We start from the raw sequence: 60,948 nt of genomic DNA, 5'->3' as shown, positions 1-60,948 counted from the left end.
GTCATGCCGAGGGTTGTGAGATCAAGATTTCAGTGGAGCACTGTCGTCTACGTCTTTAGCTACATGAGTTGGACATCCTCTTGTACACGGAAAGCAGATTGAGATCCTCTGACATGAAAAGTGCCAGATAAAAGCCATTTCTCATCCTTTCTCTTAGTGGTGGAGCTATCGCATGTAAATGAGGCTACTTGCAAGGCGAGCAGGCTCGGTGCACACCGAACACAGATGTCTCAGAGCAGTTGAGACGTGTCCAAGTGGCTGTCAAAGGACAGCACTTTGCCGGCGCCGTGGCTTAGTTGGCTAAAGCGCCTGTCTAGTAAACAGGAGATCCTGGGTCCGATTCCCAGCGGTGCCTTTCTTCCTGTCTTACTGTACAGAATTTATCCTTAGGGGCAAATCCCAAGCGCTTTTGGGTTGAGAGGACGTAAGAAGGTTTTTGTTTTGTGCCTTGATGTCAAGCTGAGAAAGCATCTTTAAACACTTTGCTTAGTTTCTCGAGAGACTGCCAAAAAGCAGCTCCCTCCCTTTCGTCTGAAGTCAGCTGAAAGGGGGTCTCGACAGAAGCACCTGGCAGCAGTGGGATGCGAACCCACGCCCCCGAAGAGACGGGAGCCTTAATCCAGCGTCTTAGACTGCTCGGCCACACTACCCACTGTACCCTGTCTCTTTGTCTCATTACTTGCTCGGAGGAAGCCGGGTGGGTTTTGCTCTTGTCGCCCGACTTAGTGGCGTTATGACCGTGGAACTGACTGCACCTGCTTTTTCTGAGATGCTTCCCCTCTCATGGCGAGATCTCGACTTCTTTAACACCTCTGGATAAAGATCTTCTGTGGAGCAGGTTTCAGACCTCTGCGTACAGCACCCTTGATGTCATTTTATTTTTACAGCAGCCGCATCCGGAAAGTTGTGTCTTTTACGTTTTATTTGAACAACAAAACTACATACAATACAAACAAGAGCACATATAACGTATCAAGAAATTATCAGGGGCACATGCTATAATACAATTACACTTTATGAAAAACGATTACACAAGGTAAATATTGATAAGGTCCGCACAGCTTGTTCTTACATTTCGAAAGAGTCCGTAAATACCCCTTTATGTCTATTTTGAACTGTTCAAATGTAGGACTCTTCCCAGACCATTTCACTTTATACCACATTCCTAAACGAGGATGCATCTCCTGTTTTAGAACTATTTTGGCTGTGTGGCTTATACAACACACCCACAGTATTTCTAATGGTGGACTGCAGATCTGTGCTATAGTTCAGTCGAATTCGAAGTATCCAGCAATCGTACTGGATTTGACTGGGATTCTGAAATGTCTCTTGCAAAAGTATTCGGGTTTGCTTGAACCTTTGATAAAAAACGTGATCTGATCTGAAACTACCCAGCTTACAATCTCTGAGGTAGTTGTCACTAAACTCGGACGTGATGTGGCACACATGTGCCGTGTGCCTTTACTTTTGTAAAAAACTGGTATTGGGAAAATTAAAGTCGAAACCCAAAACAGTTACATACTTAAGAGTAAATGCCTCCTAATAGCTAGCAAGCGCTCCTAGTTAGTAAAGTTTTTTGTGTCCCTGCCTGTCACGCGGGAAACTGGGGTTTGATTACCGACGGGGAGACAGCTATTTTTTTTATGATCAGATTCCAATCTTTAATGCTGTGTGTGAGAGTTTACATAACTTTCCTTTTCTCACATTTTCTGACGACTATTCCGAAGGAGCGCCCTGTCAACTCCTAATACTTTTAAAAAAATCTGCCTGCATGTTTGATTATTTTTGTTTTATTTAGAAAAAGTTCAATATTGATCATAACTGAAGAAAATAATGATCAGAAACAAAATGTTGAAGATGCAACTCGATCTTGAATCAGAGCTGGGTGACACGGGCTTTTGTTCTGATATGGTTGTACGAGAAACAGGAGGAATCTCTTCTCTCCTATGGAGCATGAGCTGAATCAGGAATGAGACATGTCATATATCAACGCATGACCTACATCGTAAAACTAAAACTAAATTAAAAACTAACATTAAGTTATCAGAGACATTCATTTATATACAAACAAGAGACAGACAAAGCAATAATTCTACATTAACTTGTCCTGCACTGATCAGACTAATTGAAATGGTCTGATTCAGAGCCTGTGCAGCTTGTGCTAATACAACAACGCCATTATTGAACCCTCAGCACCATACTGACTACTGAGCACAAGTTCAGCTGCTCTCCAGCTTTGTTACGCACGTTTTTTTATTGCAAATGGAGCTGATCTCCAGACAGTACAGTGTTAATTAGTCAGCAGCCTCTACTAGTAATACATCGCCCCTGTCCAAAATCTCTAGGTAAAAAAAACACATTTTATACATTTGTCTGCTTAAAGATATAATCTCTTTAAAAAAGACAAAGGGTTTGTGTGTCAATTGTTTCGATTAATTTCGAACGCAAAGAAAAGTAGTTTTATTCCAAGAAATCACACTTTTGTCGCATCCTCCATACTATACTTCTCTCTTGTAGTAGTAAAGCATTTTGATTTAAACTGAACAATATATTAAATGTTTCTTCTATACACTTACGATTAACATAGGCAGCCTTGAAGGGATTGCGGAAATCAAATATACATCTGGATTCAGAGTGTGCTTTCCAACTTTTGTGTAACATTTTCCTTTGATAGGGCGGAGTTGTTTTTAAAATCTGGATTAAATAAAAAGGAGTGACGTCAGTGTAAAACAGCTTTCCTTCATGGGGAACAACAGTTGTGTTCCATATTTCTAATTATTTTGGTTTCAAGATAGCAATTTAGTATGAAACATAAAAGCCAGCTGCATAAAGCTGTTACACGTCATTTACAATGGTCTTTCAACTAATAGCCCACGCAGGGATCAAACCCCAACTGTTGGTACGAGTTGCGTAAGGCTCTGCAACATGCAGATGAGAAACTAACCTCCGCTTCTTCATTATATACACAGTGAGCTATATATGCGGGCTTACTGCCCCCTACGGGCTCTGTATTTGATTGCGGTACAAGACCGGCCATGGAGAAATGAAGTGAAGAGGGTGTGTTCATTAAAAGGCTCATAGCGTCCCTGGGAGGTCTTAAACCACCACCCTTTTGGTTAACAACCGAGCCACAAAGACTCATGTACAGCTTAACACTTCTCGGTCTCAGTGAAAGTGATACACTCCGTAAAATTTCTGGAGAATCATTTGTCAATTTCCCTACGGGATTAATAAAGTATTATCTATCTATCTTAAAGGAAAATCGCCAACAGTGGCCGATATCTATTGGAGTTATTTTCATTCTATACTGCAATTTCTGAAGGGTACCCTGTGAAAATACGAATTTTGACGAGAAGGGATGGACATATAAGGTCAGCAGGCTTGGGGAATTGGACCTTATGGTGAAGGCTGCGGGCTCAGCATCAGCAGAACCTGATCAGTATCGGTTGACTCCGATATACTTTGACAACTTAACTTCTGGATTTAGAGACATTTACCTTAGTGTCGGTATACTAAGATGTTTTGGTAACGAGGAAGGAGGGACAAAGCAAATTGGCAGAATGTGTGCTATTTTGTTGACTACAAGTCCTCACATGCCAGAGGGTCAATATTAAAAAAAAACGTAACAGTATAATCTCTTGTACTTCACAATTTAACAGTGTCTGTTACATTGTGTCTCACACCTCAGTGTCAGAATTGTGAGACGAGTTTGTAATCAGGAGGGAGGGCCATAGCAATTCAGCAGAAATCGCATTCACCTTTTCCCAATGCATTCTCACATGCCATTTTCTCACATGCCGTGCTCAGAGGGTCATATTTTTCAAATGGTATCATAAAATGTCCTGAAGTTCAGGATTTTGACAGTCTGTTATATTGTCTCTCACACATCTGTGTCAGCATTTTTAGACATTTTTATAACCAGGAGGTAGGTTCGATCACCCTCTGCTCATCCTCAGTTAACCATATAGTCTCATATGCCATGTTCTAAATGTCCCATTTAAAACTGCTATATTAAAATTTCTTGTAAAATGCAAGAGTTTGAGACTTTTTATGATCAGAAGGCAAGGTCCTGGAAAATATGCAGAAAGTGCCAGTGAATTTACATTTTGCCTTTGTCTTATTTACTCATGGTATAACATGCCAGTTTGTTTTATTGTGAGTTGTGTTTCTGAAATGTGCTTCATACAAAAATGCAATTTGGACAGTCTCTACTTACATATTCCCGTTTACTGAGGAAATGTACAGTAATACATCCGGATAAGTATTTTTAAAAATGACTATTTAAATGACTCATTTAAAAATGAGCCATCTACAGGCGAAAGACGACATAACATCACAGCAGCAGCATTTAAGATGGAACGAAAAACGCAAAGCAGCAGCTGGCGAATAAGAAGCCAACTTCAGCCTCGTTAATGCAATAGCATTAGGTGAGGTGGAAAAATATTTCTTGCTCTGAATCTTAACATTTTTATAGGAGGTGTTCTAGGACTTCTTGCCTCAGAAAAAAAAACTGCCAGTACATCACTTATTTCTACTCCATCAATAGCAGCAGTGTTATCAGTACTGAGCCCTAAATGTAGGTCCTATCATCATATAAAAAGTCGAAAGTATCGACTGCATTCAACTGATAAAATGTATCTTCTATGAGAGTTATATCTTTATCCAAAATACATCGGAAACAAATTTGCACGTTTTTTGGGGGGGATCCTGAAGAATGAGACTCAAAACTTTTTTTTTCCTTCTTTCCAGGAGGAAGGATTATTCAGATGCAAACATTGTCCCAAAATCAATGTACTCTCCATTGATATTCAAATCCTCAAATTCTTCATCTGAACGTCGATATTGAAATATGATATCGTACAAATTGTGGTTTTCTTTTTAAAGCAAATTTTATGCTTTAAATTAAATAAATTTTATTGATTATGAATGTGCCGGAAATTTTTCAGTACTTTAGAGGGTTCTGCCATTTTAGATGTTATGCTTTTCCTGTCTGATTTATCAAATGTGTCATTTAAATCTCCAGTCATTTCTATATCAGTCTGAACGCCTTGCAGTAAAGATTGCAATTCATCCAAAAATGCCAAGTTTCCCACTGGTGATACATACAAGGAAATGAATGTATATTTTCCCCCCAAATCAACAAATTTAAAATCAAATACCTCCCTCATCTGCAGGTGGAGAGAATAATGTCAGAATAAATACAGGTTTAAAAGTCAGGAGCATCGATAGTCCTATTTTAAAATGACACTAAAATGCTCACAATATATTAAAAAGCTCTGTTAAATGCAAAAATAATAATAAAAAATATTAAAACAAGGTAAAAAGAAATAATACACAGTTATAAAGCTCAGGAATTATCAATGTGAAGTTACAATGGGTTGATTGTGTTTCATGTGATTTAAAAAATAAAATGTTTGCAAAAAATCCACTTACAATATGCTAAAAATGGCAAGAATACTTAACCTTTTACTACCAGTGACATATTTAGCCAATGTCCGCCTGGAATTTCCTCCCCCTTAAACATTTGTTATATCTCTGCAGCAGAACATAGCAGGAGCCTGGTTCAGGTCTTAAATTGAAGCTAACCCCCTTGGCTTTGAGTGTGAATAGTCAAATTTCTTATATTTCTTAATGTGTCCACTCAGCAGACAAACATATGAAAAAAAAACAAAAAAAACAGCTGGCGAACATTTTTTTTTTGGTCTTCAGAGGTCAGATTTTTCAACTATATGCATGTCAAGGGCCTGGGAATGATTTGAAAACCTTGTTCTAGGTGGCTACTAGCTTGGATAAAAAATTGGGACAAATTGATCAATTAGAAAAAATTCTACATCATGTTTTGTGAAGACTGGACCTGGAATGAAATTTCACGCCTATAATAAAAAATCATAAAATATAGAAAATAATAAGAATAAAAACCATTGCAATTGCTATAAAAACCTTAAGACACTGCTAGAGAGCCTTTACCTGCTGTTATGCAATGAAAAAAAACCTCAGAGTTGCCTTCTGGTGTGAAAAAAAGGAGCACTGATAAGAAACTGATAAAAAAACTGATTGATTATCCCTTCTGAGTCAATGATTGACAGCTAAAAATGCAGCCTGAAGTTTCTAGAGGAAGTCTCACCCCCTAAGGGCTCTGAATGGCTGAAAATACAAAGAATGACAGCGGTTTTTACCAATCAAATCGCCTTATTTCTGGCGCTCGTTCTTGAAACATTTATTACGTAATCAGTAACGTTTTCTAGTCTCTAGCTCTTGAGATAAACTAGTCTGGGTTATTTTGGATATATATCATGCTCCAGAATAAGGTAAAAACATGGGATATATATATATATATGCTGGTTTTTGCTTTTGCGGTTTTGTTGGTAAAAATGTATGATATTGACATGCTGGGCTGGCCAGGTGATCGGGTGTTTTTATTGGGATTCTGCTAGTTCATTAATTTATTGGTTTATTGCATAATAGTGTCATGTCTGTGGAAACAAACTTTATGATTTTGTTGTGGTGATATTTGAGAATACGTGCATGTGAGAAAATTTGTGGAGCGGTTTCAAACAAACGTTGTTTATCTCGCGTTTATCTTAAAAATAATAAGTGTCATCTGGGGAGACAGGAGTGGTCCTCGGTGACCGCGATCCGGACTAAGTTAACAGGTGTGTAATTTAAAAAAAAACAAGTTAAAAATAAATGCTAAATGGGTTTAACATTCAGGAATGTAATTGGTCAGATGCTTACGATAAGTGATGCTGGTGTTTCGTGTGATTTAGCGAATTCAAAAAAATATTCATTTTAAAAACGGCAAGAGCTCGTATGAAAAAAAAGTTCGTAAGTATCTTTGTTACAACAGCCGCGCCAGAACTATTCAGATACTGTACATCAGAAAAGTACCTGAACTTGACTGGTTTATATTCAGTTATGTGCATTGGGAACGAAAGGGAGACTTAGATGGATTTTATTAGGGGTTTAGTAATCAGAAAATGTATTTTTACACGTTTATGCCTACGAGCAGAAATAACTTCCTGCTTTCAGCGCTTTTTTTGTTTCTGCTTGTAACCTCGAACAGAGAAACCCAGTACTGACTCACAGAAACACCCCGGAGTTTCTGTGTTTCTGGGATTTAAGAGGGATGTATGCAGCGGTGTTATGAGTCTGGAAGGAGGAGACGCGCATTCCGCACGGGGAGCGTAGAGCAATGAGCCGCACCTGCTGCGCGCTGAGTCCTGTCCTATATAACCGCTGAGCACGGACACACAGAGTCTACAGCCAGTGTTGGAGATTTATGATTTCAATGTTTTTTTTTCCTTTTGAGCAGAAGCTGGGTTTCTTCCTCTAGTTAAAGTTATTGGAGTGGTTACTGTGCTAGACCGTCGGGAATAAAGATAATAGTGCTTTCTTGATACTTCACAAGAGTATACATAATTCACGAGCTGTATTAAAAAAATGAACTGGAAGAAAAGCAATAGGGCTGGAGTTTATAGACTGTGATGCAAATACGAGAGTAGGAGAGGAGGGGACTAGTTCAGGAGCACAACCGGCCCTCTCCTGCCCATTCTCCCACCAGGGTCTGTTGTAACCCAGTGTGAAATTCAGTGAAATTGCAGTTCAGCTTTTGATCACTCAGCTGCTTTGCCCTGGGAATATGGGGCAAATAAAGGAGATAGCAACCAGACTAGAGGGAGAGTTTTTATTCCTAAGGAATGACTTGTTTTACAACAGCAGACAACTTAAAGAAAAAAAAAACCTCTGTTCTGCTGCTCCAGGTTGGTTCCACTGGGAACAAGTGTGGCCAGGAGCTCATGAACAGTAATTAGGGGTTGTTTCCACAAGGGGGGCTGGAGTAAGTTAGATGTCAAGGGCAATAAAACTCATTAGACCTAATTGACCAGTTAAAGTGAGTTGTTCTGCTTTCTGCACAGAAACCAGTGCTCTCTTCTCAATGTGTGGGTGAGTCTGTCAGTGATATAACAGCTAGGCAGGACTGCCACTGTGGTCTATTTCATCACCTGTGACCCCATCTTCCAAAGACAACAGTCCAATCTAGCATAGAGTGTCCCGGACTGCTCGGTCAGTGACAGTGAGAGGTTTATCTTGTCTCTTGTTCCGCCAGAATGTAACAAATAGTGACCCCTTAATGGAGGAAACTTTAGCTTTTGTAGGTAATTATACCACTTGACAATGTTACAGGTGATGGGGGGGAACCCCTAGTGATCCCACAGTCTCGCATAGACAATGGCCAGTCTACACAAACCTCCAGTCAACACAGCCCTGACCCCTGTTATGTCACCCAGGTCTACACTGTGAGACAATGATTATTTAGGAAAATTGTAAGGAATGCATTCCAAAGCAGTCAATGGAAGTATGGAATTAAAATAGTCAAGTCTTGTAAAATAGAGTATATTATCTATTTATTATAACTTTACATTGTGACAAAAACAAATTTCAAGTCCATTATGAGCACACACAGCATATTAAAGATGGGTCTCTGCACTGTAAAGGAATCTCAGTAACTTTAGCTAATAAACCTGAAATGTCATTTCTTTTACTGCTTGTTCTTTAAGGTACTAACTCATTGACATTATGTAGATTAAAATAAGACTATTCACAAAGAAAAAGCATTTATCACAAATGTATCATGCCAAATAAACTCTAGTAATCAAGAGCAATTAAGAAAAGGAAACAAAACCATCTTTTGAGGATGCCAGATAGAAATGTAAACACACACTCACACGTGGAGCCAATCTTACCAGAAATCAATTAACACACCAATGATCTTGGACTGATGTCTGAAAACCAGAGCAAACAGTACAATATTAAGGTACTAAAGCTATTAGTAGAACAGATCTAGCTTCTCAACATAATACTTATGTCTGAACTTCATTGAATAGTGACACTTCAATCTTTCATATTCAATATTTTTCACAAAATCAACAGCTGAGAACAGACCGCCATATACCTTTATCCAGTGGTTTTCAGAGCAGAGACATCCGTGTGGGCAAGAGTTCTTTCCCTGAGGTCCACTGCACGTCAGCTAGCCACGTTCTGACTGGGTCGTGTGTACTCCTGGGAACGTCGCCTGTAATGGATATTGGGGACTTTGTACAAATTAATAATGTGAGCATATTAATATGATTTGTGTTGAAGCCAAACATAGACAATCACTGTTAAAACTTGAATTCAACCTCCAGTGTCTGCTTTTGAAATGCTGATCATCACCCGTCTTCTGGCTTCTAGATGCACGTGTTAATGGATATTCCTTGTCTTCTTTTTTTTCCCCCCATATGCTCTTCTCTGTATCATTAAGTACTTCTGGGTCATTTCATGTACCTCGTGGCACCTTGGCTGGTGGTGAATGGCAGGCAGCTGCTCTAAAAATAACATGCCTATTAGTATGATGTTGAAGACAAAACCAAAACAATACAACTTTGTTTTGCACTTTACAATTTATCACAAGCTTGTCATATTTACAGTCATCAACTGATTTAGGCTGCTGTTCCTGTGAAAAATGTCCTTTGTTTAAGAAAGATTCAATTTAAAATCTTTAGGTTTTAAATATAAACCACTGGCAATATGGTAATCACTTTTACAACTTTTAAGAAGTTGCAAGATAGCTCTACAACTATGTTGTCCTTAACCTATTCAGAAACTACCACTAATATTGTAAGAAATTGTTCTCTAGACTCTAGATCTTGTGGGCTCTGTTCTCGATGAATTGGAAAGGTGTCGTTCATGAAGTCCAGTACTCTGTCGATCTCTCTCTTACCAAGAGACTACCCATCTAACGCTGCAGGAAACTCCAGTGCCTGGTCTGGGAATGCTGGGCTATTCAGATTCTGTCAATAAATTTCAAGAATGGTTCACCTTTTTGTTTACACTGTGGCATTTCTTTGCAGTAACAATTGAGTGGGATAGTTATCTGCCTTCTATACTCTTCTGAAAATCATGTATCTTTTTAGCACTCCTATATCCCTTCCTTATATCCTTGCTGATGAGAATGAGAAATGCTATTTTCAAGACATTAACACGAATATAATTTTTACATTAATTCCAAAGTACAAGAAAATGAATATCTGCAAAATATGCATTTTAATATACTTACTTAGTTTCTTTTTTGGAAATGGTCAGTGAACCAACCACTCCAGAGCTTGTCCTTCACCTTGAAATTATTTCCTGGAAATGCTGTAATCACAGAGGAGCTCTTCTCCCCTCAACAATGTCCCTTTTTGTCACAGACAGAATTATGACAGGCTGTTCGTTGATTATAAATGACTTTCTTACAGCCCTTACATTGTCTTTTCTCTTTGATGGATTTATCCATCTTCCGATTTGCCTCCTTATCCGGGAGGCAGGCTCAGTGCTTTTCACGAGCATCAATGCACAGTTTTTGTGCAGGTTCATCTGAAAAGAAAAGACATCTCATGTCTCCCTCTGTCATCTGTGAGCTTCAGCAGTTGTCTTTGTGATGACCTTGCCGTTGTAATCACACACCACCTCTCCCTTCTGGAAACACCTGGAAGTCACAAACTTCTTCCCCTTCACAGGATCGTCAGTGATGCTCAGGCCTCCCCAGATTTGATACTTTATCAACTTTTTAATTTGCATGCCATTTGGTGGCAGTCCTGTGTTGGGCTTCCACTTCTCAAGCACTGTTGATACATTGGCTGACCAGTCCATCTTCTCCATCTCCTTTCACAGCTGCTGACCTGGGCAGTACAGCACAGTTTAGTGAAGTAAAGATGAAACGGCTGATAAAACACAAATAAAATGCAATTAAGGTACATTCCAGATTTTCTTAAATACTGTACATGATTGGAGCTATGCAGGTGGAGGTCTTTTGTTCGGTATTAACATGGATTTTAATTGGCTTCTATGAAAATTGGCCATGGTGTGAGTGAGTCCTGTGATGGACTGGTGTCACATTATGGGTGATACAGTACTTTGCATCCACTGCTTGCCAGGATGGTTCCAGTTCTACCACAACCCTGAATTGAGTGGATGGGTATATCAATGTAGCCATCAACTTGCATGTTCCTCTTCTTCACTCAATGCAAAGGAAGCCAGCTGTTGTTTGAGGTTTTGTGCTCTTTAACAGGAATTATGACCATTTTTGTGCCCACTTGTTGAAACAACACTTTCTTTGCACCCATTCCTCAACCTGTAATAGCGAGAAAATAAAAATGAATACACCAAACTGTAAAAATCCCATCTATGTAATTTCTTACTTTTGTTGTATGAAAGTATTCTTACTGTCATGTTCTTTACCACCCCTGGGTGCTACAGGTGCTTCAGCTGGAGAAAGGCCTGCAGGTAATACAGTACAAGAAGCTGCTCAGGCAAGGTGATGTCTTGCCCAGTCTGTGCAACACATCTCTCTTTGCAACCATCAGCACCTTCCAGCAATCGTTCGTACTTGGTTCTGGACTCTGCAACTGTCTATATCTGTGGGAGAAATTAATACTCATCAACTTTTTTTGTATTCAGATTAAAAGTACAACTGAAAGAAGTTTTAAAATGAAAATGACCTATTTTTAGTAATATCTTGGCAACATTCTTACTGTTCTTCTTCTGAATATCCTTTAGGATACTTTGGAAGTTGATGATGAGGTTAGCCAGGCTGGGATCCTCTACTTTCACACTGATATCATTTAGGATGTAGCCCGGAAAATGGTTTATGTTCTTAATATAATTAGCAATGATTTGGTGAGACAGTCCAGTGGTCTTCATTTGGTTACAATAATTGTTGTTTTGGATAGGCCCTTTACAAAGTTTAAGGAAGATGCAGATGGATCCATAAAAAGAGGAATCTGGAAACATTTTCTACCTGACAAATGTAGAGTCACTATGTTTATGGCTGAGATTTCACATGGGTGAATTTTAAGCTAAGGAGTAAAAACATGTGCTATGGAAATATCACTGCTCAATTTTAAATGCCTTTAAAAATAAATACCTCCTGAGAGCAATCTGCCACTCCAAGATCCTTGGTAAGGTCCTGTTTAAACCCAGCCAGGTGAGGAGCATCCAGGGAGTGCGTTCTGTCCAGTCCAGCCTGGGTCACCGTCTTCCTGAGAGCCTGCTGATGGCTTTTAAGAACTGGGGGGACAGTAGGAATACAAAATACACATTTAAACATTTTTACTTCTAAGACAAACTAGAATACAAGTATAAAACAAAATATACATTTGGAAAAAATAGAAAGTTCTCCAGAACTCACATGTCTCTGGCATCTCTTCCTCCTGGACAGCAGCCTCTTGCTCAGGGCTTCTGGACCACTGGTATATCATTTTAACATACCCTTACATAAAGGTAAAGGTTAGAAATGAAACAGAAGAAGCCTTATAAATTATAAATATCTTACCTTGCTGATGTGTCTTCAGGATTCCACATAAAACAGTCCATGGACTCCGCCAGTCTCACATTCTCACCACACATGAGCCCTATGCTCTTGCAATCCCCGACCTGCCCATTCCTCAGGTGATTCAACAGGTCCTTCCTGGCCTGGAGAAGGAACTTGCTGATCTCCTCTGCTGAGGCTCATTTCATACACACCCTCTTTAGGTGAAGAGGAAACTGGTCAAATGTCTTCAGGCAGGTCTTGCACACCAGAGGAATCCTCATGGGTCTCTTTTGAAAATAAATAACTTTTGTGTAAAGGAACAAGTCAAGACTGTTTCAGTTTCTTAACCGAGCCTTAATTTTCTCTCCAATAGCTTCACCATATTGTTTATTGTATTTTTATCAGAATTATACCTTGCTCTAAAATAATGACTTTATAAAACAACTCAACTCTTACTTGGTCTTGTTCGCAGTCTTTCCAGTAGAAGTCGTTGTAGAATTTAAAAACTGCTGTGATAATTTGATCTGCCAGAGTGTCCTTCCCTAACCCAGTATTGATAGCTTGTGTACTGTAGGGTCCAAAGGTGGTGTTCTGCAATTTCCTCCCATAATGTTTCTTTGATCAGTTGGAAGCAAGTGTGAAAGCTTCCTCCCAGTGGGGAAGCTCAAGATCCTCTAGTTGTATGACAGATTTTCTTCGTAATGCTCTTCGAGGATCTGCAGTGTGGTGTGAAGCCAATTTTTGGCATTGCTTACCAGCTTCAAATATGTGAGTTTGGGTGGCTTGGAAGGTTTTATGAATTCCTCTGTCTTCCGTCGTAGGCTGGCGGGTGCTCGGTTCTCCCGTCCAATAAAACTGCTGTGTTTTGTAAATGGTGGACTGTTTGGATCATTTTGTAGATGATCCTGGTTCCTTGTTGGAAGGTATCCTGTCTGTTTGACATGTTTGTTGTGTAGGCAGTGTGGAGGGTGACCGTACGGTTGCGTGCGTTGTCAACTTTGGATTGATCCATACTTACCATTTAAATGCCTAAAGCTTCGTTGACACCGTTAGGTTTCCACTGTTAGGCAGCTTTACCTCTGTAGAATCTGTGGCTCCATAGGAAGACAATCTTCCCTTTCTGTGTGTCGCTATGTTTCTGCCTGGGTCTTCTTCAGGCATTGTTCTGGAACACTGTGTCCATGCTGGCCTGTTTTTATCCTGTTTTGTAAGGGGCAGTGTGTTGTAGTTCCTCCTAGGGGGCTAGATTGTATCCTATGGTCTGTGTTCCTTCTGTACGTTTCTGTATGAGTAGGTGCAGTTTCAGTTGGTGAATGGGTTTCTGCTTACCCTGGTGGGGATTATGCATGGACCATTAACATCTCAATAGGCAATCAGGGTCTTTTGTTTTCCTCCCTAGTAGGACTGTGCAAGCTGTGCGAGTTTCCATAGCTGATTGGTTTCAGTTATTCTTCTGTTTGTTGCGTGTTAGTATGGTGAAGAGTTCCAGTCCCTGTAGGATCTGGCTAGTTAGGAGAGGGGAACAAAGCTCCTTCTCCCAGATTTTATCCGAGAGGGGACCATCTGGGACAAGGAGAGCACTCTCCTTCCAACGACTAAAACCCTCCCGGTTTTTCTGATGTTCAGGTCTTGTGTAAAGATAGTATAAAGTCTTTTGATCCACTCCCTTTCCTTTTTCTTTCTTTCTATCTCTGTCCAGTTGGGGTTGCTTTCCAGTCCCGTGGTTCCTGATGTACCTGTGTTGTGTCAGCTGGGTTCGGATGGAGTTACCCGTTCCCCCCCACATAGGTCACCCCGCACTTTTTGCACTAGATGCTGTAGATGGCGTTATTGATGTTTTCTGAGAGTGCCCTTTGCAACTGGAAGATTTCTTTAGTTTCTTTGTTTTGGATCGTTGTTTTCTGTTAATAAATGTTTGGCTCTTGGTGTATATGATCTGTTGTGTACAGGTTTTAGCTTGCTTTGGACTAATTAATGCTGAAGGTTTTTGTTTTTTTCTGTGTGCAGATATGATTTTGTGCTCCCTTCGTATGTTTGTGTTTTCTAATATCATGGTTTTTGGTTGGTTTTTATGCTGAGTTGAGAATATGATGTGTTGAGGGGTATTTTTCTGTCATCTGGAGTTTTTCTATTTAGAAATGTTTGTGCCACATTTTTGAGGAAACTTTGTGTGTATCTTCTCTGGCATAAAGCTTGGAAGAGTGTGTATTTGGCTTCCTCAAAGTCTTGTTGTGTACAGATTTTGTGGAAGTGTAGGAGTTGTGATTTTACCAGTCCTTTTAAAGTATGTTTTGGGTGGAAGCTATCCTTGTGCAGTAAGCCGTGTGAATGTGTCTTTAAAAAATACCTTGATGTCCAGTTTGTCTGTGTTGTTGAAGGAAGAAACCTTGTATGTGGTGGTGTCTAGGAAGTCTATCAGGCTACCATGCTTGGTGTATTTGAGTTTAATGGACCGGTGGTGTGTGTTGAGGCTGTTAATGATTTCTTGTAAGGCTTGATATGTGCTGCCTATATGTTTATTTTTTATATCTTTGCCCTGGGATGGACTGGTGTCCTTTCCAGGGTGTAGCCTGCCATGTGTCTATTTCTTGCCACGTTTTAAAGTGGAGTTACAATCCTACTATTTTTACAGTTTTAAATTGACATTTACAAATGTAAAGGAACAAGTAATAGGTTTATTCCATGCTGAAAAAAAGAAGAAAGAGAACACAACGTTTCGGCCGTGGAGCCTTCTTCAGGTGTGAGAGAGACAGGGCAGTGGGCAAAGGTAAAGTAGCGGGAGAACAAAGGTTGGGAGGGAGGAGGAGTGAGAGGCGGGAGCAGGGGACAGAAAGAGAGGCCAATCAAGAGGTGTGAAGTCAGAATGGGTGCAGAGAGGTGTGAAATGAAACTTCCAATGAATGGAGAAAGTTTAAAAGAACAGTAGTCTGTCGTTAAGGGAAGGGAGAAGGTGTGATCCTAGCTGCAGAATAATTTTAGTTTCGGTGGTCTTTCTGATGTATGAGTTTGGAAAACCGTCTTTGAGAACACAGACGGAGAGATTAGAGTGGTCGTGGCCGTCAGAGGTGAAATTTACAAATGTATATTGAAGCAGCTACCCACCTGAACTACACTATGTCAGCATGTGTAGTCTGCAAAGGAACAAGTTATAGGTTTATTCCATACTGAAAAGAGAAGAGAGAAAACTCAATGTTTCGGCTGTGAAGCCTTCTTCAGGTGTGAGAAAGACGGGGCAGATTACAAAGATTAAATGGCACAGAAGAACAAAAGCTGGGAGAGGGGAGGAGGCAGGAGCAGCAGAGAGGCCACTCAGGAAGTGCTAAATGGAGAGAGGTGAAGAAAGGTGTGAAGTCAAAACCTGCAAGAGAATAGAGAAGATTATTTTAAAATAAATCAGTCATTGAGAGATCCTGGCTATTTGAGGTGAAAAGAAAAACTATGGGCTTGGAGAAATCTTTAACCTTCCCAGCCCTAATATGTTCTCTGAAGTGTTCTCCTGGTCTCCTTTCGGTTTCCCAAATGTAGATAGCTGGGCATTTTTTGCAAGAGATACAGTAAATGAGATAGAGGATGTTGTCAGGGTTATCCGGAATTGTCCTGTGATGCCCTGAATGTCGGTAGATATGTATTTGCAAGTGATGCAGCGAGTGCTATTGCAGGGGAAGGTGCTGAGTGCGAGGGAGCTGTGAACAAGAAGCTTATGTGGTGGTCAGCGATAAGAGATGATTGGGCGGTCGGAAAAAAGAGTACCAATGGAGGGATCGTCCTGTAAAATGTAGTCATTGTTAATGATGGTCCTGGGGATAGAAATTGGGTTAGGGTGGTAGGGAAGCACCGAGGGAATGCAGTTGTGAGACTGGGAGTTCCTGATTGAGTTGATGATCCGAGGGCTGTTTTTGGCCTGGGAGTAGAATAAAGCGACACCTTTCATCAATCATTTTGACAGGTACCACGCCCCCTTTTTCAGCCAATGGGAGGCCGCCATGGGCAGATGTCCTGCCCCCTTATCGGCCAATGGTGCAATGTTATGGGTGGATGTCCCGCCCCCTCCAGAGCCAATGGTGTGTCATAATGAGTGTTGTTGTCCCGCCTTCCACCCTGAGCAGCCCCAGGCCTCAGGGTCCAAATGCCCACCACCGCATCCCCTTCGATTTATAAATAAGTGTGTGAAAGCGCGTATTAGCGATGAGGGATGGAAGGTGATAATGTCTGCTGCAGGTTTGAATGCAATCTATTATAACCCTAGGGAATCGGCGGTGTGGGAAGTCTGGTGAGGGCCGCGAGTTTCCGGGATGTGAGCACACACACACACACACACACACACACACACACACACACACTGACTGACTGACTGACTGACTGACTGACTGACTGAGTAAAGTGTCACAGAAAGAACTCGCAGGACAAATAGCATGTGAAATGTGAACCACTTTATTTCATCAGTAGGTTTTAAATTACAGAAACATCCCAGTATACACTTTTAAACTTTTCACACACATTACAGACTACTGCTTGCAATCGCCAATTAAATGTTGGTGCAGAAAATTTGTTGTAGCTATCGCCCCAACATTGTTCAGAAACTCAGCAGCATCTGAAAAAGCATTCATAACGCCCTTTCTCTCGCCATTTCTATAGCCGTGAACACCGAACTGGGCGACCCTAACAGAGCAAATAAATTAGCCTGAGTGATCAGAGGGACGGTGTTACCACAGGTTCTATGTAAAATACGTTGTATTTTGGAATACACACCGCTGAATCCGCCAGGCTTCAGTTTCTGATCTGAAAACATCAGAATCGCAGTAATTTCACTCATGTTCTTTACATGCACATCTATCTCTTTAACAAATTCAAGGACATTAGTATTCAGTTAATTGATTTTCATTTCAAGCTTTGCAGAAAGAAGAGTGTAAAGCACTTTTTGTAAGAATTCTTACGTATACATTCGAAATTTTTCATTCTTCTCACGATGGCACACCTGTGTCTATAAAACAGAGTGAAAGCTCTATTCACATTGCGAGTATTTCACAGCCCTGGTTTTACATAGATCTTTTTTCTTTTCTGTAAAAATAAGTATAAATAAGTATAAAATAAGTTTTGCAACGCACCAAAAGTCACGTGTAGTATTTTTCCATCTAATTTTACAAGTAAGGAGCGTACATACTCATATGGCGAGCGGTCGTCAATTATTTTTCTCAGCAAGTGCTTTATACTCCGCTCAGTATCATCTGTAAAAGTATAGGCACCCAGGCCACTGGCGATGTACAGAACAGCCGATAAAATTCGGGCTAAACTGAGACGCTTATAAATTTCTAATGCGGCAAACAACACATCTTTGTACTGTAACATGACCAGGGGAAGGGTCATTCATAACAGGTATTTTCAGAATGACCTACTTAAAATACTAGATATGGACCTTAGCAAAATGGCTGCCAAAAAGAATCAGCTGACCGGTAAATGGAAAGGGTCTACCCTGAGAAACAATGAGACACAGCTGAGCCGCATCAGGAACCGAAATATAAGTGCCCTGGAGGCAGTGAACAGGGCGGAAGCCGATAAGGTGAATGCGGTTTGGAGGAAAAGAGAGGAAAGAGGTGTATGTTAAAGATCGGGCTAAAGAATAACGGACTACTGAAAGGAGAAAAGGTTTATGGTTTTTGGATTACGGACACTGGATAAGGATACATCGCGGATTGGCTTTATTACGGACTTTTGGAACTCGGATCGGATCAGGATTAAGGAAACGGATTACGGACTGTATTTGGAAGATAGTTGGAGGAAGAAACGCCACGAAACTCAGGAAAGAAAAGTGTGGTGTGAGTACTACTTTCATTTACATAAACTTTCCCCCGGAGACACCACAGTACCCATCCGCGCACCCGACAACCAGGCATGTGTGACCCCGTTGACCTGGATGATTAATCAAACAGGCCGCGCATTCATCAACCACAACCCCCTTTAAACAATGGTTGAAGGTGCAACATACCACCGACTTTACAATCTGATCCATAGCATCGGGCTCATTAGAGCCATCGTTAGCTAAACTAGGTTGAACATCATCATTAATCACATTTTGGCGAACACACATGAACAGACACGAAACATTCAAGCTTGATGGTAGTTTGAAGATTGATGCGTCGACCTCTTCGTTATTCTATTAAAGGAAAAAAGAAAAGGAAGGCTTAACAAAATAAATAGGCATGCTTTTTACCTAAAATATTTAAATTGTAATGCCTCTTTTGTGTTAGAGTTCTTCGTTTGCTTCAAACTTGTTGTGGTTTAATATTTACCATTTGTAGCAACTCTTCATCAGTCGTTGACAGACCCCCAACACCTGAATCACCATCAGAGTTCACATGACAGCCACTGTCACACACCACTGAGTGCTGGGTCAGCTTTTGCTAAAAAGAAGACAAAGTGTTGAAAACGAAATACGCTAAACGCAGATTGAAACGACAATTCTACTATCAGAAAAAATATTTTAGCAACCTACTTCTTTAGTTTGCAAAGCAGAGGAATCCGATGATTCACTACTCAAAGAAGCCAACTTCGCAGCAGTCAAAATCGGGGCCTGACAGCTCAGGTGTCACACTTCAAAACCGGCAAGTCGGCTAATTTAAGCATAAACTCCAAATTTGTAACCATGCCTACATAGCTCAAGACATTTTTCAAATGGTTGTGATGTTTTAGAACACCCCACCATATCCCCCCGCCCCAAAATCACACGTGTTTTATCGAGAGTGAAAAGTAATCACGTTGAATTAAAATATGTAAGCTTATTTCAATGACAAATTCTCAACAACTTTTCAAAAGTTTGAAATGATTTTCCACGTACCGTGAACGTAAAGTCTTTAAACCTTAAAAATATTAACATGCAACCCAAGCCTCAAATGATGTGTGTTTCTCTAGAAAATAAATTACATTGAATCAAAAAATGTAAAACTTATTTTATCTTTTGAGAAGAGCGTTGTAGGGCAGGTCTTTATATTTTAGTGGATAGGTCATAAAAGTGTTTAAATAATTGAATAAGACACATTAAGCAGTGATAAATTATAAGCACGAGCAAAAATTGATATTTATAACGCTTATAGATTTTAACAATATAACAGACTTTACTAAAATGTTTACTTTTAAATTAAATATTACATCACAACATGTCCACACCCAGGCACCTGCCGTTAAAGGTTATGGGATGTAGAGATACAGTATATAAGGTTCATGATGAGAATAAAAAACGCTCATGCTAATACACAAGCACCTGTGTCTCACCAAAGCTGACAAATAAAAAGCCAAAAAGCCGCACTGCACGTGTGAAAAGGAGAATGAGCGAGTGAGCGAAGATAGGGTGCCTCCTGCAATTAAAGGCTTACAGCACCTGGTATTCCCAGGCGGTCTCCCATCCAAGTACTAACCAGGCCCATCCCTGTTTAGCTTCCCAGATCAGACAAGATCAGGCGTGCTCAAGGGGGTGTGGCCGTCAATTCTGAAAAACGCGACTCCCCGAACGCCAGCCGAACAAGTCTCCACAGCCGAAGCGCTGTGTCTCTTTTCAGCTGGCGATAAACCTTTCCTCGATCCTTTGCGGACTTGTAAAACTGTTCATGATCAGAATAAAAAACGCTCACGCTAATACACAAGCACCCGTGTCTCGCCAAAGCTGACAAATAAACAGACGGAAAAGCCGCACTGCTCGTGTGAACAGGGGAATGAGTGAGCGAGCGGGGATAGGGCGCCTCCTGTGCTTAAAAGCTTACAGCACCTGGTATTTCCAGGCGGTCTCCCATCCAAGTACTAACCAGGCCCATCCCTGTTTAGCTTCCGAAATCAGACAAGATCAGGCGTGCTCAAGGGGGTGTGGCCGTAAGCCAGCGCAAGGCTCGCTGGCACCCTTCTTATAGAGAGGACAGCTCCGTCACCTCTTTTACGACGCTGCTTTTTTTCCCTTGCGTTTTTCTCTTCTTCCCACGTTCTCTCTCTTCACTGCCTTCGTCCCTGCTCTATTTCACTTCAGCCTTTCACTCTTGCTTCCTTCCAATGAGGACGGAGCTGCGGGAGAAAGGGCGCTATAGAGGATCGCTGTGGAGAGCTGCTGCTTTGCTTTGACATCTGAGCTCTGTGGAAAACGATCTCGATACAATTCTGAAAAACGCGACTCCCCGAACGCCAGCCGAACAAGTCTCCACAGCCGAAGCGCTGTGTCTCTTTTCAGCTGGCGATAAACCTTTCCTCGATCCTTTGCGGACTTGTAAAACTGTTCATGATCAGAATAAAAAACGCTCACGCTAATACACAAGCACCCGTGTCTCGCCAAAGCTGACAAATAAACAGACGGAAAAGCCGCACTGCTCGTGTGAACAGGGGAATGAGTGAGCGAGCGGGGATAGGGCGCCTCCTGTGCTTAAAAGCTTACAGCACCTGGTATTTCCAGGCGGTCTCCCATCCAAGTACTAACCAGGCCCATCCCTGTTTAGCTTCCAAAATCAGACAAGATCAGGCGTGCTCAAGGGTGTGTGGCCGTAAGCCAGCGCAAGGCTCGCTGGCACCCTTCTTATAGAGAGGACAGCTCCGTCACCTCTTTTACGACGCTGCTTTTTTTCCCTTGCGTTTTTCTCTTCTTCCCACGTTCTCTCTCTTCACTGCCTTCGTCCCCGCTCTATTTCACTTCAGCCTTTCACTTGAAGCTGCAATGGTTGTTAATAAGACAGAATTAAGTGTTGCTGTGCTTTTTCTAATGAGGCCCCATCTCTCTGTTCATCTCTGTGGTGCAGCCACAGAGAAACTATTCATGCAGGCTCATTTAAAGATGTTTTCTTTTGATAAGGGACAGCTCCCAAATGGGGATGCACTTAGCTAAGCTTAGCTATCATGATCAATGGTCATCCATTGGCGCCTATCTGTCTGGGGTGTGCCAGATGGACATCTGGACTGCATTCCTGTGTGTCAGGAGTAAGTGTGTGTCAGGAGTAAGTGACTCACATCTCAACTTGATCAACCAATCAGGGACTGGTAGGGCCGAGTAACCCACGTGGGACTCTGATGCCCATGGAACTTTCAGCCAATGAACGAGCTGAAGTTCCTCCAGGTAAAAACAGGCAACACAGAGGGCCTGAGAGACTATTTCCTGGACTTTTCTAAAGGGAATTCAAAGGAGAATTCCAGGGCAGGACGGCCCAGGACCAAAAGGCTCCCAAGGGCAGGACATTCTCGCAGCGCGCCTCCTGACCATCCTAAGACTCAGCCCGGACAACCACGGAACGGCCAGTGTGTCCGAGTGCCAGAACTTTCTTTTGTTCTAAGAGTCTAGAGCGGAGGTTGCCAGAGAGTAACCAGAGGATCCACCTGAGGTAAGCACCAGCAGCAAGCCTTGTGAACAGGTCGGAACTGTGGACAGCTGAATCACTATTCAGAACTAGCGCTTCATCAGGAATGAACCGGTCCTCTTCCTGACTTGCTGGGACCCACAGTCATCTTTTCTCCTGTGCACAAACTTTGCTAGTTAAAGCCAACACTAACTAGCCGGTCAGTGATCATCTGCAGCACAGCACAGCCTGGCACGGAGCCAGAGAGCCCGCAGGAGATCTGAATCCCCAGAGATTGGATGAGTATTCAACTTCAATGCATTACAGCTTGAGAATTCAATTGTTATCCCAACCAGTTGATATCAATTTAATTCCTAAGAGTTATGTACTTGTTTTCAGTATCTAATGTTGAAGTTGTAACCAAGTTCACTTTATGAAACGATCTAAATGAATGATATACTGAACGTATGTCCTCTTGACATATGTAACTCTTTGTAACTGATTGTATATATACCTTTTGTATTCTGATAACCCTCTCGATAAGATCTGTTAGGTTTATATGCATATTTTATGTATTAATAAATGTATCCTCGTGTATTAGTACCCGTGGGTGTGTGCGTTGTTTGAGTTATATCGCATGGTTGGATTCTAAGGCCATCAAAAGAATCATTTTGTGATTTACGGCTACAATTAATAAATGTCCCCGTACATGCCCAAACCCTACAGAACTGGTGCCTTCAGAGAGCACACTACATTTATTGGCATCCCTGGACTCATTTCAGTCATACCTGGGCTATGGTAAGACTAAAATGAGTCAACCAAGCGGAATAATTCAATATAAAACGCCGCGGGTTTCATACGCGACAATACAGTGTGCTGAAAGCCGAAAGGAAAAAAGTTCCCCTTGCTCTTTAAGCAGTGCTTGATTGTTTTGTGATCTTTTGCGATCTACCGGGTTGATTGCATACTTGATCTTGTGGTTTTCTGTGGTAGAACTGTGATTTCGTACTTAAAAGTAATACTCTTTAAGTTTAACGATGGTTGCTAAAAGGTCTGAATTCGAGTCGCTATTAAGCACTCTCTCTAGCAGCGACAGGTCTGACCACGATCTCCGTCATATCTCCGTCAGCGGAGAAGCTAGGAGAATAAACCTCCATTCTCTGAGAGAGCTAGCGAAGGACATGGAGAGATTTGACCTGCAGTGTCAGAGAATAATATCGAGAGTTATATTCAAGACCTCAGGTATACCCTGCAGTACCTGCCAAACGCCACAGAACAGGAGAAAGTGTTTCTGGTCAGGAAAACTAGCAGCAGAGCTGTACATGAGTGGATGGCTAGGCAGATGAAGAACGTCTGTGATGACTTTGAAGAGCTGTGTCAAGCACTTATCCGAGAATACAGTGCGTTTATTGACCCGACTGCCGCGATAGCCGCCGCCCTTAACATTAAGCACGAGAGAGCATAGTCCCCTCGCGAATATTAGGAGAGACTTAGACGAACTTATTTTGCAGGGCAAATGATGAGGGTTGCGAAGAGAACACACATTTCAAGGGTTTATTCATTGCGAATCTCCACCCGTCAGTCAGAAAGATGATCTTAATGCATACAGATGCACAGACCATGAAAATGACCGATATTAAGAGATTAGTGCAGAAAGCCTGGGAGTATGATGTCCAAAGTCGCTTTGAGCAAAAAGGTGCTAAAGCGACTGTGTTCGCCGTCAGAGCCAGCAGGGTTAATTCCCCCCTGCTCGAAGGAGCACAGGCTCCTGAGCTGGCTAAGCCCCGTTCCAAAGCAGGCACACAGGACCGCACCCAGCGTCCTAAGTGCCATGAGAACACCGGGGAAGGGAAAGGGCTAGATAAAGCTGAACAAAAGGATTCAGTAGCCGCCCGCCTGGCCAGGCTTGAACAAGTTTTATTAGGACAGAGACAACCGCTCCCCAAGGCTGCCAGAAGCGTGAATGAGCTGATACTCTCCACTGGAGGAGGCGGAGACCCGCCCCCTCTCCCCCCCTCAGTCTATCTGATTGAGCGGAAGGGTTCCTGCCTGGATGAGGTCAGCCACTCGCAAGCGAGAGCTTACTCCACCCCTGAAGTCACAGAGCAGGCAGTAAAACAGAGAGGAAAAGCAGGAAGCTTTTACCTCAAGGCTGCCATGGGAGATGTCTTACACAGTGAGACATTGATTGACACTGAGGTTGAAAGGTGTTTGATGTCATACAGCAAGCTCAAACGGGTAGAAAAAGAAAAGGGCATGCGACTCAGAGATGAACCTTTGGTGGATCACCAGAAAGGCAAGGTGTGGAAACAGGTCAAGGCTCCTAAGCCTTCTGTACAGAAGGAAAGGGGGGCCAAGAGGCAGACTGTGCTCACACAGTGCCCACTGAACACAGAAGCCTTTGTGGAGATTCCTTCTGTTCCCTCTGGACAAGAAATAAAAATATTTTCTTGTTCCCCGGATATACAGGGAAGTCATGTCCCGGCTGAGGTCACAACAGCCTCCATGCCACAGGAGCGGTGCTCCAAGCAGCCGCCTGATCCACCAGGTAAAGCACACCCCTTTTACATCCCTAAAGAGGAGCAGATCTCCCCACCTGGCGATGAAAAGGAGCTTTCCCTGTGCACCCTGGCACCCAAGAGGGGTCAGGACCACCACCGTGCAGTGGTGGAAGGGATCCAGATGGCAGGAGAGCAGGTTGGTGATGTAGCCCTCACCCTTAGCCCTGAGAGGTCCTCTATTAGTGAGGATGTGCTTGAGCAGCTGTCACAGGGCCACCGCCAGGTGCCCCTGGTGCAACATTCACAGGTTAGAGAGGAGGTCCAGCTGGACGCTGAGACTACTGCGCTGTGGACACACCTGATCCCAGATGCCGATTCCCTCTGCTGTGACCCAGGGAACCTGCAGTCAGGTAACATTATTTCTCACAACTACCAGGTAGTGAGTGAGATTGACCTGATTGTTCCTGCCTCAACGGCAGGGTTTCCAACACACCCAGTCCCCCGGAAGGGACAGGGAATGAAAGCCGAGCCGGTTTTCTTACAGCCACCAGCTCAGTCTGTCAGTCTGAGTCTGACCAACAGTGGTTCAGCCAGATTGGAGCTGGATGGTCAAGCCACCCGCCTGCCAGTGCAGGACATCGCAAAGAGGGGTGTCAGAATCCCCGCCTGCACTGACATGGGCCTGGTGGGTGATAGTAAGTTCAAAGACAGTGAACTAGCTATCCCAGTGCTGGGGAAGCTTCCTGAACCCCTAGCTAGGGAAGGGGGGAGCGAGCAGGTGTCCTACACCCACACCCAGCGAACGATTGTAAACATGCCGATAGAGGGATTCCTCAATCAGGAAGTGTGCAGGGTTTACTTGAACAGTGAGAATGAGGTAACAATCCCAGATCACTCAGGTGCTCCAGATGACCACTCAGCCGAGGGTCAGGCATGCTCCACAGCTGCACTGCCCCCTGCAGGGTTCCTAGAGCACAGGCATGAACAATGAACAAATCGAAAAAGCAGATGCCCTGGAAATGGAGGAGCAGCATCAGCAGCTGCGTCAGATCCCCCCAGATTTCCAGGATGTTGGTGTCCAGGATGCCACACGGCATACTGAGAAAGACACCATGTACATGCTGCGCCAGCTTAGAAAGGTGACAGTCACTCAGAAGGAGATGACTGGGATTAGCCACCCTAAAAGACTTTTGGGAGGACTGATTGCTGCCACCACTGTTGTGTATTTGCTATTTCTGGTAGGTTTGTTTGCTACTGGCACTTTCACCCTGACTGCCCCAAGAAGGCAGGTGTCAGAGATGCCCGAGGGTAGTGACAGACGGTATTAACAGCAGCAAAAGTTGGAAAGCTTAGGGAAAACCCTACAGGCAACTGCCTATGCAACAGGGTTAAACCTTATTCCCCAACCAGTGGACATGATTGTTGGTGTTATACAGTGGGTTTATGCTTGTGTGCAACTGGCCAGAATGTTGACACAAGACCTGTTAAGGGAGATTAGTGCCACTGTAGCCAGTCTAGCCATGGCACAATTCCCAACCCACTTGATTCCACTCAGTAGAGGAGTATGTGACATTAACCTCCCATCGCTCATAGCTCACCTAGAAGGCAATCCAAGATTGAATTCGGTTCCAAATCTTGAGATGGGTATAGCTACCAAAGCTATCCATTGGCTGTGTCTAAATGATTCACCAATGAAGGGTGTAAAGCTACTAATGGGCAGAGGGAGGTTAATGAACCCCATGAAGAGCAGGTGGGAAGTAAATGGCTGGTCAGCACACCACATTTAACTGTCACCATGACTTGTGACAGGCATGATACAGCTACCACAATGCAGCTAACTAACCAACAGTCTCCTGCAAGTTCCCAAGGAGGCCATAGTACAGCTTGGTAACTTAACACTGTACGGTCTGGAACCAGACAACATAAGACCAAACTTGAGGTCGCGGATGCCTTCAGGTGCCACACTATTGAATTGGATAGAAATCCAAGAAACAGTAAGCCCTGAAGAGGTACAGGTAGTTAGTTTGCTTTAATGGAACAAACCTCCAACCCACCCTGGCAGATACCCAACACAGGTGTCGTGGTTTACCGGGGGGCTGGGAACAGGAACTGTTGTTATTGTAACACTACTGCCAGGTAGCTGGATCATAACTGGATGTACTCTGAATGCTGTACTCTTACATCAAGATGTACTCCGGGTAGCATGAATGAGTCAAAGGTACCATGTCAAAAGAAAGGAAGTTACTTCTTCCCAAATTTCTGCCTACAGAGGTATCAGATATTGACAGTGAACTTCCTGATGTGTAATGCCTAGAATGAGACGATGTCTCCTACCGTGTTTATACATACTCCAGATGTTATTCATCCTGTTTGTTCCCAATGCTGGTTCCTGTATGAATTCTCGAGGAGTAATGTGGAGATTTAAGGTTAATGTTCTAATGACAAGGGACATCACTTAACTCTGTTTTGTTTTGAAGGCAACAATGCCTCAGGACCTCGTGACCTTCAAAAAGGGGGGATATGTAATGGCAATGCTTATTAATAAGACAGAATTAAGTGTTGCTGTGCTTTCCCAAATGATGCCCCATCTCCCTCTTCATCTCTGTGGTGCAGCCACAGAGAAACTATTCATGCAGGCTGATTTAAAGATGTTTTCTTTTGATAAGGGACAGCTCCCAAATGGGGATGCACTTAGCTAAGCCTGGCTATCATGATCAATGGTCATCCATTGGCGCCTATCTGTCTAGGGAGTGCCAGATGGACATCTGGACTGCATTCCTAGGTGTCAGGAGTAAGTGACTCATATCCCACCTTGATCAACCAATCAGGGACCGGTAGGGCCGAGTAACGCACATGGGACTCTGATGCCCATGGAACTTTCTGCCAATGAACGAGCTGAAGTTCCTCCAGGTAAAAACAGGCAACACAGAGGGCCTGAGAGACTATTTCGGACAATTTTAAAGGGAATTCAAAGGAGAATTCCAGGGCAGGGCGGCCCAGGAACAGAAGGCTCCCAAAGGCAGGACATTCTCGCAGCGCGCCTCCTGACCATCCTGAGACTCAGCCCGGACAACCACGGAACGGCCAGTGTGTCCGAGTGCCAGAACTTTACTCTGTTCTAAGAGTCTAGAGCGGAGGTTGCCAGAGAGTAACCAGAGGATCCACCCGAGGTTAGCACCAGCAGCAAGCCTCGTGAACAGGTCGGAACTGTGGACAGGTGAATCACTATTCAGAACTATCTCTTCATCAGGAACGAACTGGTCCTCTTCCTGACCTGCTGGGACCCACAGTCATCTTTTCTCTTGTGCGCAAACTTTGCAAGTTAAAGCCAACACTAACTAGCCGGTCAGTGAGCATCAGCAGCGCACTGTCGCAAGCCGCACAGCACAGCCTGGCACGGAGCCAGAGAGCACGGATTGGACAGTTTAGAAGCCTGCAACTGTTTCTTTGAGCCCGCAGGAGATCTGAATCCCCAGAGATTGGATGAGTATTCAACTCAATGCATTACAGCTCGAGAATTCAATTGTTACCCCAACCAGTTGATATCAATTTTATTCCTAAGAGTTATGTACTTGTTTTCAGTATCTAATGTAGAAGTTGTAACCAAGTTCACTTTATGAAATGGTCTAAATGAATGATACACCGAACGTATGTTCTCTTGATATATGTAACTCTTGGTAACTGACTGAATATATACCTTTTGTATTCTGATAACCCTCTCGATAAGATCTGTTAGGTTTATATGCATATTCTATGTATTAATAAATGTATCCTCGTGTATTAGTACCTGAGTGTGTGCGTTGTTTGAATTATATCGCATGGTTGGATTCTAAAGCCATCAAAAGAATCAATTTTGTGATTTACAGCTACAATTAATAATTGTCCCAGTAAATGCCCAAACCCTACAGAACTGGTGCCTTCAGAGAGCACACTACACCTGATTGTTCCTTAGGCTGGGACAGCAGATCATAATCTGCTCTCTTATTATTGAGAGACTGGCTCACTCCTGTCTGTTCCTCAGGTTGGGACAGGAGATCACACACTGTATTATTATTATTGAGAGACGGGCTGACTGTCTGTTCCTCAGGCTGGGACAGTGGATCACACACTATATTATTATTACTGAGAGACAGGCTCACTTTCAATTCCCCAGACTGGGACAGGAGATCACACACTGTATTATTACTGAGAGACAGGCTCACTCTGTTCCTTATGCTGGGACAGGAGATCACACTCTGTATTATTATTATTGAGAGACAGGCTCACTGTCTGTTGCTCAGACTGGGACAGGAGATCACACAGTTTATTAATATTATTGTTGAGAGACATGCTCACTGTCTGTTCCTCTAGCTGGGACAGGAAATGACACACTGTATTATTAGTATTGAGAGACAGGCTCAGTGTTCCCCAGGCTGGGACTGGAGATCACACACTGTATTATTATTATTGAGATACAGACTCACTGTCTGTTCCTCTTGCTGGGACTGGAGATCACACACTGTTCTATTATTATTGAGAGACATGCTCACTGTTTGTTCCTCAGACTGGGACAGGAGATCACACACTGTATTATTATTATTGAGAGACAGGTTCACTGTCTGTTCCTCAGGCTGGGACAGGAGATCACACACTGTATTATTATTATTGAGAGACAGGCCCTCTGTTCCTCAGGCTGGGACAGGAGATCACACTGTATTATTATTATTGAGAGACAAGCTCACTGTTCCTCAGGTTGGTACAGAAGATCACACTGTATTATTATTATTGACAGATAAACTCACTGTTCCTCAGGCTGGGACAGTAGATCACACTGTATTATTATTATTGAGAGTCTGGCTCACTGTTCCCCAGTCTGGGACAGGAGGTCACACAAGGTATTGTTATTAGTGAGAGAAAGGCTCGATGTCTGTTCCTCAGGCTAGTACAGGAGATCACGCACTGTATTATTATTATTGAGATACAGGCTCACTGTCTGTTCCTCAGGCTGGGACAGTAGATCACACTGTATTATTATTATTGAGAGACAGGCTCACTGTCTGTTCCTCAGGCTGGGGCAGGATATCACACACTGTATTATTAGTATTGAGAGATAGCCTCTGTGTTCCTCAGGCTGGGACAGTAGATCACACTGTATTATTATTATTGAGAGTCTGGCTCACTGTTCCCCAGTCTGGGACAGGAGGTCACACACTGTATTATTATTATTGAGAGAAAGGCTCGCTGTCTGTTCCTCAGGCTAGTACAGGAGATCACGCACTGTATTATTATTATTGAGAGACAGGCTCACTGTTTGTTCCTCAGACTGGGACAGGACATTCCACACTGGATTATTATTATTGAGAGACAGGTTCACTGTCTGTTCCTCAGGCTGGGACAGGAGATCACACACTGTATTATTATTATTGAGAGACAGGTTCACTGTCTGTTCCTCAGGCTGGGACAGGAAATCACACACTGTATTATTATTATTGAGAGACAGGCTCACTGTCTGTTCCTCAGGCTGGGACAGGAGATCACACACTGTATTATTATTATTGAGAGACAGGTTCACTGTCTGTTCCTCAGGCTGGGACAGGAAATCACACACTGTATTATTATTATTGAGAGACAGGCCCTCTGTTCCTCAAGCTGGGACAGGAGATCACACTGTATTATTATTCTTGAGAGACAAGCTCACTGTTCCTCAGGCTTGGACAGGAGATGACACACTGTATTATTATTATTGAGAGACAGGCTTACTGTCTTTTCCTCAGGCTGGGACAGGAAGTCACACACTGAATTATTATTATTGAGAGACAAGCTCACTGTCTGTTCCTCAGGCTGGGACAGGAGATCACACACTGTATTATTATTATCGAGAGACCTGCTCTTTCCTGACTGTTCCTTAGGCTGTTACAGGAGATCATAATCTGCTTTATTATTATTGAGAGACTGGCTCACTCCTGTGTGTTCCTCAGGTTGGGACAGGAGATCACACACTGTATTATTATTATTGAGAGACGGGCTCACTGTCTGTTCCTCAGGCTGGGACAGGAGGTCACACACTGTATTATTATTATTGAGAGACAGGCTCACTGTCTGTTCCTCAGGCTGGGACAGGAAGTCACACACTGTATTATTATTATTGAGAGACAGGCTCACTGTCTGTTCCTCAGGCTGGGACAGGAGATCACACAGTTTATTCATATTATTGTTGAGAGACATGCTCACTGTCTGTTCCTCAGGCTGGGACAGGAGATCACACACTGTATTATTATTATTGAGAGACAGGCTCACTGTCTGTTCCTCAGGCTGGGACAGGAAGTCACACAGTTTATTCATATTATTGTTGAGAGACATGCTCACTGTCTGTTCCTCAGGCTGGGACAGGAGGTCACACACTGTATTATGATTATTATTGAGAGACAGGTTCGCTGTCTGTTCCTGAGGCTGGGACAGGAGATCACACACTGTATTATTATTATTGAGAGACAGGCTCACAGTTCCTCAGGCTGGGACAGGAGATCACACTGTATTATTATTATTGAGACAAGCTCACTGTTCCTCAGGCTGGGACAGGAGATCACACTGTATTATTATTATTGACAGATAAACTCACTGTTCCTCAGCCTGGGACAGTAGATCACACTGTATTATTATTATTGAGAGTCTGGCTCACTTTCCCCCAAGCTGGGACAGGAGGTCACAAACTGTATTATTATTATTGAGAGACATGGTCACTGTCTGTTCCATTGGCTGGGGCAGGGAATCACACACTGTATTATTAGTATTGAGAGATAGGCTCAGTGTTCCCCAGGCTGGGACAGGAGATCCCCCACTTGATTATTATTATTGAGAGACAGGCTCGCTGTCTGCTCCTCAGGCTGGGACAGGAGATCACACACTGTTGTAGTGTGCTCTCACGAGGCACCAGTTCTGTAGGGGGTTGTGCATTTACTGGGACAATTATTAGTTGTGGCAGTAAATCACAAAATTGATTCTTTTATTGGTCTTAGAATCCAACCATGCGATATAACTCAAACAACGCATACACAGGTACTAATACACGAGGATACATTTATTAATATATAGAATATGCATGTAAACCAAACAGATCTTATCGTAAGGGTTATCAGAATACAAAAGATATAAATTCATTCAGTTACAAAGAGTTACACATATCAAGAGGACATACGTTCGGTATATCATTCATTTAGACCGTTTCGTAATTGAACTTGTTTACAACTTCTACATTAGATACTCAAAACAAGGACATAACCCTAAGGAAATAAATTGATATCAACTGGTTGGGATAACAATTGATTTCTCAAGCAGTAATGCAGTGAAGTTGAATACTCACTGACGGTGGGCTTGTTTTCCCACCGTTTCCGTAGTGGTTATCACGTTTGCTTCATACGTGAAAGATACCTGGTTTGAAACCGGGTGGAAACAGGCCAGTTTCGTTTGTTGGCACGCACTCTTTGGGGATTCACCTAGCGCTGTGAACACTCTCCCGCTCCTCTTGGTGCGCTCCTGCCACAACACAGGAAGGCTGGAGCAGGTGGCTGGGGGCGATGCGCAAAGCCGAAATAACTCCGTTGGGTGAGCGTTCGACTGAAGATCTAAAGGTCCCTGGTTTGATCATGGGTTTCGGTATTTTGTTTCATCGCGCCCTTTGTTCCTCTCTCCAGTGCCCCCTGCCTAAAGTGACGCTTCCCTTTCTCAGCCCGAAACGCAAGCGAGACACCAGCAGCGGTCCCTGCAGGTTTCTGTAGTGTAGCGGCTATCACGTTCGCCTAACACGCGAAAGGTCCCCGGTTCGAGACTGGGCGGAAACAGCCTCTTTTTGCACGCTCCTGTACTTCACAGAGGTCTTGAGCGACCGGTCATTTGTTCCCAATGTATTTCCGGTGCCTTCATGCACTCTTGTACCAAACGCACGTTCCTTCTGTACGCGGAGCCGATCATTTGCAATTGGGCTGTGCCGACAGACCAGGACGAGCTCTGTCGGCTCAAAAGCAGCGCAGGACCTGCAACAACAACAGAAAGATTAGCATCCAGCGGGGGCCTCTTAGTGAGCCCAAGATCTCATCAAGAATCGGCTCCAGCAACAGGGCTGGGCGCATTGTTCCATTCTCCGACCACTCTCGGTGTAAACAAGTCCCTCCTGGTCTCTGCTTGAAATGCACTTTCCTGCGTTTGCTTTGGTGTAACTGGCTTCCCCTGCATGGGCGAATGTGAAGAAGATCCTTAGTAAGTCATTGAAGAAAACCGAGAAGAGGTCAGAGTGGCCTCTGTCGTTCATCAACGATCCAGTCAGGCAGTACTCCTCTGTAAAGCGCCGTTCGTTCACATCGATTGGCTTTTTTTTGCCTTCATTCGCGCAAGTAGAAAAAGCAGACGCCCCTATTCTGCCGTGACCCGGATTCGAACCGGGGTTGTTGCGGCCACAACGCAAAGTACTGACCACTATACGATCACGGCGAGTTACCGATACCCACGTGGCAGGGCGGAAAAGGCTGTGCTCTCTTCGTGTGACCTAATTCGGAAAAGTCCTGACGTTGCATTTCAACTGAGCCCCAGTATACATTGACCCTTCGACACTCTGAGTGACAACTCTCTTGCGCGTTTTCTCATATTTATGTAGTTTGCTTGCATGATGCCCGGAACAGCAGGGGTGTGTGCTCCCATATGGTCTAGCGGTTAGGATTCCTGGTTTTCACCCAGGCGGCCCGGGTTCGACTCCCGGTATGGGAACCTGTCAGTTTTGCCTCCTGCTTTCCAAAAGATCAGCACCGTGTACGAAGGAGCCGCATTAAAACCACTCGAACGTGCAAAACGCGCGAGAAGAGGGGGCGCTTGTTTCCAACTGAAGACTTCTCGCGTGCGAGACGAGCTGATCATCCCTGCAGGAGGTGGGAGGGTTACTCTGGTAGACAGGGCTGACCTTCGGCAATAGGATTTATACTCTCCAAGATGATATTTGCACTTTCTGGAGAGGCGATTTTCTCCACTTCAGTAGCCCGATTTCGTCGATTGCGTGGAGAGGGCTGTAGAATGTGGCGCCGCCTTTCCTGCTCCGTCCATGACAGGCGTGCTGGTCTCTGGAGAGAGAGCACGGTCCATCAGCGCACTCCAATAAAGGCACTGGAAGCAGCTGAATCGCATTGGCGAAGCTCAGCGCTGGGCCGCTGGGCAGGGATTGCCACCGTTTCCGTAGTGTAGTGGTTATCACGTTCGCCTCACACGCGAAAGGTCCCCGGTTCGAAACCGGGCGGAAACAGACCGGCTTCCTTTGTCAGCACGCACAAAAGGGGATTGGGGATTCGCCTAGCGCAGTGATCGAACAGACCCACTCACCTCTTATTGTGGCGGGATCTGCACAGTGCATGTCGCAGCGGATCCTGCTTTCACTTCAATGCGCGTCCTGATGTACCCCAGTCTCCCGCGTGACAGGTAGGGATAATCACCACTATACTAACGAGGAAGACATCGCTCTCTCCGACCCCCGGCATCGTGTCCCGACCCACCGTGCTGGAAGCCGACGCCTGCTGTGATTCCTTTACGGAGCAGAAATGACAACCGAAGAGCCGAGAGATCATTTCAGCATTTCGCGTCTGAACAGAAAACACAAACGACCAACTCGGAATGATTTGCCTTTGACGCTTATCAAAGCGTTCTTTGTGCATCGAACAGACCCACTCACCTCTTAGTGTGGCGGGATCTGCACAGTGCATGTCGCAGCGCTTCCTGCTTTCACTTCAATGTGCTTCCTGATGTCGAGTCGTGTGCCGTGCGGAGGCTCTGAAAGCGAGAGCAATGAAAAGGTGCACGGCGCTGTGAAAGAAAACAGAGAAGTGAAAGGCAGTCCTTTCTCTAAGGACGTAAAAGAAAAGCTTTCTACTCCCCGTCAGGGAATCGAACCCTGGTCTCCCGCGTGACAGGCGGGGATACTTGCCACTATACTAACAAGGATGACACCACACTCGCCGATCCTCGGCATCGTGTCCCGACCCAGCGTGCTGGAAGGCGACGCGTGCTGTGATTCCTTTACGGAACAGAAATGACAACCGAGGAGCCGAGAGATCATGTCAGCATTTCGCGTCTGAACGGAAAACACAAACGACCAACTCGGAATGACTTGCTTTTGACGCTTTTCAAAGCGTTCTTTGTGCACGACGACTGCGCCGCCTAGCAGATACAGATGGGTTGTACAACTCTGAACTAGCAAATGGAAGAGGGCTAAGCCCCCTCTCTTTTAGCCCAGGTTCGATCTGTCTCCCAGAATCACCAGGGCGCACGCACACACACCCGTGCCGTTGAAGTGCTCTGCTTCATTTCTAAGGGCAACTCAACATTCACTCCTACCCCGAGAACAGAAAAGACAGCGTCCGCAGCAACAACAGCTCAGGTCTCTGCACAGGAGCTAAGCTGCCCCCATCTCCTCTGCTCTGCGGCTCCTGCGGAGTGGAGTCCTGCCTGGAGCCGTGTTTGCAGGCGGCGGCTCCCCGCGCTCTGTCTGTGCGTCCAAGAGCTCCTGGGAGGAAGAGAGAGCCCTCCCACTCGGGGGCTTTTCCACGGTCTGTGTGAGGAGGGGCGGGTGTGTCCAGTAGCTTATCGAGCGGAAGCCTGGGGCGGCGGAGAGCTGTGATCGTGCAGACCTTGAGGTGTCACCTCTTTGTCTGCTTTCCCGCCCCCCCTCCGCCCAAGCTCTGCTCCAGAGTAGCCCGGCAACCCCTCACACCTGCATGTGTCACAACCTAAGGTGTGGTCATGAGACACCCATGGGGTGCTGTTCTGTTCTTGCTAATTGTTTCCTGCCCGTCGCAGGCAGGAGTCCATGCGAGGAAGATGCGCTGGACAGAGCTCAGAGGGCGCAGCTGGGTGGCTTTCCTTCTGAGTGACGTTCCTGCAACACTCTCCCGCTCCTCTTGGTGCGCTCATGCCGCAACACAGGAAGGCTGGAGCAGGTGGCTGTGGGCTTTGTGCACTGTCGAAATAGCTCAGTTGGGAGAGCGTTAGACTGAAGATCTAAAGGTCCCTGGTTCGATCCCGGGTTTCGGCATTTTGTTTCATCGCGCCCTTTGTTCCTCTCTCCAGCGCCCCCTGCCTAAAGTGACGCTTCCCTTTCTCAGCGCGAAACGCAAGCGAGACACCAGCAGTGGTCCCTGTAGGTTTCCGTAGTGTAGCGGCTATCACGTTCGCCTAACACGCGAAAGGTCCCCGGTTCTTGTTGCACGCTCCTGTATTTCACAGAGGTCTTGAGCGACCGGTCATTTGTTCCCAATGTATTTCCGGTGCCTTTATGCACTCTTGTACCAAACGCACGTTCCTTCTGTACGCGGAGCCGATCATTTGCAATTGGGCTGTGCCGACAGACCAGAACGAGCTCTGTCGGCTCAAAAGCAGCGCAGGACCTGCAAGAACAACAGAAAGATTAGCATCCAGTGAGCCCAAGATCTCATCAAGAATCGGCTCCAGCAACAGGGCTGGGCGCATTGTTCCATTCTCCGACCACTCTCGGTGTAAACAAGTCCCTCCTGGTCTCTGCTTGAAAGGCACTTTCCTGCGTTTGCTTTGGTGTAACTGGCTTCCCCTGCATGGGCGAATGTGAAGAAGATCCTTAGTAAGTCATTGAAGAAAACCGAGAAGAGGTCGGAGTGGCCTCTGTCGTTCATCAACGATCCAGTCAGGCAGTACCCCTCTGTAAAGCGCCGTTCGTTCACATCGATTGGCTTTTTTTTGCCTTCATTTGCGCAAGTAGTAAAAGCAGACGCCCCTATTCTGCCGTGACCCGGATTCGAACCGGGGTTGTTGCGGCCACAACGCAAAGTACTGACCACTATACGATCACGGCGAGTTACCGATACACACATGGTAGGGCGGAAAAGGCTGTGCTCTCTTCGTGTGACCTAATTCGGAAAAGTCCTGACATTGCATTTCAACTGAGCCCCAGTATACATCGACCCTTCGACACTCTGAGTGACAACTCTCTTGCGTGTTTTCTCATATTTATGTAGTTTGCTTGCATGATGCCCGGAATAGCGGGGTTGTGTGCTCCCATATGGTCTAGCGGTTAGGATTCCTGGTTTTCACCCAGGCGGCCCGGGTTTGACTCCCGGTATGGGAACGTGTCAGTTTTGCCTCCTGCTTTCCAAAAGATCAGCACCGTGTACGAAGGAGCCGCATTAAAACCACTCGAACGTGCAAAACGCGCGAGAAGAGGGGGCGCTTGTTTCCAACCAAAACTTCTCGCGTGTGAGACGAGCTGATCATCGCTGCAGGAGGTGGGAGGGTTACTCTGGTAGACAGGGCTGACCTTTGGCAATAGGACTTATACTCTCCAAGATGATATTTGCACTTTCTGGAGAGGCGATTTTCTCCACTTTAGTTGCCCGATATCGTCGATTGCGTGGAGAGGGCTGTAGAATGTGGCGCCGCTTTTCCTGCTCCGTCCATGACAGGCGTGCTGGTCTCTGGAGAGAGAGCACGGTCCATCAGCGCACTCCAAAAAAGGCACTGGAAGCAGCTGAATCGCATTGGCGAAGCTCAGCACTGGGCCGCTGGGGAGGGTTTGCTACCGTTTCCGTAGTGTAGTGGTTATCACGTTTGTCTCACACGCGAAAAGTCCCTGGTTCGAAACCGGGCGGAAACAGACCGGCTTCTTTTGTCACCTCGCACAAAAGGGGATTGGGGATTCGCCTAGCGCTGTGATCGCACAGACCCACTCACCTCTTAGTGTGGCGGGATCTGCACAGTGCATGTCGCAGCGCATCCTGCTTTCACTCCAATGCGCGTCCTGATGTACCCCAGTCTCCCGCGTGACAGGTGGGGATAATCACCACTATACTAACGAGGAAGACATAACTCTCTCCGACCCCCGGCATCGTGTCCCGACCCACCGTGCTGGAAGCCGACGCGTGCTGTGATTTCTTTACGGAGCAGAAATGACAACCGAGGAGCCGAGAGATCATTTCAGCATTTCGCGTCTGAACAGAAAACACAAACAACCAACTCGGAATGACTTGCCTTTGACACTTATCAAAGCGTTCTTTGTGAATCGAACAGACCCACTCACCTCTTAGTGTGGCGGGATCTGCACAGTGCATGTCGCAGCGCTTCCTGCTTTCATTTCAATGTGCTTCCTGATGTCGAGTCGTGTGCCGTGCGGAGGCTCTGAAAGCGAGAGCAATGAAAAGGTGCACGACGCTGTGAAAGAAAACAGAGAAGTGAAAGGCAGTCCTTTCTCTAAGGAGGTAAAAGAAAAGCTTTCTACTCCCCGTCGGGGAATCGAACCCTGGTCTCCCGCGTGACAGGCGGGGATACTTGCCACTATACTAACGTAGAATTTGGGCATGTAAGGGGACAATTATTAATTGTAGCCGTAAATCACGAAATTGATTCTTTTAATGGCCTTAGAATCCAACCATGCGATATAACTCAAACAACACACACACACACACACACACACAGGTACTAATACACGAGGATACATTTATTAAAACATAAAATATGCATGTAAACCTAACAGATCTTATCGTGACGGTTTTCAGAATACAAAAGATATATATTCATTCAGTTACAAAGAGTTACATATATCAAGAGGACATAAGTTCAGTATATCATTCATTTAAACCGTTTCGTAATTGAACTTGGTTACAACTTCTACATTAGATACTCAAAACAAGTACATAACTCTTAGGAGTTAAATTGATATCAGCTGGTTGGGATAACAATTGAATTCTTGAGCTGTAATGCTTTGAAGTTGAATACTCATCCAATCTCTGGGGATTCAGATCTCCTGCAGGCTCTCTGGCTCCGTGCCAGGCTGTGCTGTGCTGCTTGCGACGGTGCGCTGCTGATGCTCACTGACCAGCTAGTTAGTGTTGGCTTTAACTAGCAAAGTTTGTGCACAGGAGAAGAGATGACTGTGGGTCCCAGCAAGTCATGAAGCGCTAGTCCTGAATAGTGATTCAGCTTTCCACAGTTCCGACCTGTTCACGAGGCTTGCTGCTGATGCTAACCTCGGGTGGATCCTTTGGTTACTCTCTGTCAACCTCCGCTCTCGATTCCTAGAACAGAGGAAATTTCTGGCACTTGGACACACTGGCCGTTCCGTGGTTGTCCAGGCTCAGGATGGTCAGGTACCCTTGGTACCCTTCATTGGTGAATCATTTAGAAACAGCCAATGGATAGCTTTGGTAGCCATACCCATCTCAAGATTTGGAACCAAATTCAATCTTGGATTGCTTTCTGGGTGAGCTATGAGCGATGGGGTGGTTAATGTCACATACTCTTCTACTGAAAAGAGTGGAATCAAGTGGGTTGGGATTTGTGCCATGGCTAGACTGGCTACAGTGGCACTGAACTCCCTTAACAGATCTTGTGTCAACATTCTGGCCTGTTGCACACAAGCATAAATTCACTGTATAACACCGGCAATCATGTCCACTGGTTGGGGGATAAGGTTTAACCCTGTTGCATAGGAAATTGCCTGTAGGGTTTTCCCTAGGCTTTCCAACTTTTGCTGCTGTTGATACAGTCTGTCACTACCCTCCGGCATCTCTGACACCTGCCTTCTTGGGGCAGTCAGGGTAAGAGTGCCAGAAGCAAACAAACCTACTATAGCAAATGCACAACAGTGGCGGCAGCAATCAGTCCTCCCAAAAGTCTTTTAGGGTGGCTGATCCCAGTCATCTCCTTCTGAGTGACTGTTGCCTTTCTAAGCTGGCGCAGCGTGTACATGGTGTCTTTCTCAGTATGCCATGTGGCATCTTGGGCACCAACATCCTGGAAATCTGGGGAGATCTGATGCAGCTGCTGATGCTGCTCCTCCATTTCCAGGGCATCTGATTTTTCGATTTGTTCATGTCTGTGCTCTAGGAACCCTGCAGGGGGTGGTGCAGCGGTGGAGCATGCCTGACCCCCGGTTGAGTGGTCATCTGGAGCACCTGAGTTATCTGGAATTGTTACCCCATTCTCACTGTTCAGGTCCACCCTGCACACTTCCTGATTGAGGAATCCCTCTATCGGCATGTTTACAGTCGTTTGCTGGGGGCCGGTGTAGGACACCTGCTTGCTCCCCCCTTCCCTCGCTAGGGGTTCAGGGAGCTGCCCCAGCACTGGGATAGCCAGTTCACAGTCTTCGAACTCGCTATCACCCACCAGGCCCATGTCAGTGCAGGCGGGGATTCTGACACCCCACTTTTCTGTGTTCTGCACTGGCAGGTGGGTGGCTTGACCATCCAGCTCCAGTCTGGCTGAACCACTGTTGGTCAGCCTCAGACTGACAGACTGAGCTGGTGGCTGTAGGAAAACTGGCTTGGCTTTCATTCCTTGTCCCTTCTGGGGGACTGGGTGTGTTGGAAACCCTGCCGTTGAGGCAGGAAAATCAGGTCGGTCTCACTCACTACCTGGTAGTTGTGAGAAATAATGTTACCTGACTGCAGGTTCCCTGGGTCACAGCAGAGGGAATCGGCATCTGGGATCAGGTGTGTCCACAGCGCAGTAGTCTCAGCGTCCAGCTGGACCTCCTGTCTAACCTGTGAATGTTGCACCAGGGGCACCTGGCGGTGGCCCCGTGACAGCTGCTCAAGCAGATCCTCACTGATAGAGGACCTCTCAGGGCTAAGGGTGAGGGCTACATCACCAACCTGCTCTCCTGCCATCTGGATCCCTTTCACCACTGCAGGGTGGTGGTCCTGACCCCTCTTGGGTGCCAGGGTGCACAGGGAAAGCTCCTTTTCATCGCCAGGTGGGGAGATCTGCTCCTCTTTAGGGATGTAAAAGGGGTGTGCTTTACCTGGTGGATCAGGCGGCTGCCTGGAGCACCGCTCCTGTGGCATGGAGGCTGTTGTGACCTCAGCCGGGACATGACTTCCCTATATTTCCGGGAACAAGAAAATATTTTTATTTCTTGTCCAGAGGGAACAGAAGGAATCTCCACATAGGCTTCTGTGTTCGGTGGGCACTGTGTGAGCACATTCTGCCTCTTGGCCCCCCTTTCCCTCTGTACAGAAGGCTTAGGAGCCTTGACCTGTTTCCACACCTTGCCTTTCTGGTGATCCACCAAAGGTTCATCTCTGAGTCGCATGCCCTTTTCTTTTTCTACCCGTTTGAGCTTGCTGTATGACATCAAACACCTTTCAACCTCAGTGTCAATCAATGTCTCACTGTGTAAGACATCTCCCATGGCAGCCTTGAGGTAAAAGCTTCCTGCTTTTCCTCTCTGTTTTACTGCCTGCTCTGTGACTTCAGGGGTGGAGTCAGCACTCGCTTGCGAGTAGCTGACCTCATCCAGGCAGGAACCCTTCCACTCAATCAGATAGACTGAGGGAGGGAGAGGGGGCGGGTCTCCGCCTCCTCCAGTGGAGAGTATCAGCTCATTCACGCTTCCGGCAGCCTTGGGGAGCGGTTGTCTCTGTCCTAATAAAACTTGTTCAAGCCTGGCCAGGCGGGCGGCTACTGAATCCTTTTGTTCAGCTTTATCTAGCCCTTTCCCTTCCCCGGTGTTCTCATGGCACTTAGGACGCTGGGTGCGGTCCTGTGTGCCTGCTTTGGAACGGGGCTTAGCCAGCTCAGGAGCCTGTGCTCCTTCGAGCAGGGGGGAATTAACCCTGCTGGCTCTGACGGCGAACACAGTCGCATAAACAGCTTTTTGCTCAGAGCGACTTTGGACATCATACTCCCAGGCTTTCTGAACGAATCTCTTAATATCAGTCATTTTCATGGTCTGTGCATCTGTATGCATTAAGATCATCTTTCTGACTGACGGGTGGAGATTCGCAATGAATAAACCCTTGAAATGTGTGTTCTCTTCGCAACCCTCATCATTTCACCCTGCAAAATAAGTTCGTCTAAGTCTCTCGTAATATTCGCGAGGGGACTCTGCTCTCTCGTGCTTAATGTTAAGGGCGGCGGCTATCGCGGCAGTCGGGTCAATAAACGCACTGTATTCTCGGATAAGTGCTTGACACAGCTCTTCAAAGTCATCACAGACTTTCTTCATCTGCCTAGCCATCCACTCATGTACAGCTCTGCTGCTAGTTTTCCTGACCAGAAACACTTTCTCCTGTTCTGTGGCGTTTGGCAGGTACTGCAGGGTATACCTGAGGTCTTGAATATAACTCTCGATATTATTCTCTGACACTGCAGGGTCAAATCTCTCCATCTCCTTCACTAGCTCTCTCAGAGGATGGAGGTTTATTCTCCTAGCTTCTCCGCTGACGGAGATATGACGGAGATCGTGGTCAGACCTGTCGCTGCTAGAGAGAGTGCTTAATAGCGACTCGAATTCAGACCTTTTAGCAACCATCGTGAAAATTAAAGAGTATTACTTTTAAGTACGAAATCACAGTTATACCACAGAAAACCACAAGATCAAGTATGCAATCAACCCGGTAGATCGCAAAAGATCACAAAACAATCAAGCACTGCTTAAAGACCAAGGGGAACTTTTTTCCTTTCGGCTTTCAGCACACTGTATTGTCGCATATGAAACCCGCGGCGTTTTATATTGAATTATTCCGCTTGGTTGACTCATTTCAGTCTTACCATAGCCCAGGTATGACTGAAATGAGTCCAGGGACGCCAATAAATGTAGTGTGCTCTCTGAAGGCACCAGTTCTGTAGGGTTTGGGCATTTACGGGGACATTTATTAATTGTAGCCGTAAATCACAAAATGATTCTTTTGATGGCCTTAGAATCCAACCATGCGATATAACTCAAACAACGCACACACACACGGGTACTAATACACGAGGATACATTTATTAATACATAAAATATGCATATAAACCTAACAGATCTTATTGAGAGGGTTATCAGAATACAAAAGGTATATATACAATCAGTTACAAAGAGTTACATATATCAAGAGGACATACGTTCAGTATATCATTCATTTAGACCGTTTCATAAAGTGAACTTGGTTACAACTTCTACATTAGAAACTAAAAAACAAGTACATAACTCTTAGGAATAAAATTGATATCAACTGGTTGGGATAACAATTGAATTCTCAAGCTGTAATGCATTGAAGTTGAATACTCATCCAATCTCTGGGGATTCAGATCTCCTGCGGGCTCTTTGGCTCCGTGCCAGGCTGTGCTGTGCTGCAGATGCTCACTGACCGGCTAGTTAGTGTTGGCTTTAACTAGCAAAGTTTGTGCACAGGAGAAAAGATGACTGTGGGTCCCAGCAAGTCAGGAAGAGGACCGGTTCATTCCTGATGAAGCGCTAGTTCTGAATAGTGATTCAGCTGTCCACAGTTCCGACCTGTTCACGAGGCTTGCTGCTGGTGCTTACCTCAGGTGGATCCTCTGGTTACTCTGTGGCAACCTCCGCTCTAGACTCTTAGAACAAAGGAAAGTTCTGGCACTCGGACACACTGGCCGTTCCGTGGTTGTCCGGGCTGAGTCTTAGGATGGTCAGGAGGCGCGCTGCGAGAATGTCCTGCCCTTGGGAGCCTATTGCTCCTGGGCCGTCCTGCCCTGGAATTCTCCTTTGAATTCCCTTTAGAAAAGTCCAGGAAATAGTCTCTCAGGCCCTCTGTGTTGCCTGTTTTTACCTGGAGGAACTTCAGCTCGTTCATTGGCTGAAAGTTCCATGGGCATCAGAGTCCCACGTGGGTTACTCGGCCCTACCAGTCCCTGATTGGTTGATCAAGGTGAGATGTGAGTCACTTACTCCTGACACTTAGGAATGCAGTCCAGATGTCCATCTGGCACACCCCAGACAGATAGGCGCCAATGGATGACCATTGATCATGATAGCTAAGCTTAGCTAAGTGCATCCCCATTTGGGAGCTGTCCCTTATCAAAAGAAAACATCTTTAAATCAGCCTGCATGAATAGTTTCTCTGTGGCTGCACCACAGAGATGAACAGAGAGATGGGGCCTCATTTGAAAAAGCACAGCAACACTTAATTCTGTCTTATTAACAACCATTGCCGCGACAAGTGAAAGGCTGAAGTGAAATAGAGCGGGGACGAAGGCAGTGAAGAGAGAGAACATGGGAAGAAGAGAAAAACGCAAGGGAAAAAAAGCAGCGTCGTAAAAGAGGTGACGGAGCTGTCCTCTCTAATAGAAGGGTGCCAGTGAGCCTTGCTCTTGCTTACAGCCACACCCCCTTGAGCACGCCTGATCTCGTCTGATTGTGGAAGATAAGCAGGAAGGGGCCTGGTTAGTACTTGGATGGGAGACCGCCTGGGAATACCAGGTGTTGTAAGCTTCTAAGCGCAGGAGGCGCTCGCTCACTCATTCCCCTGTTCACACGTGCGGTGCAGCTTTTCCGTCTGTTTATTTGTCACAGCGCTTCGGCTGTGGAGACTTTTTCGGCTGGCGTTCGGGGAGTCGCGTTTTTCAGAATTGTATTGAGATCGTTTTCCACAGAGCTCAGATGTCAAAGCACAGCAGCAGCTCTCCACAGCGATCCTCTATAGCGCCCTTTCTCCCGCAGCTCCGTCCTCATTGGAAGGAAGCAAGAGTGAAAGGCTGAAGTGAAATAGAGCGGGACGAAGGCAGTGAAGAGAGAGAACGTGGGAAGAAGAGAAAAACGCAAGGGAAAAAAAGCAGCGTCGTAAAAGAGGTGACGGAGCTGTCCTCTCTATAAGAAGGGTGCCAGCGAGCCTTGCTCTTGCTTACAGCCACACCCCCTTGAGCACGCCTGATCTTGTCTGATCTCGGAAGCTAAACAGGGATGGGCCTGGTTAGTACTTGGATGGGAGACCGCCTGGGAATACCAGGTGCTGTAAGCCTTTAATTGCAGGAGGCACCCTATCTTTGTTCACTCGCTCATTCTCATGTTAACACGTGCAGTGTGGCTTTTTGGCTTTTTATTTGTCAGCTTTGGTGAGACACAGGTGCTTGTGTATTAGCATGAGCGTTTTTTATTCTCATCATGAACCTTATATACTGTATCTCTACATCCCATAACCTTTAACGGCAGGTGCCTGGGTGTGGACATGTTCTGATGTAATATTTAATTTTTAATTTATTTAATAAGTAAACATTTTAGTATTGTCTGTTATATTGTTAAAATCTATAAGCGTTATAAATATCAATTTTTGCTCGTGCTTATAATTTATCGCTGCTAAATGTGTCTTATTCAATTATTTTAACACTTTTATGACCTATCCACTAAAATATAAAAACCTGCCCTACAACGCTCTTCTCAAAAGATAAAATAAGTTTTACATTTTTTGATTCAATGTAATTTCTTTTCTAGAGAAACACATCATTTGAGGCTTGGGTTGCATGTTAATATTTTTAAGGTTTAAAGACTTTACGTTCACGGTACGTGGAAAATCATTTCAAACTTTTGAAAAGTTGTTGAGAATTTGTCATTGAAATAAGCTTACATATTTTAATTCAAAGTGATTACTTTTCACTCTCGATAAAACACGTGTGATTTTGGGGCGGAGGGATATGGTGGGGCGTTCTAAAACATCACAACCATTTGAAAAATGTCTTGAGCTGTGTAGGCATGGTTACAAATTTGGAGTTTATGCTTAAATTAGCCGACTTGCCGGTTTTGAAGTGTGACACCTGAGCTGTCAGGCCCCGATATTGACTGCTGCAAAGATGGTTTCTTTGAGTAGTGAATCATCGGATTCCTCTGCTATGCAAACTGAAGAAGTAGGTTGCTAAAATATTTTTTCTGATAGTGGAATTGTCGTTTCAATCTGCGTTTAGCGTATTTCGTTTTCAACACTTTGTCTTCTTTTTAGCAAAAGCTGACCCAGCACTCAGTGGTGTGTGACAGTGGCTGTCATGTGAACTCTGACGGTGATTCAGGTGTTGGGGGTCCGTCAACGACTGATGAAGAGTTGCTACAAATGGTAAATATTAAACCACAGCAAGTTCGAAGCAAACGAAAAACTCTAACACAAAAGAGGCATTACAATTGTAAATATTTTAGGTAAAAAGCATGCCTATTTATTTTGTTAAGCCTTCCTTTTCTTTTTTCCTTTAATAGAATAACGAAGAGGTCGACGCATCAATCTTCAAACTACCATCAAGCTTGAATGTTTCGTGTCTGTTCATGTGTGTTCGCCAAAATGTGATTAATGATGATGTTCAACCTAGTTTAGCTAACGATGGCTCTAATGAGCCCGATGCTATGGATCAGATTGTAAAGTCGTTGGTATGTTGCACCTTCAACCATTGTTTAAAGGGGGTTGTGGTTGATGAATGCGCGGCCCGTTTGATTAATCATCCAGGTCAACGGGGTCACACATGCCTAGTTGTCGGGTGCGCGGATGGGTACTGTGGTGTCTCCGGGGGAAAGTTTATGTAAATGAAAGTAGTACTCACACCACACTTTTCTTTCCTGAGTTTCGTGGCTTTTCTTCCTCCAACTATCTTCCAAATACAGTCCGTAATCCGTTCCCTTAATCCTGATCCGATCCGAGTTCCATAAATCCGTAATAAAGCCAATCCGCGATGTATCCTTATCCAGTGTCCGTAATCCAAAAACCATAAACCTTTTCTCCTTTCAGTAGTCCGTTATTCTTTAGCCCGATCTTTAACATACACCTCTTTCCTCTCTTTTCCTCCAAACCGCATTCACCTTATCGGCTTCCGCCCTGTTCACTGCCTCCGGGGCACTTATATTTCGGTTCCTGATGCGGCTCAGCTGTGTCTCATTGTTTCTCAGGGTAGACCCTTTCCATGTACCGGTCAGCTGATTCTTTTTGGCAGCCATTTTGCTAAGGTCCATATCTAGTATTTTAAGTAGGTCATTCCGAAAATACCTGTTATGAATGACCCTTCCCCTGGTCATGTTACAGTACAAAGATGTGTTGTTTGCCGCATTAGAAATTTATAAGTGTCTCAGTTTAGCCCGAATTTTATCGGCTGTTCTGTACATCGCCAGTGGCCTGGGTGCCTATACTTTTACAGATGATACTGAGCGGAGTATAAAGCACTTGCTGAGAAAAATAATTGACGACCGCTCGCCATATGAGTATGTACGCTCCTTACTTGTAAAGGTAGATGGAAAAATACTACACGTGACTTTTGGTGCGTTGCAAAACTTATTTTATACTTATTTATACATATTTTTACAGAAAAGAAAAAAGATCTATGTAAAACCAGGGCTGTGAAATACTCGCAATGTGAATAGAGCTTTCACTCTGTTTTACAGACACAGGTGTGCCATCGTGAGAAGAATGAAAAATTTCGAATGTATATGTAAGAATTCTTACAAAAAGTGCTTTACACTCTTCTTTCTGCAAAGCTTGAAATGAAAATCAATTAACTGAATGCTAATGTCCTTGAATTTGTTAAAGAGATAGATGTGCATGTAAAGAACATGAGTGAAATTACTGCGATTCTGATGTTTTCAGATCAGAAACTGAAGCCTGGCGGATTCAGCGGTGTGTATTCCAAAATACAACGTATTTTACATAGAACCTGTGGTAACACCGTCCCTCTGATCACTCAGGCTAATTTATTTGCTCTGTTAGGGTCGCCCAGTTCGGTGTTCACGGCTATAGAAATGGCGAGAGAAAGGGCGTTATGAATGCTTTTTCAGATGCTGCTGAGTTTCTGAACAATGTTGGGGCGATAGCTACAACTAATTTTCTGCACCAACATTTAATTGGTGATTGCAAGCAGTAGTCTGTAATGTGTGTGAAAAGTTTAAAAGTGTATACTGGGATGTTTCTGTAATTTAAAACCTACTGATGAAATAAAGTGGTTCACATTTCACATGCTATTTGTCCTGCGAGTTCTTTCTGTGACACTTTACTCAGTCAGTCAGTCAGTCAGTCAGTCAGTGTGTGTGTGTGTGTGTGTGTGTGTGTGTGTGTGTGTGTGTGTGTGTGTGTGTGTGTGTGCGCGCTCACATCCCGGAAACTCGCGGCCCTCACCAGACTTCCCACACCGCCGATTCCCTAGGGTTATAATAGATTGCATTCAAACCTGCAGCAGACATGATCACCTTCCATCCCTCATCACTAATACGCGCTTTCACACACTTATTTATAAATCGAAGGGGATGCGGTGGTGGACATTTGGACCCTGAGGCCTGGGGCTGCTCGGGGTGGAAGGTGGGACAACAACACTCATTATGACACACCATTGGCTCTGGAGGGGGCGGGACATCCACCCATAACATTGCACCATTGGCCGATAAGGGGGCAGGACATCTGCCCATGGCGGCCTCCCATTGGCTGAAAAAGGGGGGGTGGTACCTGTCAAAAAGTTTGATGAAAGGTGTCGCTTTATTCTACTCCCGGGCCAAAAACAGCCCTCGGATCATCAACTCAATCAGGAACTCCCAGTCTCACAACTGCATTCCCTCGGTGCTTCCCTACCACCCTAACCCAATTTCTATCCCCAGGACCATCATTAACAATGACTACATTTTACAGGACGATCCCTCCATTGGTACTCTTTTTTCCGACCGCCCAATCATCTCTTATCGCTGACCACCACATAAGCTTCTTGTTCACAGCTCCCTCACACTCAGCACCTTCCCCTGCAATAGCACTCGCTGCATCACTGGCAAATACATATCTAACGACATTCAGGGCATCACAGGACAATTCCAGATAACCCTGACAACATCCTGTATCTCATTTACTGTATCTCTTGCAAAAAATGCCCAGCTATCTACATTTGGGAAACCGAAAGGAGACTAGGAGAATGCTTCAGAGAACATATTAGGGCTGGGAAGGTTAAAGATTTCTCCAAGCCCATAGTTTTTCTTTTTACCTCAAATAGCCAGGATCTCTCAATGACTGACTTATTTTAATGTAATCTTCTCTATTCTCTTGCAGGTTTTGACTTCACACCTTTCTTCACCTCTCTCCATTTTGCACTTCCTGTCTGGCCTCTCTGCTGCTCCTGCCTCCTCCCCTCTCCCAGCTTTTGTTCTTCTGTGCTATTTAATCTTTGTAATCTGCCTTGTCTTTCTCACACTTGAAGAAGGCTTCACAGCCGAAACATTGAGTTTTCTCTCTTCTCTTTTCAGTATGGAATAAACCTATTACTTGTTCCTTTGCAGACTACACATGCTGACATAGTTTAGTTCAGGTGGGTAGCTGCTTCAATATACATTTGTAAATGTCAATTTAAAACTGTAAAAATAGTAAGATTGTAACTCCACTTTAAAACGTGGCAAGAAATAGACACATGGGAGGCTACACCCTGGAAAGGACATCAGTCCATCCCAGGGCAAAGATATAAAAAATAAACATATAGGCAGCACATATCAAGCCTTACAAGAAATCATTAACAGCCTCAACACACACCACAGGTCCATTAAACTCAAATACACCAAGCATGGTAGCCTGATAGACTTCCTAGACACCACCACATACAAGGTTTCTTCCTTCAACAACACAGACAAACTGGACATCAAGGTATTTTTCAAAGACACATTCACACGGCTTACTGCACAAGGATAGCTTCCACCCAAAACATACTTTAAAAGGACTGGTAAAATCACAACTCCTACACTTCCACAAAATCTGTACACAACAACAAGACTTTGAGGAAGCCAAATACACACTCTTCCCAGCTTTATGCCAGAGAAGATACACACAAAGTTTCCTCAAAAATGTGGCACAAACATTTCTAAATAGAAAAACTCCAGATGACAGAAAAATACTCCTCAACACATCATATTCTCAACTCAGCATAAAAAACAACCAAAAACCATGATATTAGAAAACACAAACATACTAAGGGAGCACAAAATCATATCTGCACACAGAAAAAAACAAAAACCTTCAGCATTAATTAGTCCAAAGCAAGCTAAAACCTGTACAAAACAGATCATATACACCAAGAGCCAAACATTTCATAACAGAAAACAATGATCCAAAACAAAGAAACTAAAGAAATCTTCCAGTTGCAAAGGGCACTCTCAGAAAACATCAATAACGCCATCTACAGCATCCAGTGCAAAAAGTGCGGGGTGACCTATGTGGGGGGAACGGGTAACTCCATCCGAACCCAGCTGACACAACACAGGTACATCAGGAACCACGGGACTGGAAAGCAACCCCAACTGGACAGAGATAGAAACAAAGAAAAAGGAAAGGGAGTGGATCAAAAGACTTAATACTATCTTTACACAAGACCTGAACATCAGAAAAACCGGGAGGGTTTTAGTCGTTGGAAGGAGAGTGCTCTCCTTGTCCCAGATGGTCCCCTCTCGGATAAAATCTGGGAGAAGGAGCTTTGTTCCCCTCTCCTAACTAGCCAGATCCTACAGGGACTGGAACTCTTCACCATACTAACACGCAACAAACAGAAGAATAACTGAAACCAATCAGCTATGGAAACTCGCACAGCTTGCACAGTCCTACTAGGGAGGAAAACAAAAGACCCTGATTGCCTATTGAGATGTTAATGGTCCATGCATAATCCCCACCAGGGAAAGCAGAAACCCATTCACCAACTGAAACTGCACCTACTCATACAGAAACGTACAGAAGGAACACAGACCATAGGATACAAACTAGCCCCCTAGGAGGAACTACAACACACTGCCCCTTACAAAACAGGATAAAAACAGGCCAGCATGGACACAGTGTTCCAGAACAATGCCTGAAGAAGACCCAGGCAAAAACATAGCGACACACAGAAAGGCAAGATTGTCTTCCTATGGAGCCACAGATTCTACAGAGGTAAAGCTGCCTAACAGTGGAAACCTAACGGTGTCAACGAAGCTTTAGGCATTTAAATGGTAAGTATGGATCAATCCAGAGTTGACAACGCACGCAACCGTACGGTCACCCTCCACACTGCCTACACAACAAACATGTCAAACAGACAGGATACCTTCCAACAAGGAACCAGGATCATCTACAAAATGATCCAAACAGTCCACCATTTACAAAACACAGCAGTTTTATTGGACGGGAGAACCGAGCACCCGCCAGCCTACGACGGAAGACCGAGGAACTCATAAAACCTGCCAAGCCACCCAAACTCACATATTTGAAGCTGGTAAGCAATGCCAAAAATTGGCTTCACACCACACTGCAGATCCTCGAAGAGCAAAATCTGTCATACAACTAGAGGATCTTGAGCTTCCCCACTGGGAGGAAGCTTTCACACTTGCTTCCAACTGATCAAAGAAACATTATGGGAGGAAATTGCAGAACACCACCTTTGGACCCTACAGTACACAAGCTATCAATACTGGGTTAGGGAAGGACACTCGGGCAGATCAAATTATCACAGCAGTTTTTAAATTCTACAACGACTTCTACTGGAAAGACTGCGAACAAGACCAAGTAAGAGTTAAGTTGTTTTATAAAGTCATTAATTTAGAGCAAGGTATAATTCTGATAAAAATACAATAAACAATATGGTGAAGCTTTTGGAGAGAAAATTAAGGCTCGGTTAAGAAACTGAAACAGTCTTGACTTGTTCCTTTACACAAAAGTTATTTATTTTCAAAAGAGACCCATGAGGATACATCTGGTGTGCAAGACCTGCCTGAAGACATTTGACCAGTTTCCTCTTCACCTAAAGAGGGTGTGTATGAAATGAGCCTCAGCAGAGGAGATCAGCAAGGTCCTTCTCCAGGCCAGGAAGGACTTGTTGAATCACCTGAGGAATGGGCAGGTCGGGGATTACAAGAGCATAGGGCTCATGTGTGAGGGAGAATGTGAGACTGGCGGAGTCCATGGACTGTTTTATGTGGAATCCTGAAGACACATCAGCAAGGTAAGATATTTATAATTTATAAGGGTTCTTCTGTTTCATTTCTAACCTTTACCTTTATGTAAGGGTATGTTAAAATGATATACCAGTGGTCCAGATGCCCTGAGCAAGAGGCTGCTGTCCAGGAGGAAGAGATGCCAGAGACTGAAGTGGAAGAGGAAGGGGAAGATGTGAGTTCTGGAGAACTTTCTATTTTTTCCAAATGTATCTTTTGTTTTATACTTGTATTCTAGTTTGTCTTAGAAGTAAAAATGTTAAATGTGTATTTTGTATTCCTACTGTCCCCCAGTTCTTAAAAGCCATCAGCAGGCTCTCAGGAAGACGGTGACCCAGGCTGGACTGGACAGAACGCACTCCCTGGATGCTCCTCACCTGGCTGGGTTTAAAGAGGACCTTACCAAGGATCTTGAAGTGGCAGATTGCTCTCAGGAGGTATTTATTTTTTAAAGGCATTTAAAATTGAGCAGTGATCTTTCCATAGCACATGTTTTTACTCCTTAGCTTAAAATTCACCCATGTGAAATCTCAGCCATAAACATAGTGACTCTACATTTGTCAGGTAGAAAATGTTTCCAGATTCCTGTTTTTATGGATCCATCTGCATCTTCCTTAAACTTTGTAAAGGGCCTATCCAAAACAACAATTATTGTAACCAAATGAAGACCACTGGACTGTCTCACCAAATCATTGCTAATTATATTAAGAACATAAACCATTTTCCGGGCTACATCCTAAATGATATCAGTGTGAAAGTAGAGGATCCCAGCCTGGCTAACCTCATCATCAACTTCCAAAGTATCCTAAAGGATATTCAGAAGAAGAACAGTAAGAATGTTGCCAAGAGATTACTAAAAATAGGTCATTTTCATTTTAAAACTTCTTTCAGTTGTACTTTTAATTTGAATACAAAAAAAGTTGATGAGTATTAATTTCTCCCACAGATATAGACAGTTGCAGAGTCCAGAACCAAGTACGAAGGATTGCTGGAAGGTGTTGATGGTTGCAAAGAGAGATGTGTTGCACAGACTGGGCAAGACATCACCTTGCCTGAGCAGCTTCTTGTACTGTATTACCTGCAGGCCTTTCTCCAGCTGAAGCACCTGTAGCATCCCAGGGTGGTAAAGAACATGACAGTAAGAATACTTTCATACAACAAAAGTAAGAAATTACATATATGGGATTTTTACAGTTTCGTGTATTCATTTTTATTTTCTCACTATTACAGGTTGAGGAATGGGTGCAAAGAAAGTGTTGTTTCAACAAGTGGGCACAAAAATGGTCATAATTCCTGTTAAAGAGCACAAAACCTCAAACAACAGCTGGCTTCCTTTGCATTGAGTGAAGAAGAGGAACATGCAAGTTGATGGCTACATTGATATACCCATCCACTCAATTCAGGGTTGTGGTAGAACTGGAACCATCCTGGCAAGCAGTGGATGCAAAGTACTGTATCACCCATAATGTGACACCAGTCCATCACAGGACTCACTCACACCATGGCCAATTTTCATAGAAGCCAATTAAAATCCATGTTAATACCGAACAAAAGACCTCCACCTGCATAGCTCCAATCATGTACGGTATTTAAGAAAATCTGGAATGTACCTTAATTGCATTTTATTTGTGTTTTATCAGCCGTTTCATCTTTACTTCACTAAACTGCGCTGTACTGCCCAGGTCAGCAGCTGTGAAAGGAGACGGAGAAGATGGACTGGTCAGCCAATGTATCAACAGTGTCTGAAGTGCTTGAGAAGTGGAAGCCCAACACAGGACTGCCACCAAATGGCATGCAAATTAAAAAGTTGATAAAGTATCAAATCTGGGAAGGCCTGAGCATCACTGACGATCCTGTGAAGGGGAAGAAGTTTGTGACTTCCAGGTGTTTCCAGAAGGGAGAGGTGGTGTGTGATTACAACGGCAAGGTCATCACAAAGACAACTGCTGAAGCTCACAGATGACAGAGGGAGATATGAGATGTCTTTTCTTTTCAGATGAACCTGCACAAAAACTGTGCATTGATGCTCGTGAAAAACACTGAGCCTGCCTCCCGGATAAGGAGGCAAATCAGAAGATGGATAAATCCATCAAAGAGAAAAGACAATGTAAGGGCTGTAAGAAAGTCATTTATAATCAACGAACAGCCTGTCATAATTCTGTCTGTGACAAAAAGGGACATTGTTGAGGGGAGAAGAGCTCCTCTGTGATTACAGCATTTCCAGGAAATAATTTCAAGGTTGAAGGACAAGCTCTGGAGTGGTTGGTTCACTGACCATTTCCAAAAAAGAAACTAAGTAAGTATATTAAAGTGCATATTTTGAAGATATTCATTTTCTTGTACCTTGGAATTAATGTAAAAATTATATTCGTGTTAATGTCTTGAAAATAGCATTTCTCATTCTCATCAGCAAGGATATAAGGAAGGGATATGGGACTGCTAAAAAGATACATGATTTTCAGAAGAGTATAGAAGGCAGATAACTATCCCACTCAATTGTTACTGCAAAGAAATGCCACAGTGTAAACAAAAAGGTGAACCATTCTTGAAATTTATTGATAGAATCTGAATAGCACGGCATTCCCAAACCAGGCACTGGAGTTTCCTGCAGCGTTAGATGGGTAGTCTCTTGGTAAGAGAGAGATCGACAGAGTACTGGACTTCATGAACGACACCTTTCCAATTCATCGAGAACAGAGCCCACAAGATCTAGAGTCTAGAGAACAATTTCTTACAATATTAGTGGTAGTTTCTGAATAGGTTAAGGACAACATAGTTGTAGAGCTATCTTGCAACTTCTTAAAAGTTGTAAAAGTGATTACCATATTGCCAGTGGTTTATATTTAAAACCTAAAGATTTTAAATTGAATCTTTCTTAAACAAAGGACATTTTTCACAGGAACAGCAGCCTAAATCAGTTGATGACTGTAAATATGACAAGCTTGTGATAAATTGTAAAGTGCAAAACAAAGTTGTATTGTTTTGGTTTTGTCTTCAACATCATACTAATAGGCATGTTATTTTTAGAGCAGCTGCCTGCCATTCACCACCAGCCAAGATGCCACGAGGTACATGAAATGACCCAGAAGTACTTAATGATACAGAGAAGAGCATATGGGGGGAAAAAAAAGAAGACAAGAAATATCCATTAACACGTGCATCTAGAAGCCAGAAGACGGGTGATGATCAGCATTTCAAAAGCAGACACTGGAGGTTGAATTCAAGTTTTAACAGTGATTGTCTATGTTTGGCTTCAACACAAATCATATTAATATGCTCACGTTATTAATTTGTACAAAGTCCCCAATATTCATTACAGGCGACGTTCCCAGGAGTACACACGACCCAGCCAGAACGTGGCTAGCTGACGTGCAGTGGACCTCAGGGAAAGAACTCTTGCCCACACGGATGTCTCTGCTCTGAAAACCACTGGATAAAGTTATATGGCGGTCTGTTCTCAGCTGTTGATTTTGTGAAAAATATTGAATATGAAAGATTGAAGTGTCACTATTCAATGAAGTTCAGACATAAGTATTATGTTGAGAAGCTAGATCTGTTCTACTAATAGCTTTAGTACCTTAATATTGTACTGTTTGCTCTGGTTTTCAGACATCAGTCCAAGATCATTGGTGTGTTAATTGATTTCTGGTAAGATTGGCCCCACGTTTGAGTGTGTGTTTACATTTCTATCTGGCATCCTCAAAAGATGGTTTTGTTTCCTTTTCTTAATTCCTCTTGATTACTAGAGTTTATTTGGCATGATACATTTGTGATAAATGCTTTTTCTTTGTGAATAGTCTTATTTTAATCTACATAATGTCAATGAGTTAGTACCTTAAAGAATAAGCAGTAAAAGAAATGACATTTCAGGTTCATTAGCTAAAGTTACTAAGATTCCTTTACAGTGCAGAGACCCATCTTTAATATGCTGTGTGTGCTCATAATGGACTTGAAATTTGTTTTTGTCACAATGTACAGATGCAGCCATTCAAAATGCGCGGGCGATACCGCATTATTTTCCGGTATGCTGTACGCAGTCTACCGCAAGTTACCGGTAAATACCGCAAGTTACCGGTAAATACCGCTAGCAAAATAATAGTATCCGGAATTTCCGCAAGGTGGAGCTAATAAAGCTCAACCTCTCATGTTTGAGCTGTAGCCATCAAAGTCTTTAACGAAGATATTAATAATAGTATTAATAATAAATGACCTTGGACAAGCTGTAAACTCAAAGTATTGCCCTGGTCCACATTCTTTTTTTCATTGACCGTCTTTGTAAAAGTAACACCACAGCATTTCGCAATCACGCATTTTTTTCCAATCATGCAAAGTACAGTAATTTTTGAGAATCGATTCACCATGCCTTACACATGCTCATAAAAGAGATTGATTTAGGAACATAAGCATATTACCGTATGCAAACTGTACTGTATACCGTATGTATATGTATATTAAATGTCTTGATTTTGATTCGTGTTTTGATTTAAATCGCAAACCTTACAGCGTACACAGATTTCTAAACTGATCAGGATCGTTATCTTTGTCTTATGCATAATAATGTTCACCGCTCTGTCCAGCAAATTAATAATAAACTTTATTTTATATAGCGTTTTAAACGAATAAGTAATTAGATTGCTCACAAACCTAATCACTTGCTTTTTCTTTTTATTTAGGCTCAGATTTCAACTATAGATCGTATTATTAATAACCATAATAACAACCAACCAACAAAAACAACCATATAAACATAATACCAACCAAAAACATAGATAACGACCACAATACAAAATCAAATATATCAAACCATTATACTCTCGCAAATTCCTCCAATTATCATAATCCCGCCCCTTATGCAAAACCAAACCCTCCTCCCATCCCAGTTTCTCCTCTTTATCATAAACAAAATCCACCTCAATTTTCAACATAAAGCCTTACTGCTTGCTGGGTTTTTGAGGGGGGGTGTCTTTCGCTGGAAATCTCACCTGCTTCTACTTTACGAGTACAACCCCCTCTCTGCAGGAGTGCTGGCTGTGACGAATTAAACCGGTTTCACAAGTATTGTAGGAAGTACAGTGTTAACTGGTAGATGGGCACCTCAATTAAGTCGCTTTAACATGCTAATGCATTGGTGTAACAGTCCGGGAGTGGCAAGCTTCTAATGTCAACTCGACTCGATTGGAAGACAATGAACGTATTTTAGCCCTAAATGAATTAATAGCAAACATGGTTTACATAAAATACATTTTTCCAAGAAAGTTTATAATAATGCGATCTATAGTTGAAATCTGAGCCTAAATATAAAGGAAAACCATTTTCAGAGAGCAATCACACTGTGTTTATGTAGAAAAAGCGATTAGGTTTATGAGCAATCTAATTACCTATTCGCCTAAAACGCTATATAAAATAAAGTTTATTTAGAGATGAGTGATCCGTGTCGCAGTTTAAATAATTTTCGTAGGAGGGCTTGGACAGATTCCAAGTGCATTTTTGCAATTTACGTTGTAATACAGTTTAGAATACAGTTAGTCTAAGCTTTATCAGCTTTATTTATGGGTTGCAATTTAGAAAAAGTCAAAAACCGCACTCAAAATGCAATTTAGAGCTTTCTGGCAAGGGGAGACACCCAAATTATAATGTAACATGCCACTGTTTGTGCATTAACAAAGTTATACTGCAATTTTCCTTAGATACACGATTAAAAAAAATAAATTTTTGAATCCCCGGCAGAACACACTCCATAAGAATCAGCGCTTTTATACAGTATATCGCCTTTAAACACATATATTTAAACACGAGTTTACGATTTAAATCAAAACGCAATTCAAATCAATATAAATGTTTATTTTGTAACGCATATGTGACTGTTCATTGTTATTAAAAAGACTTAAATTCGATCATGTTGTGATATTTAGAAATATAAATTTGTTTGGTGCGAGTGAGGTTTTATTTAATCTCTGACCAAGGGAAACGTTTCATTTTTTCAAAGAAATGTTTGTTAAAAAATAAAGTGATACACCAATGCATTAGCATGTTAAAGCGACTTAATTGAGGTGCCCATCTACCAGTTAACACTGTACCTACAATACTTGTGAAACCGGTTTAATTCGTCACAGCCAGCACTCCTGCAGAGAGGGGGTTGTACTCGTAAAGTAGAAGCAGGTGAGATTTCCAGCAAAAGACACCCCCCCTCAAAAACCCAGCAAGCAGTAAGGCTTTATGTTGAAAATTGAAGTGGATTTTGTTTATGATAAAGAGGAGAAATAAGGGGCGGGATTATGATAATTGTAGGAATTGCGAGAGTATATTGGTTTGATATATTTGATTTTGTATTGTGGTCGTTATCTATGTTTTTGGTTGGTATTATGTTTATATGGTTGTTTTTGTTGGTTGGTTGTTATTATGGTTATTAATAATACGATCTATAGTTGAAATCTGAGCCTAAATAAAAAGAAAAAGCAAGTGATTAGGTTTATGAGCAATCTAATTACTTATTCGTTTAAAACGCTATATAAAATAAAGTTTATTATTAATTTGCTGGACAGAGCGGTGAACATTATTATGCATAAGACAAAGATAACGATCCTGATCAGTTTAGAAATATGTGTACGCTGTAAGGTTTTTACTTCTTAAACTTTTAAAATACACGTTTCGAATAGAAAGAAATCCTCTTCCTGGTACAGTTGCACGAAGTGAGAGGCGAAACAGCCCTACACAGCCCTGTCGCAGTACACGGATATAATCACACCGTTATTAAATTCTTTAGATACGCGATTCCATATTATATTCCCTTTTAATCAAATTCTAAAAGTATGCTTGTTGACTTCGGTATCACGTTAGTTAAAGACTTCGAAGCTTAAAATGTTTAGGGAGAAATGGAATACTGGTGTGTATTTTTTTCTTTAAAGTACCAAGACCAGCTACTGTATATACTGTATGTTTATGTTCCAAAATTAATATAGTTTATTGCCTTCACACGCGTTACAGTATGCTCCTATTCTTTTTATGCTCAGCTACTAAGATTTCCCTTCAGTGGTAAAATTCAATATCTACAACGGGCACAGCAAAGACGTTTACTGTACAGTAAGTCTTTCTACGACAGACCAACGGACCACGAGTGCCCCTGTTGGTCAACCAATCACGTACTGCGGTGCCACGCGTCATCTTGCGTCACGCTGCGCGACGCCAGCTGCAGTACGTGTCTGTAACGCGCACTTTGAATGGCTGCATCTGTAAAGGTATAATAAATAGATAATATACTCTATTTATCAAGACTTGACTATTTTAATTCCATACTTCCATTGACTGCTTTGGAATGCATTCCTTACAATTTTCCTAAATAATGATTGTCTCACAGTGTTGACCTGGGTGACATAACAGGGGTCAGGGCTGTGTTGACTGGAGGTTTGTGTAGACTGGCCATTGTCTATGTGAGACTGTGGGATCACTAGGGGTTCCCCCCCCCAACACCTGTAACATTGTCAAGTGGTATAATTACCTACAAAAGCTAAAGTTTCCTCCATTAAGGGGTCACTATTTGTCAGTCACTATCAGTCCGGGACACTCTATGCTAGATTGGACTGTTGTCTTTGGAAGATGGGGGCACAGGTGATGAAATAGACCACAGTGGAAGTCCTGCCTAGCTGTTATATCACTGACAGACTCACCCACACATTGAGAAGAGAGCACTGGTTTCTGTGCAGAAAGCAGAACAACTCACTTTAACTGGTCAATTAGGTCTAATGAGTTTTATTGCCCTTGACATCTAACTTACTCCAGCCCCCCTTGTGGAAACAACCCCTAATTACTGTTCATGAGCTCCTGGCCACACTTGTTCCCAGTGGAACCAACCTGGAGCAGCAGAACACAGGTTTTTTTTTTCTTTAAGTTGTCTGCTGTTGTAAAACAAGTTATCCCTTAGGAATAAAAACTCTCCCTCTAGTCTGGTTGCTATCTCCTTTATTTGCCCCATATTCCCAGGGCAAAGCAGCTGAGTGATCAAAAGCTGAACTGCAAGGAGCTGAATTTCACACTGGGTTACAACAGACCCTGGTGGGAGAATGGGCAGGAGAGGGCCGGTTGTGCTCCTGAACTAGTCCCCTCCTCTCCTACTCTCGTATTTGCATCACAGTCTATAAACTCCAGCCCTATTGCTTTTCTTCCAGTTCATTTTTTTTAATACAGCTCGTGAATTATGTATACTCTTGTGAAGTATCAAGAAAGCACTCTTATCTTTATCCCCGACGGTCTAGCACAGTAACCACAACTCCAATAACTTTAACTAGAGGAAGAAATCCATCTTCTGCTCAAAAGGAAAAAAAAACATTGAAATCATAAATCTCAAGCACTGGCTGGAGACTCTGTGTCCGTGCTCAGCGGTTATATAGGACAGGACCCAGCGCGCAGCAGGTGCGGCTCATTGCTCTACGCTCCCCGTGCGGAATGCGCGTCTCCTCCTTCCAGACTAGTAACACCGCTGCATACATCCCTCTTAAAGCCCAGAAACACAGAAACTCCGGGGTGTTTCTGAGTCAGTACTGGGTTTCTCTGTTCGAGGTTACAAGCAGAAACAAAAAAAGCGCTGAAAGCAGGAAGTTATTTCTGCTCGTAGGCACAAACGTGTAAAAATAAATTTTCTGATTACTAAACCCCTAATAAAATCCATCTAAGTCTCCCTTTCGTTCCCAATGCACATAACTGAATATAAACCAGTCAAGTTCAGGTACTTTTCTGATGTACAGTATCTGAATAGTTCTGGCGCGGCTGTTGTAACAAAGATACTTACGAACTTTTTTTTCATACGAGCTCTTGCCGTTTTTAAAATGAATATTTTTTTGAATTCGCTAAATCACACGAAACACCAGCATCACTTATCGTAAGCATCTGACCAATTACATTCCTGAATGTTAAACCCATTTAGCATTTATTTTTAACTTGTTTTTTTTTAAATTACACACCTGTTAACTTAGTCCGGATCGCGGTCACCGAGGACCACTCCTGTCTCCCCAGATGACACTTATTATTTTTAAGATAAACGCGAGATAAACAACGTTTGTTTGAAACCGTTCCACAAATTTTCTCACATGCACGTATTCTCAAATATCACCACAACAAAATCATAAAGTTTGTTTCCACAGACATGACACTATTATGCAATAAACCAATAAATTAATGAACTAGCAGAATCCCAATAAAAACACCCGATCACCTGGCCAGCCCAGCATGTCAATATCATACATTTTTACCAACAAAACCGCAAAAGCAAAAACCAGCATATATATATATATATCCCATGTTTTTACCTTATTCTGGAGCATGATATATATCCAAAATAACCCAGACTAATTTATCTCAAGAGCTAGAGACTAGTAAACGTTACTGATTACGTAATAAATGTTTGAAGAACGAGCGCCAGAAATAAGGCGATTTGATTGGTAAAAACCGCTGTCATTCTTTGTATTTTCAGCCATTCAGAGCCCTTAGGGGGTGAGACTTCCTCTAGAAGCTTCAGGCTGCATTTTTAGCTGTCAATCATTGACTCAGAAGGGATAATCAATCAGTTTTTTATCAGTTTCTTATCAGTGCTCCTTTTTTTCACACCAGAAGGCAACTCTGAGGTTTTTTTTCATTGCATAACAGCAGGTAAAGGCTCTCTAGCAGTGTCTTAAGGTTTTTATAGCAATGGCAATGGTTTTTATTCTTATTATTTTCAATATTTTTATGATTTTTTATTATAGGCGTGAAATTTCATTCCAGGTCCAGTCTTCACAAAACATGATGTAGAATTTTTTCTAATTGATCCATTTGTCCCAAATTTTTATCCAAGCTAGTAGCCACCTAGAACAAGGTTTTCAAATCATTCCCAGGCCCTTGACATGCATATAGTTGAAAACTCTGACCTCTGAAGACCAAAAAAAAATGTTCGCCAGCTGTTTTTTTTGTTTTATTTTCATATGTTTGTCTGCTGAGTGGACACATTAAGAAATATAAGAAATTTGACTATTCACACTCAAAGCCAAGGGGGTTAGCTTCAATTTAAGACCTGAACCAGGCTCCTGCTATGTTCTGCTGCAGAGATATAACAAATGTTTAAGGAGGAGGAAATTCCAGGTGGACATTGGCTAAATATGTCACTGGTAGTAAAAGGTTAAGTATTCTTGC

General features: G+C 43.6%; 2 non-coding genes and 5 pseudogenes across 2 annotated transcripts; 4 read left to right on the top strand and 3 right to left on the bottom strand.

The window, feature by feature from the left end:
* Positions 1–19,691: 19,691 nt before the first annotated feature.
* LOC148811754 (5S ribosomal RNA) lies at positions 19,692–19,810 on the bottom strand (annotated as a pseudogene).
* A 265-nt stretch (positions 19,811–20,075) lies between these two features.
* Positions 20,076–20,194, bottom strand: LOC148811753 (5S ribosomal RNA; annotated as a pseudogene).
* A 537-nt stretch (positions 20,195–20,731) lies between these two features.
* On the bottom strand, positions 20,732–20,850 carry LOC148811752 (5S ribosomal RNA; annotated as a pseudogene).
* An 11,942-nt stretch (positions 20,851–32,792) lies between these two features.
* Positions 32,793–32,864, top strand: trnae-uuc (transfer RNA glutamic acid (anticodon UUC)). The gene has a single exon. It is a non-coding gene; the product is annotated as a tRNA-Glu (tRNA).
* Positions 32,865–33,317: 453 nt separating this feature from the next.
* Positions 33,318–33,390, top strand: trnav-cac (transfer RNA valine (anticodon CAC)). The gene has a single exon. It is a non-coding gene; the product is annotated as a tRNA-Val (tRNA).
* Positions 33,391–43,219: 9,829 nt separating this feature from the next.
* LOC148811749 (5S ribosomal RNA) lies at positions 43,220–43,338 on the top strand (annotated as a pseudogene).
* A 407-nt stretch (positions 43,339–43,745) lies between these two features.
* On the top strand, positions 43,746–43,864 carry LOC148811748 (5S ribosomal RNA; annotated as a pseudogene).
* Positions 43,865–60,948: the final 17,084 nt, after the last annotated feature.

The sequence above is a fragment of the Atractosteus spatula genome, assembly GCF_055471065.1.
Source record: "Atractosteus spatula isolate fAtrSpa1 chromosome 10 unlocalized genomic scaffold, fAtrSpa1.hap1 SUPER_10_unloc_7, whole genome shotgun sequence".
NCBI classification, from domain to species: Eukaryota; Metazoa; Chordata; class Actinopteri; order Semionotiformes; family Lepisosteidae; genus Atractosteus; species Atractosteus spatula.
Note: the sequence above shows the minus strand (reverse complement) of the source record. Positions and strands in the feature narration are given on the sequence as shown.